Source organism: Hibiscus syriacus, unplaced genomic scaffold (assembly GCF_006381635.1).
Source record: "Hibiscus syriacus cultivar Baekdansim isolate YM2019G1 unplaced genomic scaffold, ASM638163v2 tig00116975_pilon, whole genome shotgun sequence".
NCBI classification, from domain to species: domain Eukaryota; kingdom Viridiplantae; phylum Streptophyta; class Magnoliopsida; order Malvales; family Malvaceae; genus Hibiscus; species Hibiscus syriacus.
In genome coordinates this window covers 1,232,216-1,290,836 of record NW_024063499.1, presented here as the reverse complement: position 1 = coordinate 1,290,836, position 58,621 = coordinate 1,232,216, and the positions used below count along the sequence as shown (strand labels likewise).

General features: G+C 32.3%; 5 protein-coding genes across 5 annotated transcripts; 2 read left to right on the top strand and 3 right to left on the bottom strand.

The window, feature by feature from the left end:
* Positions 1-31,632: 31,632 nt before the first annotated feature.
* On the top strand, positions 31,633-34,723 carry LOC120192424 (carotenoid cleavage dioxygenase 8 homolog B, chloroplastic-like). Its single transcript, XM_039195213.1, has 7 exons — positions 31,633-31,992; positions 32,608-33,178; positions 33,264-33,436; positions 33,525-33,718; positions 33,912-34,101; positions 34,386-34,488; positions 34,576-34,723. Exons 1-7 carry the CDS (start codon positions 31,687-31,689, stop codon positions 34,719-34,721), a joined length of 1,683 nt encoding a protein of 560 aa, XP_039051144.1. The 5' UTR covers positions 31,633-31,686; the 3' UTR covers positions 34,722-34,723.
* A 730-nt stretch (positions 34,724-35,453) lies between these two features.
* Positions 35,454-40,169, bottom strand: LOC120192428 (nuclear pore complex protein NUP85-like). The gene is made up of 18 exons (XM_039195215.1): positions 39,702-40,169; positions 39,514-39,616; positions 39,243-39,353; positions 39,059-39,142; positions 38,835-38,906; positions 38,660-38,716; positions 38,195-38,314; positions 37,900-38,100; positions 37,699-37,809; positions 37,578-37,615; positions 37,234-37,390; positions 36,873-36,974; positions 36,692-36,748; positions 36,377-36,523; positions 36,159-36,229; positions 35,986-36,073; positions 35,850-35,906; positions 35,454-35,725 (listed from the first exon to the last, which is right to left on the bottom strand). Exons 1-18 carry the CDS (start codon positions 40,076-40,078, stop codon positions 35,531-35,533), a joined length of 2,148 nt encoding a protein of 715 aa, XP_039051146.1. The 5' UTR covers positions 40,079-40,169; the 3' UTR covers positions 35,454-35,530.
* A 1,819-nt stretch (positions 40,170-41,988) lies between these two features.
* Positions 41,989-42,767, bottom strand: LOC120192472. The gene has a single exon (XM_039195245.1). The coding sequence runs from the start codon at positions 42,740-42,742 to the stop codon at positions 42,176-42,178; it is 567 nt and encodes a 188-aa protein (XP_039051176.1). The 5' UTR covers positions 42,743-42,767; the 3' UTR covers positions 41,989-42,175.
* Positions 42,768-51,123: 8,356 nt separating this feature from the next.
* On the top strand, positions 51,124-55,775 carry LOC120192581 (homeobox-leucine zipper protein ATHB-8-like). Its single transcript, XM_039195336.1, has 19 exons — positions 51,124-51,396; positions 51,485-51,644; positions 51,761-51,861; positions 51,978-52,068; positions 52,410-52,505; positions 52,596-52,709; positions 52,810-52,893; positions 52,986-53,141; positions 53,229-53,303; positions 53,401-53,507; positions 53,600-53,792; positions 53,877-54,062; positions 54,161-54,238; positions 54,359-54,493; positions 54,572-54,897; positions 55,027-55,126; positions 55,269-55,418; positions 55,498-55,646; positions 55,712-55,775. The coding sequence occupies exons 1-18, from the start codon at positions 51,134-51,136 to the stop codon at positions 55,642-55,644; spliced, it is 2,562 nt and encodes an 853-aa protein (XP_039051267.1). The 5' UTR covers positions 51,124-51,133; the 3' UTR covers positions 55,645-55,646; positions 55,712-55,775.
* A 444-nt stretch (positions 55,776-56,219) lies between these two features.
* On the bottom strand, positions 56,220-56,660 carry LOC120192536. The gene has a single exon (XM_039195302.1). It carries the CDS (start codon positions 56,658-56,660, stop codon positions 56,220-56,222), a length of 441 nt encoding a protein of 146 aa, XP_039051233.1.
* Between the last annotated feature and the right edge of the window lie 1,961 nt (positions 56,661-58,621).

Genomic DNA, 58,621 nt, shown 5'->3' with positions numbered 1-58,621 from the left:
TATAAACAATAAAACCTCTCTAAGGTAGATGTTTACAAGAATTAAGCTCACAAGAACAAAATATTTACAAGAGAAAGATGAAATAAGAATGAAAAACTCTTCTCTTGTGTTTGATTGCTTGGATAGTTGTTCTTTCACTTTTTCAAGTGTCATTAGCTTGTATTTATAGCTTGGAATGTGTTTGATGTTGTATATAGCCGTTGGGGATGTTTTGGAGTCATTTGGGGATGATTTTTCTACTCAAAAAGGCTGCCCATAACATGGTGCATCGATGCACTATCAAGGTGCATCGATACCCCTTCATTAAATTCAAATAAACTAGTCGTTACTAGCCGTTTCAGCCTTGGTGCGTGGATGCACAGCAGGGTACATCGATGCACTAATTACATTCGAAATGGAGTGCATCAATGCACTGCATGGTGCATCGATGCACTAGTGGCAGGTGCATGAATGCACTGCATGGTGCATCGATGCACTAGTGGCAGGTGCATTCATGCACCGTAGGGGTGCATGAATACACTTTGACACCCTTTAGCATTTTTTCTCAAATCCTAATTTAATGGACTTTGAATTATTTTTGAAACCTTTTTTAAAACTTTGAATAAATTTAATTAAAGTCCAAAAATATTTTGCCTTAAATTTGTTATATTGAAACATAATTCAACAGCTTGTAAGGGAACATTTTTCAGTGATGAATTAAATTCAAGAATTTCATATCTTATACCTCATTTCTTAACAATAAACAAGATGCATCTTTTGTAATCGGAATACCATTCGATTGATCTCTTCAAAGATATTCCATTGTCTTTAAGATCTCTGAAGGATTGAACAAACCCAGTTTAAAACTACTAAACTATCAATACTTTACAAACAAAGAACCAAATCATAATCAAATCACTCAATATGGGAGATAACTGGGGTTCAACAGAGGATCAACCTTTAGGTTCTCCGTCGAAAATTGTTTATTTGTTTGTGGATTATCTACCAAACTCTATTCATTGGAAATGTTTATGGCAGATAGTGGGTCGTTATGGAGAGGTACTAAGTGTGTATATTCCAAAGAAGATGAGTCGAGCAGGCACTAGGTTTGGTTTCGTAAAAGTTGGTAATATGACAGAAGTTGAAAGAGTTAGGGATCGTTTGAATGGTCTTATGGTGTGTGGCAGTCGCATCTCAGTGAGTTTAGCCAAGTATATGTTGGAGGTCCCAAAGGATAAAGGTGTGCATAATAAGATGTCATGGAAACCAAAAATGGTGAGATCAACCTTACATGAAAAATTAAAAAGTACAGAGGATGGTCAAGTGGGAGCATCCAGAAAGGAAGTTATGGGTCATGTTGATGAGAATAAAGTTAAAAAGTTGAGGAGATGTTTGGTGGGAGTTATGGCTGGTGTTTGTAGTGTTGGGAGTATCGTTGATAGACTTCATAATTGGGGCTTAGGGAAATTAAAGTTCAAAGATTACGTGGGACTTCCTTTCTGCTTTCCATCGAGGATGAAGAGTTGTTTTTCATGGTAAAAGACCTCCAATGGTGTTACTTGAAGGAGTTTTTCGTGGATGTTATGCTTTGGACTGAGTTTTTTTGTCAAAAGGAAAGAGTTGTATGGATAGAAATCGTTGGGTTACCATTGAGTTACTGGAATGCAATCATGTTGAAAAGATTAACATGCTTGTGGGTTAGATTTGAGGCTTTTTGAGAAAATGTTAACCACCATATAAATTGTGAAAAAGTTAATATGTTGATATCTACTTCGATAGCAGCTCAGATCGATGAAGTTATTGATATAGTGGTGGAGAATAAGAAGTTTTTTGTTGGAGTGATTGAAGTAGGGTTGATGGATCATTCGTTAGTTAAATTGTCCAAACCTGTAATTCTGAAAAAAAAAGCTTGAGGATAAGAATGATGGAGTTGAGTTTGGGAAGGTTAATGAGGGTGTTTCATCGGTAAATTTGTCCGTTGATCCGTCAGAGGAATCTGCTGTGTCGGGAAGTTCTAGCGACAAGAAAGGGACTCCCATTACCAGTGGTAGCGCTTTTGATGAAGCGTACAATGGAGACAGTCTAGGAGATTGTAACAAGGTAGTGGTTGGGAAGCCGATCGAGGTTGGTGGTGGTTTCGAAGAAGGTAGATAAGGTAGATTTTCAAACTACAAATCACTATAATCACGTGGGGTCTCAAAGGGTGGAGGTTGATGGGGTAGAGTTCAAGGATGAAGGATCTTATGTTGCCAAGTCTTTATTAGAAGAGACTAATAGGATGGAGGATAGAGGTATGGTCGTAGGGGTTGTTGAAGGTTCATCAGAAATTGGGCTGCTACGAGGGATGGGCTTTTCTGATGAAGCCTCAGTGGATTTGAATAAAGATAGTCTGGTGGCATCAGGGGGAAGTATGATGGATTAAATTTGGGTTTTGTTTTTTTAAAGGAAAAAGAAAATTCAATTATAAAGAATAAAGCTAAAAATGAGCATGTTGGGTGTGACTTTGAAGAGACATTGGTCTTGCCATATCGATCCTTTAAAAAATATGAAGATAAAGAAATTCAGTTTTTTTTTGGATATTCAGGACAAAGTCCTATCAAAAGCTGAGAGAAAAAGAAGAGATCATGCGTTGAAGAGATTAAATTTAAAGAAGTCGGATTTAAATTTCTCTGAATTATCAGGTACATATATTTCAGATTCTTTATTAAATAATAGGTGGACTGAAGCTTATGTTGAAGCGCATGAGACAGTGTTTTTAGGTAAGAAACTATGTATTATGTTTGGTGGTCCGGATAGTGAGGTTCTCAAGGAGTTATTGTCGTTAGAAATTTACTGAGGGTAGTAAGTGTATTGTAGAGGTTGTTAAGGTTTTTGCGTTAAGTCTTTGAGAACTGAAGTGATTTTTAGAGGTCTTGGAATAGAATTTTATGGGTTCTATTTGATTAAGCTCGACTTGTAGCTGGGTGTCAGGATCTGGGAGCGTCATAGATTTCTAAAGTGTGAAAATTGTTTAGATTTTTCTGTCTGAGATGGACTGAGTCTAAGGATTATATAGGTTTCATTTGATGAGAAGGTAGATGGGAGTTTTTTCTTTGTTCCATGTTTTTGAAATCTTGGTTTCTGAGGTGTTATGCTGGATTTTTCATTTCGAAGGTTAGGGTGATGTTCTTAAGAACCAGTCTAGTCTTTTTTCACTCATCAGGAAAGATTCAATGTAATATTTTCAGCTCCATTTTATAGTTCTGGTTTTTTCTACCGAATATGGATGATATATAACTAGATTTGCTTATTTCAGTGGAGGCTTGTTGGGTGGGAAGGTGATGTTGTTAGTTAAATTAATTGGTTTGTGTTTCTTTGTCCATGGTTGATGTGGTCATTATGTGTTGAAATTGTTTGGTTTATTGGAGATTATTGTGGAAGGTGACTACAAATTTGGAGGCTTTTGTAGAGCTTTGTGTTTGGGTTCTTCACGTTATTATTGCAGTTGTGGATTCATCTTACAGTTTTTTCTGGTTGTTCGTTCTAGAGCTGTTGGATTTGCAGATTGGAGATGTGAGGTTGCAAGATAGTCCATGATATATGTATTATGCGAGGAAAAGAGGGGTATTGATAGGTGGTTAATTCTTGTCGTAGATCTTGTCGATCTCTGGATCAACACATCAAAGCCAACTGATCTTTTTACTGCATTGGGATTTATCTTCGAAGGGAAGAGGATTATTTTTGTTGTGCAGTATATGATGGTTTATCTCATTGAATGTGCTGTTGGGTTGGTGAAATGAGACATGTAACGAAAGTGGGTAAATTATAGGTTATAGCGCTCGCTGTCGGTTTGCTGAATCTGGTTTCTGTTGACGTTTGGACACATCCCTCTGTTGCTGTGCTTGTTTTTTATATGTATTTGCTGTCCATTTTGTTCTTATTTCTTATTGTTGCTATGAATGTTTTGGTGTTAGTATGAGGAATGTAGTAGTGTGGGGTGTCCCGGTTCATGTAAGAGTTACTTTAGTTTAAGATCTTTTCCACCTTAAGGCACACTCTTTTTCCTCCATTTAAGTTTAGAAAAGTTTTTTAATGAGGTCTTTGAGGTGGTGTACTTTATTATTATTAATAATACGAAGTACCCTCTTTAAAAAAACTATCAATACTTTTATAATCATAATAATCACAGAGTTAAAAATATCATACATAATCATTTGGTACACTTTAGGAATTGACATTAAATATACGTTTATTTTTCAATAGTTGATGTTGTATGATGATGTAATCATAAAAAACTTTAATAAAAGTCAAATCCATGGCCTAATTATTCTGTTGGACAAATCATATAGAAGCCATTAGTCCAATTCAGCGTGCTTCACTAAACAACAAATAGCTCAACCCACGCCAACATTTTCTCCTTTTATATATAATGATGATGATGATGATGATGATTCATGAAGGTGCTAGCTAGATTCCTGCTGCCGTGCATTTCATACTTTCTTTTATTATTAAATAATTATAGAATGATAATTGGAAAAAAGGGGAATGATTGGTTTATAAATTAAATAAATCAAGCAAAATTTCATATCCATGTGACCTAATCCCGAATCAGAAAATAAGATAAGGTACGCCGATTTTTTTTAATTAAAAATAATTTTTAAAATGGGAAAGCTTATGATGAAGTAATAAAAATTATAGGATGCTGAAGAATAAACGGTCACAAAATAATAAAAAAGAAAGATCAAAACATAAATCTACACAAAAAAATTTAAAAATATATATATATGAGAAAATAAGGAGAATTTCACTCAAGTCTATAACAAACTACAAGAAGATATCAAATCTTAGAATATATATATATATATATATATATATATATATATATATATAATTTGTACGAACACAATAATCCTAATTATACATTAGACCGAGAGTTTCTGCATTTATCATAGATTTTTATCTTTTTTCTCTCAATTTATTTTTTACCAAATAGGTTGCACTATGAATTTTCTTGAATCGGATCAAACGAATTTCAAATCGCCTTCTCAAATAATACGGAAAGCACAATGACTGATGACATATTTGACATAAAATATGTAACATTCTTAAACTAATATGAGTAGTCATGCATGGTTAAAATTCAATTTTGATAATTATTAAGCATATATATTTTGAATTTGGCAAACTTTTTGGGTATAGCTTTGATTGATTACGTACATGACGAAACCCTAAAGGGATTAATAAAAAGCATAGACAGAGACAATAGAGGGTTCATTTTCAGAGAGGAAAATAAGGCAACTTAAAAGCATTAAAAACCCTAAGGACGTATCTTTCAATGCCTAGCTGTTCCCATTGTAAATATGGAAATGGACCAATGCTCATAACTACAGTGGACAACGATAGCTCACACTCTCATTAAAAAATTATAAAGAAACTGCATCTCCTTTCATATTCCCCAATCAATCCCTCACAGTTTATATTAATCTAAATTCATTTTGTTCATGTGTGTAGAGATGAATACAAGATTTTACGTTAAGGAAAACGAATTTATAAAATTTATAGAAAATACTTATATTATATGAGAATTTAAAGTTTTGAGAAGACAACCGCTCAAACAACTCCCTCAATCTATCATGCATGCGTATGAGTTGTCAAGATATCTCTGCTTTGGATGCATTACATTGTAGCAACGTCCACGTGGAGTGGAAATTATTAATAATGGAAGAAGATATCTAGGTAGACAAGGGGTAACGAACGAGGGGACCATACAAAATATACAACAAATTACTCTTTTATATATATATATATATATATGATGGATCGGCAATCGGGTGAGAGATTATATATGAAGCCTTCAGTAAAATGTCCTACCGCCATGCATATATGGTCAGCTATTTGTCCCCACAATAGCTTATCAAAATGAAATGATATATGCATGTTTATATTTGAAATATAAAAGCTGGGGATGGTCCCCCATGGATGCTACCTTCGATGCCTCTTCTTTTGCCTACTTTTCTCTATTCTTTAGTTTTGGGTTAATTTGGTATCTACATAAAATATAGTTTCCTTTGATTATCTGATAGAAAGTTAGAATTATGATCAGAGTGAACGATTTAAGAAGGATCATGATCAAAATTATTTTGAATGGAACGATTTGCATGTAATAAAGTTATTCTGAAAATAATAAGTTACATCAAATATCGTTTATCTTGAAATTTTTATTTAAAGGACATCAATTTCCATCTTTTCCTCGTATGAAAGTCATATTTTCTTTTTCTCTTTTTATTTGAGTTCTCTCACCATCAAAATGACATTGTGTGTTTGGAAGTATAGCATGTTTAATCGGTTGTCGGATTTCACTATCTCTGCAGGCAAGTATGTTTTCCATTGCTGGAATTTTCCAAGTTACATATATGTGGTGAAAAAAATATTCCGGTGGAATATAAAGAAATATCACTTTTAGTGATAAATGATAAATATCATCAACACCATTATAATAATAGAATATGACACGTTAATAATTAATTTTATCGCATCTTAAACACGATATATCTTAAATGCAACTTATTATAATCAAGAACAAAGTTATGATCAAATATTAGGAGAGATAAATTGTTTAAGTTCAAAATAATGACTCATTAAGTATTTAATCTTAAAATTTAGAAGAAAAAAACAAAAATCTAGTGTAAGTTAAATTTAAATTGGTAGGTACCTAAAATATTATTAGGTTATAATTTTGAGAGGGAGAATTATCTTTCTCAATTTTTCGTATCTTCGTATGCGATTGTAACTAAAAAGTTGTCGATAAAATATTTTTGTTCATTTGATTATTGAAAACGTTTATCCCTAAACCGTGAATCTCTTTAAGTAAAAAAGAAAAGTAGAGAAAGAAACAGAGAATCTTTGAAAGCATTCAAGGCCTTCATGGAACCATTTACTTTGTAAAGAGGGCCAGATGACATAAACTTTGGTATAGAGCTTTCGGCTGACATGCATGGACAATGAGTAACCCTTTGCCGCTGCAGGCTGCAGCACAGCCACACATAAACAAACTTCATATGTAGTTTTTGTACGGAAACCACACGAAAGCCTTAGACAAAACGTTTGGAAATTGAAACTTCCCTTTGAATTATTAAGATGGTGATGCTAAGTCGGTAAAGAACATATGATACTATTTTTAACGACGTCGTTTTTTACCATTTTTCTTCCAAACACAATTAATCTTAACATAAAGTATATTAGAGATTTAAAAAAAAATTGAACTTCCGCAGTAGCACTGTTAATTTAAAACTGCAGCAAGCAAAGAAACGGGCCGGGTGACCGGCCGCCGGCGGGGATATCGTCCTCCTGTCACAATCTTTGTCTCTTCTCTCCTTTTTTTTCCGTACGGAAAATAATCAAATAATAATAAAAAGGCGAGACCCGATCTGACTTTGACATTTTTTGACAACGACTGTCGGCATTCGTATTTTCTGCCACGTGTTTCTACGACAACCACTGATATTATTATTTCTCTACGAACCATGCATTAGTTGGCCTGTTTTCTACCCCACAGTAAGTAAGACTCTTGCTCCACACTTTATATATATATATATTACATAGAATCTTTCTTTACGTTCGTTCATAAATGAATGGCTTAAGCAGTTTATTTGCTACCAAAATAAATAAATAATAAATATGAATGACTTGAGAATTTTATTAAAATTTTGTTTACCTAATGGTATATATATGAGAATAATTTTTATATAAATTATAGAAAATATATATACTTCATAAAATTTATCATTAAATTAAATTTAAAACAATAATCGATTTATCACATTAAACAATATAAATCTATCAAGCATCATCATTACTATAAACCCTAAAACTTAAATATGATCATTATTATATTTATATAATATTAATGTCAAATAAGAAAAATAAAAATAAAAGGGCAAAGATATTGTAGTCTTAAATAAGTAAAGAGCTTCGTCACCTCGCACTTCCAATTTCAACAATTGCGCCTGTGGAGATGGTGCCTTTTTGGTAGAATTTGTCTAACCCCTACACAAAATCTATTTTAGAAGGTAAAACATCCGCTAGCAATCACCGTATTCCTTTCATACTATTCTTTTATTAATATATATATTGTTCAAAAATTATATGTAAAAATTATTTTAGAAAAATTACAAACATAAGAGAAGAATTTTATTAGTGTCAAAAATAAAAGAATACAAAAGAGACTCTCATAAATGACTTAAATTAAAACTTTAATCTCTATTATTTATTTATAAGAATATTTACTTTTTTTTTCTCAGCAAACAGAAAATTTTATTCCAATTTACTTGATTATAAAAGAAATATGTTTAATAGATATTTATATATATATATGTAAATTAGATTCTCTACCTTTAATCAATATAAAATAGAATAGACTTCATGCCTTCGATAAAATTAGGTTTTCTACTTTTCTTAATTTTTTGTTAATTTGATGCATTCACTAATTTGAGTTAGATTGAATTTGAATCAAATTCTAACATATATATATTTTAAAATATAAGTCGAATTTTTAATCTAATATTCAATGATAGATAACTACCTAGCCTAGCTAGACTAATTTTAATTCTACTTCTTTTGTTTTTAATTATGTGGTGATTATTTGAAGTCTTTACATTAGTATCGCAAACCGTAACATCAAGATTGACTCTTGTCATGCCATACTATAACAATCAATATTAATCAAAGGACAAAATTAATATAATTAAATAAATTTGAAAAATAAAGTTAATATATATTATAAAAACAAAAATAATGAATATATATCATACATAAATTCAACTTCATGAATAGATCTTACACAATAACCCAATGTGACATTTGCAAGTTGGAAGCATGACAAATAGCACGATGGGGTCGTATGACTTTTGAAGTCTTGACCGACCTCTTAAGATAATTATATTAAAACCAAATACTGCCATCAAGATATAATAAGATTCCCCTTTGAATATATTGCCAAAGAATAATCATGAAGAAATGAAAAATGATACTTGCAATAAACAAATGTGGATAACACACTACAACAAAAGTAGCTTGTTGCGGCGTTTTTTTTATTTATAGCGGCGTTTTTAAGCGCCGTTAAAAACACCTGCGGCGTAAAGACAAACGCCATTAAAAGCGCCGCTAAAAATAGTGCCGTTAAAGTTTGCGGCGTTTTTCAACAAAAAAAACGTCGCAATAGGTGACAACATATAGCGGCGATTGTTGAATAAACGCCGCAAAAGGTATTGATATTTAGCGGCGTTTGGCAGAAAAACACCGCAATAGGTGTTGATATTTAACGACATTTGGCAGACAAACGCCACCGTAGATGTTTATTTTTACCGACGTTTTTCCTACAAACTCCGCAGAGTATGTCTTGAGATTTAGCAGCATTTTCGTCGAAAACGCCGCAATATGTCTTGAGATTTCGCGACGTTTTTATCACAAACGCCGCTAAATATATGGTATATTGCAGCATTTTTTGTTACAAATGCCGCTAAATAACACATAATTTAATAGTTCTAAAAATTATGCTTAATACCCTAAACCTGTTTTTTCAACCTGTTCCATTATCCAACAAACAAAACAACAATAACATCAAATCCAATATAATAAATAAAAGTTTTCATTAACGTAATATAAGTTAAGTTAAACACGGTTCAGTAACCTAAACAGCAATAAAACTCTTATCCATTTCGTATTTCTGGAGTTTCAATTTCAAATGTTAATTGCTAATAATATAGATAAAATTAGAACCTAAACAGAAGCATTAAATTATCATATTTAGTGCATAATAATATTTAATTGCTAATAATATAGATAAAATTAGAACCTAAACAAGATTGATGTTTTAAAAAGATCTGTTCGCTCCAAATAAACTATTCTAAGTTCAAGTAAGAATACATTTAGTAACTCCAAATATACCCCTTCCCACAACAGTGTTAAGATCTATAAAACTTTTTACTTACATTTTGAGCAAACAAAGCTTATCATGCAACCAAAAAATCTTTGTTAACAACAATGCAACAATAAAATAATTAGACTTTCCAGTTTTCCATGAAACATTAGCTTATTAGCAGCAAAATCCGAAAAGAATGATGTGTTATGTAGGAGGGTGGGTGAACAATCTACAATTTTGCATTCGTTAGTCATATTAAATTTATACAATGGGCCCTTAATAAGCTGGAAATTAAAGATAATGAACATAGTAAAAACCCTAATACATATGGCAAAAGACTATGTATTTATTTGTATTAATTTCGATACATAAGCTGAGAATTAAAAACCACCGAGTTTTGCAGGAGGAAATTCAATATACAAAAGCAAAATTCACTTATCACCAAGTTTACCACATCGGAAAAAAATAAAAGAAAGACTATGGTTTTTAGAAGGTCAAACGAAAGGTTAAACAAACTATGATAAGAACTAGGTCACAACAAAGATATTAAACCAAATAAAATTCAAAATTAGAATCACGTACTGAAAAGAGAAGGGTTAGAAGAAGCAGTTCCAACTTAAGCTTCAAGAAGCTCCAAACGACGTTTTAAACTGTCGAGCTTCTCGTTCAATTTGCTCTTCGTCGTAGCCTTTGAAAATAAAAGAGAAATTATAAAAAAAATTGCTTTATAAATGCTAACAGAATATTATTCTATATTTAAGATTCTTATTAACACATTGCATACATGCCTATAGTGCTAACCCAGCTTCGGAAATTGAGTCGTCACCACGTGCTCAAATTCTAACAAGTCTTATTTTACAGGAAGCTGGCTCGCCTATCAAGCACATAAAAGTTTTCAGAGATCTGAAACACTATAAATTGATTGAATACTATCTAAAAATGGCATAATTCTCAGTAGCAAAATGCACCAAACGTCGATGACCATGAAGGTGCAACCGAAAGAACGAAAGCTCCCAAACAGATAACATACAATAAATTCCAAGTTGTGTTACAGTTACTCCCTCAAAAAGCTATTGAGACTTAGAATACCAACTAAACTATGAGGTACAAGTAGAAAGAAAAAGTGCTAAATTATCAGCCAATCAATGTGCAAAGATCATAGTATTAAGATATACAAACCGGAAATGAGGAACCTGGTCCTCATTGTTTAGACCAACATAACTAATAAAATGTTATTGGCTCATTTAAAAGGAGAAAAGATTGTAAAGAAAGGTTGACTCCAAAACTAATTCATTTTACTTGTTCATTTCAAAACAGTGATCCACTTTTTATCAATAATGCTTAGGTATAAGCAGATAATCTAAAGAATTCTAAAAGATCTAATAGGCAGGAAATGGCATAATATATCTAGTATAATATATCTAGAAATAATAAAAATAAACATAAGATATTAATTTGAAGCCTGACACCAAAAGTGGGTATAATATATCTAGTATCATGTGTCAATTCATGAGTACAATACAGTTAGCAAATCACAATTTATCCCAAGTCATTATTATACCATTAACAACCTCCTAGATAGTAAATTAAGATTTTAGAATCCAAGAAATACCTGACATAATCCTTTCCATTAGACCATGAACAGATCCTTTCAATAATTCAACCTGTAACCACAATGCGTCAAATTTTCTCATATAAAGAAGCAAAAGACATGCTGAAAAAACCCATTTCCATTGTTCACATTGCCACGTTTAGTACTGACAATTTAGTAAGTCAAACGTGATGGGGAAAATCAACAATTACGGGACTGAAACTTTTGAAAATAAGGGCAGATTACTTACATTTGCAGATGGGATTTTTGGAGTAATGTAGGAAAACCATTACGATTGAAGTACAAAAGAGAAGAAGTTGCTTATCGAAAAGGGTCTAACCGTACGCTGGAAGTGCGCTGAATATCGGCAGTGGTCCGGGCCTTGGATTTTTCGGTGTCCCGAGGCTAAGAGGAAAAGGGTGACAAAAATTTAGGAATCAACACACGAATGAAGAGGCCAAACGAATGAAGAGAACCAAAGCCTAACATGGGTATGGCGAAATGCGACGACGCCGGAGACGAAGAAGGCACGACACAGTGAAGGAGATGGTTGCTGGTGTTTTGTGGGTAAATTGTAATGGGTAAATCGTAGACAAAACAAGAAGAAAAAATGGCTAGGGATTCATGAGTTTTAAAACTGACTTGCGGCGTTTAACAATACAAACGCCACTAATGTCTAACCAATTGCGGCGTTTTTAATTAAAAACGCCACGTTTGTTAAAAACAATTACGGCGTTTACAGAAAAACGCCACTATATATAATTTTTTTACGATGTTTTTTTGTAAAAACGCCACTAATGTACGACCCTTTTGCGGCGTTTCTTGTAAAACGCCACTAAAGTCTGACCCATTTGTAGCATTTGTTACCAAAACGTCGGCTGGAATCGTGTGAGGGTCGTTGTTGTACCAGAAAAACCCTTTTAGAGAAGCAGTATTGAAATGATTTTAGGGATTAGGCAGGAGAAAAGTGTGGAGCATATATTGACCCTTTTGCGTCGTTTTTTAAACAAACGCACTGTAGTACATGATTTTGTGGCGTTTTTATAAAATGCCACGATAAACAACATATTGCGGCGTTTGTAGGACAAACGCCGCTAAATTATTACTCTATTACTGCATTTTTTGCACAAATGTCACTATAAACAATACTATTGCGGCGTTTATTTAATAAACGCAGCTAAATTACTAATCTATACCGTCGTTTTTTGAACAAACGCCACTATAAATAACATTATCGTGGCGTTTGTACAAAAACGCCGCTATATTACCACTCTATTTCGGTGTTTGTTGAAAAAACGCCACTATAAACAACTCAATTGCGGCGTTTGAGCTAAAAACGCCGCTAAATTACCACTCTATTACGGCGTTTGTTTAAAAAACGCTGCTAAAGTATGATTTTGTGGCGTTTGTATTGTAAACGTCGCGACATACTTAAATTTTGTGGCATTTTCCCTTAAAACGTCGCTAAAAATACCGCTACAGAACACTTTTGCTGTAGTGACAATACGATCCATATCTTTTCTTTTTTAGGAAGATAGCGACTTTGGTTTAATTTTATATATCTATATAATATGGTTTAGTTAAAATGTCACATCCATAATCCTATTGAAATCCAAATACATGCAAGAAAAGGGTTCAACTTGCTCATAATGGAAACCCTAATTAAATTAATACTACTACCTATTGTATAAGCATGTCGGTCAGCGGCGGCGCCATACTTTGGGAAAATAAATTGTAATTGAAATTTATTTAATTTTTTGGGTAATTTTAATTATATGTTTTGCATGATAAGATCAAGTTGTAAAAATTAATTTAATAATTGGAAGATGTAAAAGTTAGTGAAGTCATAGAGTTAGTTACTAATTTTTTTATCTACTTTTTTTATTTCATTAGTTTCACAATTTCAATTTTTTAGAATTTAAGAAATTAATCAAATTGTTGGTATATATATATATATATACACACACATATATTCAAACAGTTAAATTTTGATAATATGCTACGTATAAATTATTATATTGTTCATTTTTATTAATTTTATGTACATAAATTATTAAATTGTTGATTTCTAAATTATTAATTTAACAATAAAAATTAATAATTCTATTAAATTAAATTAATTCAAAAGAAGATTAATTATATTAAAATAAATAATATATAATACAGATATTATTATATTCATAAAAATATATTAATAATTTTACTAATATAAAATATAAAAAAATATACATTTAGGTTAAACAAAATGAAATTTTAAAATAAAAACATGTGCATTAAATAAAATAATATAAAAGAATCTGTTGGACAAGGTGGTGGCTCTCCTATTAATTGGGCTTAGGGACATGTCCATAATTTAAAATAATATATATTTTTAGTACAAGGCAATGCAAGTCAAAATCTTTAAATGATTTTGTCGGTATCGATAGTTTTGAAAACTTTGCAATTAGGTCCCCAAAGACACATTTAACTTCTATCAAACCAAAAAAAAGGGCTATATGTGCCCGCCCACCTATGGGATATGGGCCTATGATGAGGCCCAACATCACCATGAGATTAGACATCCATCACTAAATCCAAGCTTTGGGCTATTAGCCGTTGACCTTATCAATCACATCTTCATTAAGCTTTTTGATGATTTGATGTGTCGACATCTCAATTGAGATAATAATATTTTTAGATAGTTTGATGTGATTATAGACAAAATTACTCAAATTAAAAATAATTAAGGAGAATAACTTCTTTTTTTTATCACTGAAGTCACCTAATATGTTTAAGATAATTATATTCAGACCAATTTTATTTTTTGTATAACCGCTGATTTCTTATTTATTAGTTAATTAATCCGAATCAGGTACTGTAAAGGTAAGAGAGACACTCTCAACCAAATATGTTTCAACTTTGTTTAAAGGATATAGTATTTTATCCGACTAAACTAATTGACTCGTGATATCCAAATCAATCTTATTAAGTTTTCACTATTAATATTACCTTACGGTCAAATTATACTTTTCATCCTAATATTGTAATCAACTTAATTTAAATTACTCTAGAGTAGTTAAAAATGCCGATTGATCAAATAATTAATTTTTAGAAAAATATAAAACTCGAAGCTTTCAATATCATTTTAAAGATAAATTTAGAGTAAATGCTGAAATAAAAACATAAAATTTTAAGAATTATTCACGTAAGGGTCTGGTTTTTTTAAAAACAATCAAATTAGAACTTAATACATTTAAAATGATCGAATAAAAATCTAACGTTTCCGAATATACGATCAAATAAAAAATAAAAAATAATTTGTTGTCATAAATATTAATCCCATATTTAAGCATATTTGAATATATTAAGTCTCTTTTTATTGTTTTAGAAAAGTAAATTTTATGTGAGCAACCTTTAAAAAAATCTGGCCCTTATTTTAACATTTAACTATAAAAATAGGAAGCTAAAAAAACTATAATAATAGGATATAAATCAAATGAATCTGATGGTAAATAAATTATTATGATTTTTTGAGATTTTAAGTTTGAATACTAAAAATATCAGATATATAAATATTTAATATCAAATAGTTAAAAATTATCTTTAAACATATATTACATTAATTTATATTAAAATAATAAAAAATTATAAAAATAGGTCATTATTAAATTTAAATACATTTTAATTTTTTTTATGTTTTTAACCTCGAAGAATTCAAGAAGAAATCCAATTGCAAATCAGAACATATTTGTCAGACAATTTGAAATATCGTCTTTATTTTTATAATCTGGGCAACATATCTCGAAGAACGTCAAATATATAACACACCATCCACACATTTCTCTCACTTATTTTCACCCTAAAAAAGGCAAAAACTGAGAAAATAATGTAAAGACAGTTGTCACCACGTTTTACGGCCTAGCAGATAGCCTATCCTATCCTATATGTCGGCTCGGGGAGACAAGAAAACCCGAGACCCATGTGAAATGGCAGTTAAACGACCTTTGCTTCAGTAGATTTACCACTGCTACTTTTACCATTTATGGACTCCCTAATTCCTTATTCAACTTCACAGGTTTAAAAATAATTAAAATAAGGTGTTATCGATTTTGTTATAGTTTAAATAATAAAATCAGTCAAAATTACTTAAATTTTTTCGATAATTACCTAAAATATTAAGTTAATTCGGTCATTTTTTAAGCCTAATAATGTTTTCGGTATTTTTTTTCGAAAATCCGGTTAAAAACACCCAATAATAATAAAATCGGTAGAACCTAATAATGTTTTCGGTAATTTTTATCAATTTTATTATTTAACACAATAACAAAACCGATAACGTTTTATTTTAACTGTTTTTTAGTCTGTCGCACCGAAACTATCCCCATTCAACCAACGTTGATGGATCACTATATTTCTAAGAGCTATCATAATCAGTGCGCTCATTATTTAAAAGGATGGAGGCTGCTCGTGCTGTTTGGTGGAAGTGTACCTACTGGGGGAATTTAAAACAGTGTTTTCTTCATACAGTTTGCTCAGACACTTGTTTTTGACAAGTCGATGTGTGTTCAGATATCTTATAGTGAGATTGCGACGAATCACTGGGAATTTTATTAGGGTTCCCCCCACCCCCTTGGGATGCTTACTTGACCAGATAAGGGTACCCCATTTTCCCATGTCTTCTTCTTTTGCAGTTTTTTTCTTTTCTTTTTTTCATTAGACTTCTCAGGTTAGATTTAACTGCTACTTGATTCACCGTTTAAACTTGTTATGCACTTGTCACGTATTCCTATTTATAGTTCCTTATCTATCCCACTCATTAGAATTCTGATTACTTTAAATTAGAGTAATTGAATGGGATTTTTGAGTTCAGTCCAAATTGGTGGCTTTAACGAGAATCAACGAGAAAGAAGAAGAAAAACTAAGCATCAAAGGGAATGGAATTGTGGTTTTCATCAGCATGTTAAAGGGTTCAAGTCCAACATAAGAAATAGGTGGCAAGGAAACCCATATTCATTTGTGAACATAAAGCTCTTGAATGTGGTATTTAACCCAAAGAGTTGCTCATGGATGATGCAAGCCCAACTTAAGAAGCTATGCCACAGAGCTTAGATTGATGCTTTTGTCCACCCCAATCTCATGTAAAAAAATGTAGATATTAAAATTGTTAACCTTTTTAAAGTAATATTTTGAATTGGACAAATAAAAAAACACAAAAGACAATAATTAGAACCGAGGGAATATAGAACTTTTGATTCCTTTCGCATTGTTCTTTAGATACAAAGGATTGCTAACTTGTTAGAAGTACAAATAATATATATACACACGCATGTTTTTTAAACGAATAGCACCATGCATTATACGACAAAGGTTGAAGCTTGAGCATCTATCTAGCTCCATGAAACGCTAAAATAAATGGTTTTCAGAATCGGATCGGTTAACGAACCGGTCATGTTATCGGTTCACTGGTTCAACCGGTCGAATCGGTCCGATCGGTCGGAAGAACCCGGACGACGTCATAATTATTTAAAAAATTAAATAAAAATACAAAAAATATTTAATAAAAAATAATTTTGTATATCACAAGTCATATTCAAAGCAAGTCATAATATATATGAGTTAAAAACCATTAAATCAAGTGAAACAAAATGATTCAAATTAACTACAACATAATATTTAAGATAAAACATATTAAATAATAAATATAATTATATAACTATAATTAAAAAATAAATTTGGGGCTAAAAAATCATAACAAAATGATATTGTTTGGTTTAATTTAAAAAAAACAATCTCACATGGCTAAGAAACATAGAAGAACATCCCAAAAGTCTAAAGAGTAAAAATATTATAACAAAACAATCCACATGGCTAAGAAACATAGAAGAACATCCCAACTAACTTCTATAAATAATAGAGGTAATTTGACATTCAAAATCATGGAGCATTTTGGTGAGCATAGAGTGAACTATTCTTTCACTTCAATCAAGCTCGAATTTTAGGCTTCAATCGAGCTTCTAATTTTTTTTTGAGTTCAAGCCTTTTCGAGTTCAAGTTTCAATATTATATTTCGAGTTCGAGTTGAACTTGATAATTTTTAGTTCGTGAGTTTGAGTCGAGTTAAGCTTACTTTTAAAGTTTGAGTCGAGCTCTGCAATACTCGAGTTCGACTTGGCTCGTTTAACAAACGAAGTCGTTTGGTTTAATTTTTTTAAATAAAAAAAAATTGGCGATTTTTCTCGATTTTTCCTGGTTTTTTCCGGTTTTCAGTCGGTCCGGTTCGAACAGTTCAACGGTTTCGGCCGGTTCACTAATAGTGGTTCAACCGTTTAGTTTGAACCGGACTAGGCAACGGTTCCCGGTTGAACCCGGCCGATCGGATCCGATTTTCAAAACAATGCTAAAATAGCACGTTTCTCTGCATATTCTCGTACTGTATATGGGATTTTTAGTACAGGACAAACGAATACAACTTGATCTAGGGGTGTTCAAATTTGCGAACTAATTCGGTTAACCGACCGAACCGAATTAGTTCGGTTAATTCGGTCGGTCACCGAATTAGTTCGGTCGGTTAACTGTTAAGAAAATTTTTAGAATTCGATTAACGGTTAATTAGGTTCGAATTCGGTTAATTAACCGAATTAACAGAATTAAATACATATAATATATATATATATAACTCAGCCACAGGCCACAGCCCATCAGACTCATACAGCAGCCCACTGCCCATTTAAATTTTAAAACCCATTTAAATTTTAAAACTAAATAAAATAAAATAACCTAAATACTAAATGTAAACTTTTTACCAATCTCATTCTCATCTCGCGAATCACGATTCTCAGTTCCTCACCCCCACCCGAGCTTTCGCCTTTCATCAAACCCTCATTCTTTCTCTCTCTATCTCTCTCTCAGTATCTCTAATCTCGATTCAGGTTAGCTTTCTAACTTAAAAATTCTAGATTTTCTCTTTGATTAGTTTATCTCTCCCCTAAAAATTTTAATCAATTGTTTGATTTAGGGTTTATGATTTGATATCATTTATGTGTTTGAGATTTTTCTCTTTTCTTTTATTTGTTTAATGTTTCGGTTCCATGTTTCGATTCTGTTTGGTGGCCTTCTTCTTCTGGGTTTTAAGGTATTCGGTATTTCATGATTGCACTTTTCTTGTTCTATTAGTTTCAAGTATTTATATTTTCCTAGGTTGTTGCTCTGTAAGGTTGTGTATGTATGTTTCAATAACATTATCTTCAATTGACATTCAGTGCTGGTTCAAACCCCGGATAACCCGTCCCCTAATTTTTTATTTTTTATTTTTGAAAAAAAAACCTTTTGTGTATTGTCGTGTTTAGCTCCTATTGGTTACAATTTACGAGTGTAGGCACAGATAAAAATTTGTTAAAGAAAAATTCTACTGCAATTTAAAGTTTCTTCATATATATTACATTTGCTTTACAACCACCTGAATCAAGTCTTCTGAAACTTTGCTTGAATCCCGACACGCAGTTTGTTTTTTCCTAATAAAACAAAAGCATGATACAGTTTACTGTTGCTGGTAATTTATATGAAATTAGTTGGATTATTGGGACCTTTTTCTGCAACCTTTAGGCGACACCAGAATTTGAGAAGAAAAAACAGTAACGAATAGAAGTCACCGGTGGTAATGAATCTGATTTCATTGTACTATAAAACATTGACTATGGCTCTATGTGTTGAATGTCTTATTCATCTCTCTCTTTCTCATATCTTGGTCACAATATCTATGTATTTGCTTCTCTTAAAATTGGATATAAAAGGAAAAATAAAACCTTGCTTATAGAGGAAATGATGGTTGTGCATGTGTAACTACTACACGAATCCTTTTTTTCTTTCTAATTCTAGAGCTCGAATTCATAAGTGAACATGTACAAAAGATCTAGAAAGCCATAGGCCATCAATTTACATCTTGACTTGTGGTTTTTTCAGTAGTAAAGAGAAAGCCAAATATTAGCATGAATTGTCAAAGGCCTGGTGAATTTCAACTTTCTTTCCAATTGCATATTTACCCAACTTCTTTAAAATCCAAATGAGAATGAGCTTTAGTAATCAAATGGTATTTAAGTTCCTTTGGAAAATTAAAACCGGGCCATCACAGAATTTGGAAATTGAAGTCCAGTGGTCTAACAATTAAAACAATGACAAAACTAAATATTTTTTATGCAAATTGAAAATTTTGAGGGTGAGGCAATAATTATAATGAACAAGTAAGGAACCATTTGCTTTTATCCTTTTTCCCTGTATTTGGTTTATTTATCACTCCAGTGTAAATATTCTACTTGAGATGTATTCTTTTGTAATAAAAAAATGGTATATAGTTATGCTTTCTGATTTATTTTGAGTTATGTTATCTTAATGTGATTATTTATTACTTTTTTTTTACTTCTCATATTTTGCTGTAGATATCCAATATGACAACATCTGCTAAGGGAAGTGTTTCACCCCTTTTATCAAATTCTAAAAATTCAACGGCTGAAGCTTCAAGTCAAATCAACAACACAAGAGGGACTGCAAGTAAAATGAAAGCTATTCCTTTAAGGTCAGAAGTATGGACTCACTTTACTAAGTTTTTAAATAGTGAGGGTAAAGGCAAGGGTAGATGCAATCATTGTGAGAAAGAATTTTGTTGTGATGGGAAAAAAATGGAACTGGGTCATTAATATATCTCATGAAACAATGTAAGAAAAATCCTAACAACATTGACACTAATCAAAGCAATTTAGTGTTACCTAGTAAGGATATTCGAGGAGAAGTAGGACATCTCACAACTTGGAAATTTGATCAAGAAACAATTAGAAAGGTTTTAGCCCAAATGATTGTGACTGATGAATTGCCTTTCAAGTTTGTTGAGAGTGAAGGATTTAGAAAATTTATGTCTATAGCATGCCTCAAGTGTCGTATTCTTTCAAGATTGACTATAACTAGAGATATTTATCAGTTGTACTTGGATGAAAGGACTAAGCTGAAACAATATTTAAGAAGTTCATGTTCTAGAGTTTGTTTAACTACTGATACGTGGACCTCTATGCAAAGAGTTAATTATATGTGTCTCACTGTGCACTTTATTGATAACGATTGGAAATTGAATAAGAAAATCATAAGTTTTTATCCAATTTCTAGTCATAAAGGAGATGCAATTGGGCTGATGATTGAAAAATGCTTATTAGATTGGGGGATTGATAAGTTGTTCACTGTCACCGTTGATAATGCAACTTCAAATGATGTTGCTATTGGTTATTTAAGAAAGAGATTTAGTCCTCGAGGGGGTTGCATTGCAAATGGTAAATATCTTCATATAAGATGTATTGCACATATTGTGAATTTGATTGTTGTTGAAGGTTTAAAGGAAATGAACAAAATCTGTTGCACGTGTTAGGGGGGCTGTGAAATATGTGAGACAATCTCCAGCTAGATTGAAAAAGTTCATGGAGTGTGTTGAGATGGAAAAAATTGAGAGCAAAAAAATGTTATGTCTTGATGTTTGTACTAGGTGGAACTCTACACATTTAATGTTAGACACTGCTGAAAAATTTGAGAGAGCTTTTGAGAGATTTGAGGAGCAAGATACAAATTTTAGGGCTGAACTTGAGTTAGGAGAGGGCTGGCCAACTGTAAATGATTGGACTTGTGTTAGAAACTTGAGGGATTTCTTGGAACATTTTTATGAAGTCACTTTACGAGTTTCAGGTACTTCATATGTCACATCTAACAATTTTTTTGATTAACTTACTGAAATTTGCATACTTTTAAGGGATGTTCAATTAAGTGCCGATGTTGAATTTAGTGTTATGGCCATGAGGATGAAAGATAAATTTGAGAAATATTGGGGTGATATTGAGAAGATGAATATGCTTGTTTTTGTTGGTTGTGTAAATAGATCCTAGGCAGAAATTAAGTTATCTTGAATTTGCACTTAGTGAGATGTATGATTCAGAAAAAAGTTTTGAAGTGATGCAAAAGTTGAAAGAGACTTTGAATGAATTGTATGATGAGTATAAGCCTCGAGTCTCTAGTGATGGAAACCATTTAAATGTGAGAATTTCTGAACCGCAACAAAAAGTGAATAGACGCATGAAAGATTTATATAAAAGACGTGTGATTGAAATTGGTGGTGAGGATCAAACATCTTAATTAGATAAATATCTAGGGGAGGTTGTTGAGAATTATGATGATGAATTTGATATCTTGTCATGGTGGAAAGTCAATAGCCCTATATTTCCAGTTCTGTCAAATATGGCCAAAGATGTATTAGCTACATCGCTTTCTACCGTCGCTTCAGAGTCTGCATTTAGTACCGATGGACGTGTGCTTGATCAATTTAGGAGTTCTTTAACTCCTAAAATGGTACAAGCTCTTGTGTGTACTTAATACTATATTAAAAAGTCATCAACCGAAGAGGAGATCAAGAAGTTTGAAGAACAAATTCAAGAGCTTGACAAGATTGATAATGGTATGTTGATTCTTTATTAATTAATTTTAATTTAATAAGTGAATTTACTTTGAGGAGAATTGACACAACATTAATTGATTTAATCATTTTAACTTTTAGATTTATCTTGGAATGCATTACAACCTACCCTCAATTCATGAGCTCATAGGATTCTGCACTGCAACACAGTGAGTATGAGTTGAAGGGTATGCATTAATTGTAAATTGCATTATTGCAATGTATTTTTTAATTTATATATATGGTTTTTATAATGTATTTTTAAATTTAAAATAATATATTTTTCTTGTAGAGATAATGCAAATGGAAACTTTTTGGGAGGATTCAATTGGTGCAAAAGGAGTATTTTGAATACTGTTTTTTTGTGGTAATTTCTTCCCTTACATTCATTTTAATTTCATTAGCCAGATTAGTAATTAGTTAGCACAGATCTGATTAAGTGATGATGTTTACTGAATAAGATTGTATTACATTTTTTATTGTAATCACCTCATTAGATTCTAAAATTTCTCAAGTTTCAAACCCTTACACCCATGAAAAAGCAATCAAAACTCACAAAAGTTTTGATTTTTGTCTACGATGAAAATGGAGTTCCATAGGTAACATACAGTGCCATCTTTCTTTAAAAAATGCAGCAATGCCATGCAATTATAACCCAAGAACATGAAGCATTATAGCATTTTGTGCATGCATGCGATTTTCTGCCTGCGGGAAGACGATGGAGTTTGGAGCCTCAATAACACTGTCAGTCAATTCTACTCCTCGTTCAACAGGCAAACAATGCATGAAATAAGCTTTTGGGCCTGCTACCTTAATAAGAGCTTCATCAACCTGAAATAAGATTGTATTACATTAGATTGAGTTAGCTTAGCACTTATAATTTTAGCATTAGTTGATACTTAATAGATATATTTGATGTTTATACCTTGGATTGTTTTTATTGTTTTTGATAGTTTGAACTGAATTTTGCATCTCTTTATTTTTATATTGTGCACTGTGCAGGTAATATGTTCTCTTAAGATATGAATTATTCTGCACTTGATAGAGAACATCTTGGTTGGTATGGCAGCATCAGCAAACAACTTAGTAATTAGCACAACATTCTTCATGCACCAACACTTAAAGTGTAAACTGTTTGTATACTGAATTATGCTTGGTTTGTATACTGAATTATGCTTCCAGTTCTGCATTCTGCACTTTGTTCTGATTTATTTGGTAGAAGTGCAATATTGTTGGTTATTTTTGAACTAAATTGATAGATACAAATATCTTATTTTAATATAATGTTTGAATCAAATTAATTAGATATTGTAAACTATTTTTTAATTAAAAAAATTTTAAATTTAAAAAATTTAAAAAATTTCGGTTAATTCGAAAATTAACCGAAATTTGTTCGGTTCGGTTAATTTTTTCATAAAAAAGTTCAGTTTGGTTAATGATTAAAGAAAAAAAAATCGATTAATTCGGTTCGATCGACCACCGTTTTAACCGAATGAACACCCCCTAACTCGATCTCCACAAAGCAACACCTCACACCCATATTATTGATTTGTTTCCATGTGGCCATTGCACACAGGACAAACTATTTTTCCATTTTAGTTTAAAAAATTGTGCCTAACCATCATCCCTTCCTCGCAAGTTTGTTCTTACTCGAATATTTTACCATATTTATCCCAACTCAACGGTGAAACAGTGGGGGAAGCGGTTGGAATCCATAGAAATCTTTGTTATTTACTCGAATTTTGACATGAAGACGTCGACATATTTGGCTTTCATGATGGAAATTGAATAATGTTTATTGTGGCTTTTCTTGCCTTGTAATTATATGGAGGTGTCTTGTCGAAGGGTGGTGAGTAATTTGTCGTCAACTGTGTCCGAATATGCGACCATGGTTTCTGGGAAATTCTATTTGGGTTTTTAGCAAAGAAACAAAATTGTGTAAAAGAAAATTAAATCGATCATCAATAAATTTATTAGCTTACAATGTTGATTCTATGTCCTTCTGGTTATAGATTGAGCTGATGGATATTCACCTAAGTTGGTGAACTGGGGCATCTAGAACTATGGTTTATTATCCAAACGTGATTTAGGATGCATTAGAGGTTTAATAACGGGACGATTTCCGATAAAGATAAACTTAGGAACTCAGTATATATGGCAGGAGTTGAAATAAAGTTATAAAATTTTGGAGGGATCAAAGTTAATAAATTTATTTCAAAAGGATTTTAATTAAATAATTAATCTTTTGTAGGGGATTTAGTGCAATTTTCACGACTTAAATGTTCAATATCAGATAAGGACTAAAAATGTAAATTACCCGTTAACCAAGGGGGATCATGGCCTCCGACTTCGTTTCTACTCTGATATTTAGGATTATACAAGAGGTAGCCCGCGAGAAAGTGATTGGGTATGAAATTTTTCTCTCGATTATTTTATATTTTTGAATAATGGATTATATTTGTGAAGTTTATTGATGTCTTTTTTCTATTTTAAATCTATTTAATTTTAATATATATATATATCAAGTATTATAAAAAATATGATCAATTTAAAAGAACACGTTAAAATAGACTAGTATCGATATGTTTCAGTTTCAAGTAAAAAAAGGGTACGTTGGTCAATATGATATTGTCATGTAAGGAGCCATGTTATAGGTAGGAGGGGCAAAGGCACCCCCATCTTTCATGATATAATTACTTTTTAAGCCACTTAAAGTTTGAAATCGTTACAATTGAGCCCTTGTCCTTCTCAATTTTTCAAGTATAATTATTTTTTAAGATAATATTATTTTTAAAATTAATGAAATTAAACTCTTAATCTCTTAAGTTTTACGGCTCATAGTTTAATTCTGGTTATGGCATTTGATATTGTTACGAATAATAATAAATATTCGATCACGAAATAATAAGAAAAACACTGATTTAACGTAGAAAATTCTAAACGAAAAAACAAATGAAAAAAATAATATATCAAAAATAAATTACAAAAGTCGTCAACAAATCCCAAGTACACTGCAATGAATACAAAACTCTTCTTAAAAACCCTTAGCATATACTTATAATTATACAAGCACAAAATTCTAGATAATAAATACGTACAGAGTACTGTGTGAGCCGTGAGGACTCTGAAAGTATTTACATTTACCATGTGTCTTTATATTTTTCTCAATTTATTATCATCATTAAATGAATCGTATAAAAAATTCTTTAAATTAAACCAAACAAAATTTAAATCAGAATTTCTAAATCATTATTTATTTATTTATTTATTTGAAGTTATTTGGAGTGTCATTGAACTATGGCCTACTCTGTTTGCCGACAAATGTAAAGAAAACAGGTTTTTACTGCTTAATTACTTCTTGGGGTGAAAATTTACAATTAAGATTGATAGTGAAAGTTAATCGACTTACCAGCAGTCGACTTTTGGGTGAATTTCGATTTTAGTCAATGGTGAAGATGATGGCTACCGAATTAATTCAAGTTTCAAACGACCACTTTCATATTGTCAGCTGATTCATTTGCATATTCTATAGCAACGAAATGAAACTGACAAGACATTATACGATTCAACCAAAGTTCAAATGTATGTGAATTTGATAATTTTTCAACCACATTTACTTGTATTTAATTTATTGATATATTAATTTAAATTTGATATTATACAAGTTCATTATACGACAACTTTTTTAATTTAATTTATTCCATTCATCATACTAGAATTTGAGCTTTTAATCTTATACATTTCAATTTACTAAAATAACATATTGTTATTAATAGTCTCTTATAATGAGAATTTTGTAGGAATTTTATAAGAAGCTTAAGATAAAATAATGAGGGATGGATTGAGGGGGCGAGTGGGGTAGTCAACCACCTAAATTATTAAATTTTAATTTTTCTTTTTATGTGTTTTCTATTAATAATATATTTTCACCCCTTAAAAATTTATAAATTTACTCTTTTCTAAAATTTTATAGTCTAGAAATGATTATACTTCAAAGAAATAACATTCAATATGTTAAGCCTTCCTATATTTACATCCACAATTCCAAATATAATAATAATTTGATTAAACTAAACTTGTATCTCTTGTATGAAATAAATTAGAAACTATCCTCATATTTAATTTTCGCATTAACAATTTTGTAAATCTCGTAAAGTTACATTTCAATCTTTATTTGATCTTAATTCTAAAAGTTAAATCTTAATCGTTATACGAGTATTTAAGATAACAATGAGTAAATGATCGAAAATTAAAAAAAAATGAAGACAATAACATAAATTTATAAAGAAATTTTAAAATGAAAAAAAATCATAGATAAAGAAGAACATTTTCGTTATAGTTGATGACAAATTATAAGAGAATTATTGGAGAATACATCAAACTCAATAATTTTAGTTACAAATATATAATTGTACATACACATTAACTCAAATGGAATGAAATTGTACCATATCATAATATTCATATTTTTCTTCCAATTTGTTTCTTAATTGAAATGTCTCATCAAAAAGTTTTCAAATTTAATTGAAATTCAAATAAAAAAAACTCTAGCAATAGACATATTGCTTAATCACCAAAAATATTAACATTATAAAATAAATTAATTAAATAATCTTCGACCAATAAATATATATTAAAATATTCGGAATCATATCTTCCCCCACTTTAACTAAATCAAATGAAGATAATCACTTGTTCTATTGACTATTTATATTGAAAACTTAACAACAAAGAAATCTTCATCATAATTAACTTCAAACAAGAACAAAATGGTGCTCAATACCAAGTTGCAAAAATTTATTGTGACACTCAAAAGAATCGGGTCAAGATTCCACTCATGGAATTCCGACCCTCCACTAATTATTACATGTATAATTTGTTAACACATAGTTAAAACAAAGGGAGTTAGGTGTTGGGATTGTTGTGGGGGTGGAAACCCTAATTTTGTCTGCCACAAAATAAAAAATGATTAATTTCTTACCTCAACTGATGATTGTAGGAATCAAGAGAGGCATGAAAAGACCTAAGCAATTACAAACATAGAGTGTCTATTTCTTTGTTTTTCTTTTCTTCTTGGGTAGTGTCGATTGCTTAATTAGTATAGTTGAAATAGTAGCACTCCAAATACCAAACTTAATTAGAGATTAGAGACATTAAATTTAAACATGGATAGATAAAGAGTGGGAGTGAATATTAACTTCTTTTTTTAATAGTACGGGGTGATTATTAGATAATGTTTGTTGAAAATCTTTCTTTCTTAACCACTTACAACGCATACAGAGTTACACACTCAATCCTTAAGGAGAATTCAGATCTTCTAGGAAGAACAATATTCTCTTTTACCACTAAATACATTCAATGGGTTCGTGTTAAGACAAACTTTAACGAAATGAGATCGGATTCTATCAATATCATACATAATTGTCTAACTCTGCCTCATTTAAAATATCAATTTTAAATTTTCCAAGTTTTTTTGTATTTATAAATGAATAAAACTAGTCTGTTTAAATTTTATATATATTTTATTTAATATTTATTATCTATTATTTTTTAAATAAATTAATTAAATATTTTTAAGTACTATAGTATCATGTATTCAATTTTATAAAAATAAGGGAAAACCAGACGACTTGAGTTTTCCCACTTTCCGAAAGAGGTATGAACTATGAATAAAATGAAAACAAATAATCATGGAGAAAATCATTGTTCCTTTGGAATATAAAGGAATTTTTTCCTTTAAAATTCCACTTTGGACGGTTAGATATTCAAACTATTACCTCGTTGCTTGTTTTTCCGTTTAAACCTCTCGACGAATTATATTGGACTTTGATTATTTCGAATTCAATTTTAAATAAAAGAGAGTCATCATAATATTATTTGTTATATATTTAATTCTTAAAATTAAAATTTTGTTTAAAGGAAATGACATACCATTCAATTCAACACACGTGGACTGTCTCACAATTATAAAATTTATTTCATAGAATTGTTATTGATTTAAAACCCCAAAACCTTTAGAGTAGCCTGTCACAAAATTTTCTTATTTCAGAAGAATTTTTATTTAACAAGGACAAATTCAATACAATTTAGTGAGATTTTTATTTTTGAGGATATGCATTGATGATGAAAAAACTTATTTTGCAAGGAACCTTATTTGATAAAATCAAATTTGTCCTGTGAAGCACGAACCGAGCGTCCTCGATAACAAAGAAATTGTTGTAATTATTTGATTTCCCTGGTTTGAGCACTATGAGTTTCAGGGGTACGAACGTTCAATGTCAAATGATTAAGAGTTATCTTTGAACAAATATTATCTTGTACTTATCAAAGATTAATAAAAAAACTTGTATTGTAAAGTTTATTTGTTCGACAAGTAAGGGTTTTATAAAAGGTTTTTTTTTATCAAAAAAATATTTGATCAACAATTTTATAGGACAAATCCTAATACATATTAAAAAATCTAATTAAAGAAGATTTACGTCTCAAATCCTAAAAAAAATTAGTGGTTAAAGAAATCGTTGTTATTTCTAGAAGTTATGAGTTCGAATACCAATAATTACAAAGGTGATTGAACATTCGTTATCTAATAATTTAAGGTATTTATAACAGATATTATAGAGCTATTAAGTCCCCGAGAGGGGCTCATTCACCCGCACACCCCCACAATATATTTTTTGTCTTATGTAAAATTTAATCTCTCGTCGTTTAAATAATTTTTAAATTAAATATTGATTTTTGGATTAAATACTTATTAGGATAATATTATATGAGGAAATATTTATTACCAATGTTTACAGGATGGATGCAAGAATTTTATGTCAGAGGATACGAACTTAAGAAATTATATTAAAAATTAAGAGTGTGGAATTATAAAACTTAAAATTAGATAATCCATATAAAATATAAGGAAATACTTAAAATATAAGAGGTTTTAAAATTTCTTGGGGGTGCAGTCAATACCCTCGATCCATCTCTGAATGTGTATAATTAAATCGAGGATTGATGTTTTTTATACTAAAAATATTATAATGAACTTCTCTTTAAGTAAATCTTCGCAAAGACAAGATAATAAATCGGTGTAAACTGTATAAATAAACTCCATTGATACTTCTAAACATTACAGTATTCTTGAATCCAAACAATCTTTATTTAAGGGTGGGTTTGGTTTACGGAATGTAAGATTATCAGTGGGAATAAAAGATTATCGAGGGATAGGATTACTGAAATGTTGTATTTTATGTTTGGTTCGTTCAGCAAGAATGTAAGATTATCGTGTTTGGTTAAAGTAATAAAATATTATTATAATGTATATTTTACCAAATTTTCCTTATTATATATTTGATTTTTAACAAGTTGAATTCTACTATAATATTACTATAATTATTATATATATTTTCTTTAAAAAAATTAAATTCATAAAATTTATATATTTTTTACAAAATTGAAAAGATAAATATGTTTAATGAAAGGGTAAAATTTTATTTTAACCCCTGAACTTCATATAAAATTCTTACTATGGACTTTTTTGTAAATATAAAATAGTTTAATGATAATTTTTTCGTAGAATTTTTATTATTCAGCGACAGAATAAGGATATTTTTGGGGAAAAAAATTAAACGCATTTTAGTCCAAAACGTCAATAATCCAATAATACCTAAGGGAAGAGGTAATTACATTCCTGGTAATATACCCCAAAAAATCCATTGTTGGGAATAAAAGATTACCGGAAAATAGGATTAATGACCAACCAAAAGGAAATGACATTTCATTCCCCTGGTAATCCAACATACCCCGAACCAAACACGCCCTAAGAGGGAAGGGTTTTAACTTATCTTACTTTTGGAATGCAAAAAAAAAAGGCATAAAATGAATTAGTCGACGTTCCCACTTGTCTTGATGTCATGGTTAGACTTAGGGGCTGTATGTTTACTTCAGAATGATTAAGCGCTAAATAATTCAAATGTTGAATGATTCAGAGGCTCTGAATGGTTTGGCTCTGAATGTGACATGTTGTTTGATAATTGGCTCTGAATGATTCAGAATGTACTTCTGTGCTAAATCATTCAATACTGTTTTGCTGAATCAGTTAGTACTGAATCATTCAGAGGTGCGAAACAAACGCGCTGAATGTTGAACCGTTCAACATTCAGCGTTGAATGGTTCCATTAAGAGGCAAACAACCAGTCCCTTAGAGTGCCCATGCTTTTTTTTCTTTTTCTTTTTATATAGAGAGAAAACGATGAATTGCCCGGAACTAAATATAAAATATAGTATGAATTTAGTTTCAACAAAAATCATTATTTATTATACTCTTTATTTATCGTTATTATTTTGTAAATGATAAGAGATATATGTCCGTCACTATGTTAAACTTAACTTGGTAAATTATCGATTATTTATTTATTCTTTATATTATTTTTAAAATTTATATTTTAATTTCGGTTTCAAATATAATTGTGGAACGAAAGATGAGCATAGGATCTTATATTAAATGATGAATTTCTAAAATTTTAGGATGAGCGAAAATATATTATCAATTAAAAATATAAAAAGTTTAACTAAAATATATACTAATTTGAAATTTTCACTTGATGATGACATTGGCTAACGGCTTCACGCAAGGAAAGAAGACGACATTGATAGGGTTGTTAGTTAGCTAGTGTTGAATATCAGATATAATTTTCTTTTGATATATTTAATGTTAGTCCTGAATTTGTGTTATAAAATCATGGCATGCACCAGATGATTTCGAAACCTGGGATACCAAATGGGGCAGCATTCTATACCAAAAGCATCAAACTTTGGCAACATTAGCAATGCCATCACTAAACCATTATTACCCCTCCACCAGCCACAAACAAAAGCCAGTACTTTGAAGTGATGCGCAGAGCTTTCTTTTTCTTAAGAAAAATCAACCATAAACCCACCAATTATACAGTAACAATGGCTGCAAAAATAGGGACGAATCAAAATTAAATATTTTGAAGGGAACAATTTATTGAATTTAGAAATATAAAAATATTTAAACTTAAAGAAAATAAAATCTAATTTATCTAATATTAAAATTTATAAAAAAACTTAATTTATTATTGTACAAAAAAGATGAGCGCATTTTAATATTTATAATTTATATTTTTTTTAATATAGTCCGGAGTGGTTGCAATAAAGTATTTGTATAGAAATTTTTTCAATCTATTATATTTAACACATTCTGCGGACGCAACTGTTAGAATTTGAATCTTCTAAAAAGAAAAATATCTCCTTATACTACTACGACCACTCAATTAATTTTAAATATGATAAAATTGAGTAACAATGTATGATATTATTACCACTGGTACATGAGTCCAATCCGGCCTGACCTAGCCCCAATAGTACTATATATATATATATATATTCAATTATATATAGTGTAAAACTTTTAATTTTACAACTTTTTATGATAGTTGGACGAGTGAAATTAAAGGTTGGGATTAACAATAGTAAATGAGAAGAATTCACTAGGAAAAAAATAAAGAGTTAATCTCGGATCCTAATAAATATATATATATGAATTATAATGTCTTATATTGTAATGGAACATATAATATTTATATTTGAATTTTGATGTCTTATAGTGCAATGGAATTCCACCAATCAAGATTCCGAATATTTGCCTCCCTTACCTTAATTTTGCTCACCCTGGCTGGCCTATAAATACCATATGATATTTTCGCCACTTTAAGTAATCACAATAACCCTTCTTCTTTAGCTATCTCTCTCATGGATTCTCTATTGTTTTCAGATATCTGCAGGCACCATGTTTCAGCCTTTGCTATGTTGGATTTTGATCAATCAAAACATAAAAAACTTGGGTTTTTCTTTGACAACAACTTTGGTTTTGCTAGTAAACCAGAAAGGCGAGGCTTAACGATAACCCGTGTAGCAAACCCATCAAGACCGGTGGTTGTTCCGTCTCTGGATAAAGAAACCGTCAACCCGGATCGGAACCATGTTGCATGGACCAGTGTGAGACAAGAACGATGGGAAGGAGAGCTGCTTGTACAAGGAGATCTACCTCTATGGCTGGTACATAAATATATATATATATATATATATATATATACACGATCTGGTTACATTATATAAAATTCTTTAGTTTTATATTGATTTCTAATTATATTCTTTAATTTTATATTGATTTCTAATTATTGAACGAATGTGAATTGAATGTCGAGATTAAAAATAAAAAAATTAATGAAAACTTTTATGGGTAAAAGAAAGATAAATTTAATTTTTAACTTTCATTCACATTATTCATATATATTCTACAAATGATAGTAAACAAGTGTAAACATATTTTTTTTTACTTATAATATAAAAACTTTATTTATAGATATGGATATGAAATACAAGTTTGTTTAATGTTATTAAATTATAAGAGTCACCATTAAAAATATAACAATTACATTTATTTTTAATATTTTTAATTATTTATTAATATATTATTGATGAATTTTGATATGATTTTTGGCCGTACATAAATTCATTCAATATAAATACATTAAATACAAACTCAACTTCTTCAACGTCTGATCATCATGATGACGTCCTTTACACCTATAAACTATAGACTAAATGCAATAAGATCTTGACAGCATGAATTTTCGTTAATTAATTTACCCTAATATTGGTCACATGTAGAAAGGAACGTACCTCAGAAACGGCCCTGGTTTATGGCACATAGAAGATTATAACTTCCGTCACCTCTTCGACGGCTACGCCACGTTAGTTAAGCTCCACTTCGAGAACGGCCGGTTAATCGCCGGTCACCGCCAAATCGAATCTGAAGCCTACAAGGCTGCAAAGAAAAACAAGAAGATTTGCTTCCGGGAATTCTCGGAAGTTCCCAAATACGAAAACTTCATGGCCTATGTAGGAGACCTCGCAAAGCTACTCTCTGGTGCTTCTTTAACAGATAATGCCAACACAGGCGTCGTGAAGCTCGGCGATGGCCGTGTAGTTTGCTTGACGGAAACTCAAAAAGGGTCCTTAGTTATCGACCCCGAGAGCTTGGAAACACTCGGGAGGTTCGAATACAGTGATAGCCTTGGAGGGTTGATACACTCGGCTCATCCTATAGTGACTGATGCGGAGTTCTTGACTTTGTTGCCTGATTTGGTGAACCCTGGTTACATGGCGGTTCGGATGGAGCCGGGGACTAATGAACGGAAGGTGATCGGAAGGGTCACCTGCAGGGGCGGACCGGCTCCAGGTTAGTAATTAGGGCGTGTTGATTCGGTTCAATCGATTAATTCTATTTTAAGTTTTAATTAATCGAATTTTACTCATCTTTACAGGTTGGGTACATTCATTTCCGGTGACTGAGCATTATGTGGTAGTGCCTGAAATGCCATTGAGGTATTGTGCACAAAATTTGCTCCGGGCTGAACCTACTCCTTTGTACAAATTCGAGTGGCATCCTCAATCTAAAGCCTTTCTTCATGTTATGTGTAAAGCTAGTGGAAAATTAGTAAGTTCCCTTTTTTATCTCTGTATTTTCTTTCTAATTAGCCTTATTTCGTGTGGTTTAATAACAAAAAATGCGGGAAAATTTTCAGGTGGCGAGTGTCGAAGTACCATTATTTGTGACATTTCATTTCATCAATGCATACGAAGAGAAAGACGAAGATGGGAGACTGACATCGATCGTTGCTGATTGTTGCGAACACAACGCCGACACCACGATTTTGGATAATCTAAGGCTTCAAAATCTACGGTCTTTCAACGGGGAGGACATACTACCAGATGCAAGGTACCAAATAACATATATGCTCTAACACTATGGTATATAATACAAGTGAAAATGAGCATTGGACATAAAGCTATCAATGTTGCATGCATGTTCCTACGTATCTTATATTAGGTCAAAAGATGTAGGCCAACATAAACATCACATCCTTAAAGGTATACAAAAGGGTTGAAATTAACTTAAAAAATATGGATAGGGTTGGAAGATTCAAAATTCCATTGGATGGGAGTCCTTATGGGACGTTGGAGGCAGCATTGAACCCTGATGAACATGGAAGAGGCATGGACATGTGCAGCATCAACCCTGCTTTTCTAGGTAAAAAATACAGATATGCTTATGCTTGTGGAGCCCAACGCCCATGTCACTTCCCCAATACCCTAACCAAGGTAATTTAACTTCTTATCGTCGATCATCACTCATTCCATCATACTTACAAATTTAAGCTTTCAGTCATTTCAGGTTAAGATTGTTTAAATTTGAATCATTTTAAGTTTTAATGATTATTTAAATTTGAGACTCGATCGTATCATTAAGAATTTTGTAAACTGAATTATTAACTTTTTTATGATAAATGGGATTCAATTAAATTTATGTTTAAATTGATTAGTTCGGATTTTTTTTATTTCTTTGGGTCAGAATTAACACTGTTTGTTTGTTTGTGCAACTGCAGCTGGATTTTGCGAAGAAACGGGCAAAGAATTGGCACGATGAGGGGGCAGTGCCATCGGAGCCATTCTTTGTGGCTCGACCAGGTGCAACCGAGGAAGATGACGGTGAGCAAATTTAACCACCATATTATTTGCCATTCAAATTTCGTTTGATTTAAAACAAAAAGGAAATAAATAAACAAAACGATGCAGGTGTTGTAATATCCCTAATCAGTGAGAAGAATGGAGGCGGATATGCTCTAGTGTTGGACGGTTCAACATTCCAAGAAATTGCAAGAGCAAAACTTCCTTACGGTCTACCTTATGGGTTGCATGGATGTTGGGTACCCAAGAAATAAAAGTCCATGCCGTTCATTAGTACCATGTGTGTATATATTTATCGATATCTGTTCCATAAATCGTGTCCTTGTAAATGTGTATTATGGTATGAAATCAAAATTAAAATTTTAAAGGTACAAAATCTTGTAGGGAATCGAGTGTAAAAAGAGAACAATTCTTAATAATGATCTTGCAGCGTGACATGACTCGTCTCCTCAAAGCAGTGTGAATAATTGGTTCGTAACCATGTCTAGGAAATTCAGTGTATTTACTTTGATGGAAAATATAAAAAGAAGCAAAATATGTGTTTTCAGCAACTTTTGCTTGTTTTTCAAATTTATATAAAGCTTTGCACGTAATAGCCTAATAGGCATACATGTGTTTATAACCTCGTTAACGTGTTCTGAATATAAAAAACCCGTTTATGCATTAAAGACGAGCTCAAGTGATCTTCATCCATGGCATCATCATCCACCTCAAACCAACCAAAACATCACTAACCCGCCAATAAAGAACGCAATATTAAACACTGATTAGCGATTAAACAGTTCAATTACGTAGCAGTCGATACAAAAAATTCTGATTTACCAGAAATCAAAGTCAGATTACAGAAACTGTAACAGAATTATACATAAACAAAAATATCTCAATGATGGCTATCGAAACCATTCATTAAGTCGGTGTTACGGGTTAATATGATAATAATTGTGGTTTTATCTTTTCTGGATACGCCAAGTTGGGTTTGCTTGTGATAATCTCAAACTTGATAATCTATTGAGATGGATTTTAATGGATATTCTTCAGACAAAGATTACATACATGAAAGGGCTCATTCCTCTAGGATTGCACGTCCCAGATTCATCGCAAGTGCAAGTCTAACAGAGTTCAAGGCCTGGGGTGGTAACTCGGATTCCATGAAATCCGGTCGAAGCCTTGCTATGGACAAATCTTGTAGTTTAGTTAATAGAAGATTTGTCTGAGACACGTTCAACAAAGGACGATCCTTCCAATTAAGCAGCTTCAACTGCAAAAAAAGAAAAATCGATGGACGGCCATCAGTCAAGCAACGCATACACTGGATGTAATGAAAATTCAAACAATCTGTAATAGGATAGATCTAAAGAAATCCGTGAACGTCATTCTCCTACCGAATCATAAAGAAGAGGCAGGTAAAAGCGTTGAGGTGTAGACGGGTTCTTCATAAGCTGTAGTAAAAACAATCTTGCTCTTGTTATAATATTTATGATGATTAAAGTAAAAGATCAATAGGTGACAAATATGTACCGATATAAGAGATTCCACAGCCTGCCGAGCAGCATCTGTAGTTTTCCCATCATAAACATGCTGAAGTGATTTCTTGAAGTCTCTATATCTGTGATGTGTCCAAGGTTAACTAACACCGTATGCTTTCTAATGTGTGGAATAATTCAACAGCGAGCAAAGAGGAAAATTCTTACTTGTGCAGGAACTCTAGTCCACCAGCAGTCTTAGAATCCGAACCCAATAACTGAATTAACCCTTCCCATTGCTGTGAAGATAGAGGATGGATTCAGTCATATCCCATAAACTAAACACTTTCGGGATATGAAAGATTATCTTGAAATGAATAGTAAAAAATGCGAGGAGAAGAGATAGGAAACAGCTTTGTGCCTTGGAGGTTATCTGTACAATCTACCTTGAAACTCTCATCAGATATTGATTTTCCAACTGAATCAAACAATTGCTGAGCTATCCTATTAAGACGATATTCATCCCGAGCTTGCTGAAGCCAAAACACTCCACAACCTTTCCGACCATGCTTCCAGTGGTGTACTCCAGCAATCTAAAGATTGACAGTGAGAAACCTTAATTGTCATGACATCAAATTCAATCATAATTTTTTACCACAAAATTTCTCAACAGGTTGGGAAACAGAATTACTAAAACAAAGGCCAGGCTATATGTGTTTTCCACCACCAAAATTAAATGATTTCTTTTCAGATGCTTATACCTTCATAGTATTTGAAGTTATGCTGTGGAGTTCGTAAAGACGGCATATCTCTATGCTCTGTGTATAACACAAAATTGCATCAACAATAAACTAATTGATAAGGCCCTAAAATCCAAAACAATAGAGGAAAACAATTTGATAATAGCAAAGATAAGAAGCATAAGAAAAAGGAACCAATGACCTTCAGCAATAACTGATTATTTTGAACAGGATGCTTGGACAATAATATCTGTAACAGAACCATCCCATGCTTCATGCATGATATAAGATAAACTGGAGCAATCTGTAGATGTTAAAGGGGAAAAAATAAAAGAAATATTTAATCAAAGTGCTAGCATTCCAATTAAAAAAAATTATCCACTATAATAACAATAATGGGAAATAGTATTAGTTTACTCATTGCTACGAATTATATCCAAAGAACTTGGTTAAGTTGTACTCCATATTTTATTTCTAGCTTAGAAAGGTAAGCCTAAGCTGTATACAAAGTAGAAAACATATCATATGCCAATGAAGTAATCCACACAATTATTTGCACTCACTTGCCAAGTTAATGGATGTGAGGATAGGACTTGAGCATAAACGAGTCGATGAAGCTCCTCTATGCTTATTCCACCCAAGTTCTGACGCTCTTCATGTAAAAGCATTTCTGCATGGTCACTCCCAGCGGTTAATAACTCCATGGCATGTGCAACCATCCTGACGATAAGCAAAACATAGAGATAAATCTTAATGACTGCGAAGGAAAATGCAATCTTTAATTTCATGATAACTTCTCATAGTTTACCAGACCAAACAAATTTTGAAACAATAACACCCCAAAAAAGGCTCCAAAACTGCAATACAACAAACAGAAAAATATAAAGATGGAAATATAACAGCTCACCAAGGACCAAATCCTTTCATGCATTCTGCTAAAACAACCTGAGAATTAACAAAAACATAATTTAACTTATGGATGAGGAACCAAAAAGAGAATTTTTTAATATTCTATCTCCAAGTGTCACCTCAGTATTTTCCCCAAGAATTCCTATTATAAGCCTCATCAACCTATGTGCAGAGGCCATTGGTTTCAATTGAATGCTTTTCTGTGCCAAGCTGTACATGCTTTCTAATCCCTAACAGAAGAAAAGAAATCAAGTGAGTATTTGAGCATCCAGCTAACATGTTAAATGCTACGAGATACATAATACATTGAAGGTACATACCACTGTGAATGGCCGGATGTATAGCAAGTGAGAAATATACAGCTCTATCCAATGGCATGTTGCAGAGCAGAGACTATTAGCATTACCCAGCATTATTTGTAACATACTTCTCAAGCCCTCCCGAGTCTTCTGGTGAGCACACTGAAACCAGAATGCACTTGAATCCAGTTTATTTATCTGTCCACGCCATTTCTCCCATGCCTATGCTAGAGAAAGACTTGAATTACTTATCTTTGGACGTAGCGGATTGTGAAGCAGAATGAGAGAACACCACCACTGTAAGAATTTAAGATACCTTCAAAAAATCAGGCTTGGCCTTAAAGCATTCACCCAATTTCCCAGCTTCTTGATCCAAACGCATACGTGGCATTTTTGAAATGAGAACAGCAATTGCCTCTACAAGACCATTCTCTGTCTGTTGATGTATAGGAAAAAGAGGCATCAAATATATATTTTCAATTTCTTATAGCAACAATATCCTGATCTTACTTCACATGGACAAAACACCATAAGGAAAGTGAGTGGAAGATAACCTTGACACATTAAAATGCAAAGAAGATATGGAAATACTTTAGTTCAGACCAGCAAGAACAGAACTCGCATAACAGAAATTGCTTACAAGTTACAACACATTTTGTTCAAATAACTGAACAAAGACTTAAACCTCTTAACTACAATATAATGGTTCAACGACACTACAGGTAAATAGAGAGAGCTACATTTTTCAGATGCAATGAATAACAATCTATCTCGTACCAACCTCACGATTGCTGAGTTGATCCAATCGATAAGATCCATGCAAGCGCAGCATCTTAACCTGAACGTGAAAATAGAAAAATGTATCCTATCATATAATTCCACCAAACAAGAAAAATAACCTATCAAGATTTCATAATTTTAAACTATAAACTCACATTAGATAATCAAAAACATACCACAATATCCAGCCAGCCAACAGCAAGTGCTGATTGCATAACTTCCCAGTATTTGGGATTATCCTCCACAACCTACATTGAATGAACTGATTAAATAACATCATCTAATACGAATACAGAAGAGTACAAATCAGTCAAACAACTCACAAGCCTAGATTCTAGAAGTGCTTAAGTACCATATAAAGAAGTTAATAAGGAAAACTAGAAGGTTAACTATTCAGGACCTGCAAGTTTACAAGGTCTTTTTGAAAATCAACAAGCTTTGAGTGCACTGTGGGGTGTGTTCCCGAGAAAAGGCTATCATAATCCTGCCAAGACACAAATTGCTTATTAGTAACAAACAACTTTTAAACCAAAGTAATGTAAAACTTTATGGATGTAGTAACAGAAAAAAGATAGGAGATTTACAGCTAACCAATCAACAAGGCGTTCAGGTATCCATGAATGAGATGGATTTTCTACATAAAACATTTCCAATAGCTCCCACGCAGCCTTTAAACAAATCGGTTCCTCTACTTTCTGAGAGAGGAAAAAAAGCAACTTGAAATCAAACGAAATTACCATTAGACTAAAACTTTCTAGCTTAGCCATTAAATTAACACATTTTCCATTTTCGTTGCTTTCTATTCAAAGCCAAGATTTCCGCAAAAAAAAAAAGGAGAAAAGAAGAGGAAATTACCGTTATGACTGACTTTGGGTCGTCGATAGCCGGAACTGAAGCAGATTTCTGACTACCAAGAAGGGCATTTATGTCTTTGCTGTACTCCATTATGTAATCCCACCTAAACACAACAAATTTCAGTAATTTTCAGAACAAAAGAAAATAAATTACAAATACATTTGATATAAAATTCGAAAATCAATTACCAGTCAGCATCGTAAGGTGAAGAATTCATGGACATTTTCGACATGCTAGAGACGGCGTTTTTCCTGCTTTGGAGTAGAGCGAAAGGAGAGATCGAATCGTAGGCGATCCTCCGCCAATGAGCGTCGCTGATCTCGCAGTCTCCGCCTCCGAGCTTCACTTCCACTACTTTTCCTCCTTCATCGTCTTGGACGGAGTCTCCGGATGGAGGAGAAGCGAAAACCGAGACGCGGAGGGCGTTGCCGCGAGACCACGAGATGGAGAGTCTGGAGATAGGATACTTGAGGCCATGGTGGAGAGGATACACCGCCGCAACCTGGGACTCCGGTGAAATCGGAACTAGAGCGCCGCCACCGTAATCTGACGAGGCACCGGGCATTTCTTTTTGCCAATAAATCAGTTAGTGAGTATGAATCTCGAAGCGTTTAGGGTCTTGGATGGGGTTTGCAAATGTTGAATTGTTGAGTATTAATTTGGCTTGTGTTTGGTTATTAGGCAAAAACAAAACTCAAAAGAATAAGGGATATTTGTTTATCTATTTAGCGTTAAATGTTAAATCGTTTAATATTCAACGCGTTTGTTTCATACTTTTGAATATCTAGTGTTGAACGATTTAACCCAGAAGTACATTCTGAATGATTCAGAGCCATTATCAAACATCATGTCACATTAAGATTTAATTCATACAGAGCCTCTGAATCATTCAACATTTGAATCATTCAACACTTAATTATTCTGAAGTAAACAAACAACCCCTAAATTGTCATTCCTAATTAACACATTTTTTATTATGCAAATAGTAGACGTTAGCCTTATTAGAAAAGAAAAAATTATAATTATAATGATAGTTTACGATTATATAAAAAAAATATTAAAAATATATCTAAAAATAATAGATTTGACTCGATCAACAAACAAACTATAATAGTAGATCAAGTTACTGAAAAATCATTGACCATCGCGAATCAGAGCCCAGTGTCATGAGAAAATTATCTCCGAACACAAATCACATATCCAAATTTATTCGAGGGTCCAAACAGATCAACAAGATAACAAATGAAGTGTCATCTTGATTAGTTGAGATGATGTCAGATTTAATCCTAAAGAAAATTAAACAAAAAAATAGTCAAACGAATTATAAAAAAAAAAGACTAGAAATGTATAAAAAGGCAAAAAAAACCGTGCTATAAAAGTAAACAAAATCGTGCCATAAATACGTTAGATATACATGTTATCAAAAATATAAATAAATATGATATAATATAAAAAGTATATAAAATGGATTCTTGGAACATTCTCCTTAAATAGAGGTCTTAATAGGGATGAATATGGGTCGGGTTAGGTTGAATTTTCGGTCAATTTGATTCGACTCAAAAATTATACACCCTCCATTTTATTTAAACTCAACATGAAAATTATACTCCTTCACCTAACTCGAATCTGACCCGCCTTTTGAGATAAGACTCAACCCGATTCAACTTGAAATAATATATTTATAAAATATTATTTTTATTCAATAAAAATATGGATTTAATTGAAAAACAAATATAGAGGGGTATTATTACAATTACTATAAATATATAAGGTGGAATTATTTTTCTGGGTCGAGTTGGGTCAAATATTTTTTACCTAAACTCGAATTTGATCTGACCCGAACACAACCTCTAGAAAATTCGAACCGACTCGACCCGAACCTAAATTGGTTTTAAAAAATCCGCCCAAATAAAATAGGATTGAGTCGGAATTTATCGACTTCGAGCCCCATGCCCATCCCTAGGTGTTAACCGGTAGCATCGGTTAAGATATATTTTATATTTATCTAAATTATTATGTTATAAAATTTAGATCTCACATTTTATTCAGATCATTTATTAAAATCTGTGTTAAGATCAATTATGCTATTATTATTATAAAAACATATTATTGTTAATTTTTATTTTTTTTAAGAGTGTACGTATATATGATTTAATAAAAAAATTATTAATTTGGTGTCAATACAATTTATTGTTTAAAGACTTTCTACCATTTAATATTAAACGTTCCTGCTTATGTATACGTAATGTTCGAACTCAAAAATTCAAAAAATAATAAAAAAAAATTAACTACTAAGTTCGTTTGGTTAATACTATTTGGATCATATTTCTAATTTTACTACCATATAAAACTTTTAGCCAAAGTTTTGTTTATTTTAAAACAATTAGCACACTGCTCTTTTGTTTTTTTTTTTTTACAACTTAGCACACGACTCTAATGTCGAATGAATTATCCATCAATTATTTATAAGATTATTGAATATACACAATTTATAGTTTAAAAACATATATAGTTCATAATCAAAAAAATTTCAATCCTAAAACTAAGAACGTAAAATAAATCATCCACCACAAAGGCCGCTACCATCATTGTCACCGCCGCCCTCACTCAGGTCCCGGCCAATATAAGCAGCTAAATTCAAATACTTTTCTTGATCACTACTTCACCTTGCACGGCAAATCACGCAATTAGCCGACCTTCTCCCACGGCTCCTCTTCCACCTCATCAAACATTCTTCATGAATCAAGTTCCAACACGTGGAACAAGTCGCCACTTTGTCTCCTTTCTCCATTTCCTCCAAGCAAACGAAACACATAGTTCCTTCTTCGTTCTCCTTAACATCCCCCGACCCACCATGCTTCTTCCTTTTGGAGAAAAGCTGGTGGAACCTCTCACGTAGACTGACCTCTGCTAATGCCTCGGGCGACATGGGCGTCCCGAGAAGGCAACTCAACTGACATGGCTGGAGAGTCCGCCTCCGGAGACATGTGTCGTCGACTGAGACGCCTAAAGCCCGGATCAAAACAAACAGTATGTGTTTGCATGAGGTTGTACGGTCGGGACACGTGCACGTAGGGGTCGAAGACAACATCACAGTATAAACATTACCCGTGGCACCTAAGATGAAGAAGATGGAATCGGATCTATGGAGGAGGAAGAGCGGGTGATGGAGCGCTCGAGCTATCCGTTCGACGACGGGTTGTGTCGGTTCGAAACGGGTATGTGGCATGTGGGGTCGTAGGGTTGTTGATAAAGAAGAAGTAGAAGAAACGGGGTCTATGATTGGATTATTAAAGGAATGAAGGCAAAGATGTGGTGTTTTAAGAGATTGCTCTTGGGTGAGATTCTTTGGGGGAAATTGAGGAACAAGAGAAGAATACCGACCATCGCATATTGTGCTTCTAAAGGTTGATTACGGAGCAAGTTAAACGCATGCGATGGTTGAAAATGTTCGGTTGAGGGTAAGACAAGTTATTGTGGATAAATGGTTCAATATGCTTTAAGGGGGGGGGGGACGAAAGGTCAAAAATACGGTTTTCGTCCCTCTGTTATACTCAAATTTGAAATCTATTCTCTATAGTTAAAAACCAGAAATTTATTTAATGGAAGGAGCACTCGGTTGAAATATTTGAAAGCTCGGTACTTTATTCAACTTATTATCATCATATAATATTCTTCCATGAAAGCTCAAATGATTTCTCAATTTTGGCAGATACACGAGCATCTTTTTGCTGAGGTTCTCCGGTTCCTGCAGGTTCTTGAGACTGAACATTATTGTTCGAGTAAATTATGATAAAATGATCATTCCTTGACTCGAAATCATCGACGAAAGATTGTTCGGTTCATGCAGATTCTTGAGATTCAATATCTTTATTCGAGTAAATTACGACAAAATGATCATCTCTCGGCTCGAAATCCATAGAGATAGCAGCCGGAAAGATTATAGCATGTCATTACAAGCCACATCCTTATGTTGTACTATTGCCAGCTCCGAGAACAAAGTGTTCGTGTGCAGCTATTTTATAGTTGAAGAGATTGAACATCTATTCTATAGTTGTTGTTGTGTGCATCATTTATGGTATTTGTTCATTGACCTGTGGCAGTTTGATTTGTGCTTTTCCCGAAGCCTCAAATTGTTTCTTTGGTGTTGCATGGATCCTGTTTATCTGCTGATGCCAAGTTCCTGTGGGTCACGTGTTATGCAGCTATTTCTGACAAGAGTCTCATAACAAACAAAAGGGTAAATTACGCCCACAAGTCACTCTATCATTTGTATGTTTACTATTAGGTCACCGTATTTCAAAAAGACACAATAAAGTCACTCAATTTATCGATGGGAACAATCATGTCAATGTGTCGTTAAAACTAAAAAAGATGTTAATTTTTTATTATGCTTTCATCATTCAACTTTAGGTTGTGAGCCAACTTTTTCGGATTTTCTTTTCTAATTTCTTAGAGATTAGTGCAAGATCTACTTATCGTTGTCTTTGTGTTCTTATTGAACAAAAAAAATCTTCAATGCTTTTATACTTCATTACTCTATAAAGAAAGATCATAAGTACATTTTCTACTTGAATTGTTATATTATCATTTATCTATTGATTTTAAAGTTGCAATGATAGTTTCACCTTTTAGCTACACCAGTTCATACACTTAGAAGTATATGTTACATTTTTTATCCGTACTAATGTCAGATTCTAAATTAATTTGAGATGTAATTTAATGAATTTGTAAGTGATAACAATAATCATGAAAAGGCATTCAGTGAGGGCATATAATAATACAATAAGTAAAGTAAAAATTCATGAAGTATAAAAGCATCAAATAACTTTTTTTCAAAAAAAATATCGTCAATGAAGAATTAATCTTATATCAACCTGTAAAAAATCTAAAAGAATTTACTCGACCAAAAATTGAGTGGCTAAAATGTACACTTACTCATTGTTGAGTGACTTTTTAAAATATGGTGAGTTGGTGACCCCAATTGTAAACTCACTAATTGTCCTTGGATTGTCCTCTAGACTTTCGTGGGCTATACGGCCCAAACATATTACTAATTTCATATTTTTTAACATATAAGCACTTACTAATGACCCGATTAGCTAATTAATCAACATCACTAAGCACTCACAGGTGGGCCCGCTAGCTTGATAATTTATTCATATATATATTTTTCTCTTAAAGTGCCAACGCGGATTATTCTCCTTTTTTTAATCAAAATAAAAATATATAATTTGTTTAAGAAAAAAGAAAGAAAGATGGATAATTGGAGGTATCAAAGCAAATCATGTCGGAAATGGGCAATGTGTGGGCCAAATCCTCTATTTCCGCGCCGTTAAGTGGGCCCACCAATGCGCTGTCGGCCCACGCTTAGGTCTCGACTGTCGTTTTGTTATTACTTTTGGGTCTAATTCTGACGTAAGTCCTTATACTATGCTAGCATTTGCAAATTGATCTTTTTACTTTAATTTAATAGAATTTATCCCTTTACTTCATAATGTTACCCGTAGGTCTAAGATTATAAATTGATAACATTCTTATTCGTACATTTGAAGTGATAATGTGATTTTTTAAAACAGTTGATCGAACGTAATTGATCAGATTTCCATGCCATCATGATCACGTCACCAAATAACAATAGAAAATTAACAATTTCATCATTTTGACAGCAGCAATTAATGAAATTATCAGTTTACTATTCTGAAATTTGATAATAAGAAAGGGATTAAAGTCATAATTAGACCTTTTATTTGCTTTCAATCCCCTTTTCCCATGTTTACTCGTGCTTGGCGTCGCGTGCTTCGCTTCTTTGCAAAGTTTATGAAAACTTTATTATATTATGACTGAAGCAATGGACATAAATCTACCATACAAACCTAGATTACACGCTTGTTCTTGTCTATTTGTTTGTTAATTGTATCACATGGAAGAATCATATGAATCCAATCTAAATCCCATTATGGGAACCGTAATTTCTCACTTATATCTCGTTTCCCCCTATAATTTTGAATATTTAAATTTAATATGTTGAAATTTTATAATTAAAAAGTTAGTATCTAATTATTATTATTACAAACTAATTTCTAACGTTTTAAAAATAATTAGACAATGTAAAATTCGAATTATTAAAAATGTTAATATCATATATGATTTTTATAGGCTTATAATAAAGACAATTTATCCGTTAATATTTATCTATCGTCTTTGAAAATCAAAGTATGCCTTACATAAAACTATCATAATATAATTAATTTATGAAATTCATAAAAGTGTATGAATCATCCATGTTCTACGAACTGAATTGTGGATTTATACGAAGGTATGCAAATTGTATGAGATATGATTTTGAATTTATGCATGTTCAAACTTATAGTATCTAAATTGCATAGTTGGTGGAAGATTAAAAAATTAATAATAGTTCTTTTATATTAATTCGGGTAATACTCATGTTGCGATAAATATATTAGATGGAGAAAATATAATAGATTCAGTGCAGAGTCAATATATTATCAATGATTAAGAAATATTATGAACATATATAGTATTAAAATTATTCATGAATAATAAAAAATAATTTATATAAAATAAATATATGAATAATAAAAAATAATTTATATAAAATAAATATATGATATTTTAAAGTATTATAATAATGTTAATGTTAATGAAATTAATATTCAATCAAATTAAATAAGATTAAGTATTATATTTTATCAAGAATACACAAAAAAAATGACTATGTTTTAATCTATTTTTTACTTGTTATGTCTTAATTTTTTTTAAAAAATATTACATAATATTTCCATCCTCAAAATCTTACAAAGTTGTGAAAGAGAAATAAAGGATTTGGGTGTATGAGAGAAGTGTGCTACGGTTGACGCAGCACAAAGACAGAGTGAGAGCCCAAATCTGACACTCCGAAAGATGCCAACACGCGTACTATTTCTAGTGGTGTTTGTTCCCCACTTCCACGATCTCCCCCATGCTTATTTACATACACCAAATGGTCCCATACCAAGACATATTTTAACTTTAATTCTACTCACAATATTCTTAATTATACGTGTAAACCACTGTACTACAAAGCTAGTTTGTACCATAATTAGAGACAGACACATAATTTTATTTTAATAAGTAAATTTAAAAAAAACTTTAAGAGATAATAAACTTGTAAAATTTTAAATAGTATGAAAATAAATTTTTAATTAAAAATATTTAAAATATTTTTTTTTACTTTTAGAGGGTGAATGAATAGTCCATCCACTCCTCCCTGATCATAGTGTAGATGACATTATTTATATTTTTACCATGTCTGTTGACTGTTATATTATTTAATTTTCAATTTCTTTTTAATTGTATTATTAAGTTATCTAAACTTTGTATATTCTACAATCAAATCTTGATTACTGTTAAACCTCTTAATGGAGTCTATTGTACAGTATGTGGATGGTCGGAATATTTTGCATGTTTCAACAATTTGTAATAGTGTAAAGATAAGTTTGTTTTGTATTGAAATTTCTGACATGGTACACCTGGGGGCTGCTAAGGAGCACGTTGTAAAGCTAACGAGACTCTTCACGCGTGCGGGGCCACACCTTGTGTCTCTCCATCGCGTGGACCACAACCTCGGATAAGATCCGCTGCCGTCGACCTCACGTTACTGCTACTTGTCGGACACCTTTCATACAGTTATTCGCTACTCCTTTTTTAGGGAAGTCCTTATATTCTTGAAAATTTTAAAAATAATAGCTGCACTGTATCAGTTATAATTTCGAACCAGTCCCTACAGTAATGAACCCCCATAACCATGGCCACCATACTTGACCTCATCCCCCATTGGAACCCCAAACCAACATAAATCGTCACCAGATCTGCAACAAGAAGAGTCCAGAAGAATAGAAAATTGACACACACACAAAAGTATTGAGTTTTAGATTCAACCAAGTTTAATTGAAGGAGCTTCGAACATTTGTTTAGTAGTGCCATTAATAGAAAAGGATCATTTAATCCATGGAACGACGAAGGTAAAAATCATTAAATTAATTATTGAGATTTTTTAATCTAAATTTGTAGAATATCAAATATATAATGATAAAATAAGATCGAAAATAAATTAATGAGGCTGAGATTATGAGAAAAATTATATTTTATAAATCATCGGTTATCGTAATTCATACAGTGTCTAAAAATAACAAATGACAACTGATATAATAAAATTTCTCATCGATTTTCGAATTTTGTTTAAGAGAGAATACAAGGAAAAACATATGTTATAAAGTTGTAATAGTGGAATTGTAATTGAAGTGGGTAGGCCTTTCTACTTTCAAACATGAACAGAGTCAATTCTTTCGCAATTAATTGGAAGTCAATTACTTCTTTAAGTCATTGATAATGGATTTGACCAACTATTCACATTCGTGTAGAAAATTGAAATTTGTTTTACATGTTTTTATATTTCTTTTATATTTAGCACGTTAACATTTTAATCATTATATTTGATGTTTTATTCAGGTAAACCATGTACGATAAGTTTTGGGTATTAAATTAAAATTTTATAATTATTACTATGTTAAAAATTTTAACTATTAAATATATGTTGATGATGAAAATAATATTTTCAATTGATATTAATATAAAGTAGATTAATTTAAAAATTTATTTGCATGTAAAAAATAATCATATTAACAAGGCTTAATATAAAAGAGTGTCCAAATCATATCTTTTTTTATTGTTTAAATTATTTTTCAGTCAAAATAGGTACCTAATGTTTCTAACGTTTCATTTTTAGGTGATTGGACAGTCACCATCATTAAAAAAAATACGTTATTTAATACGTTTTGTGCATATATTTTTTTGAAAATTTTACTTTTCAAAAAAATAAAATACTATTATTAAAAAAAATAAAAGCAAAAATGAAATGGATGCCTGCCTCTCGAGAACTCTACTGCAGCAAAGAAGAAATGAAGGCAGCCGGCAATGACTCCACAGCAAGAACGCATCACAGCAAAGAAAAGATTGAAGGCGGCCGGCGTTGAATTTAATATTTTATGGGCGCCCGACGTGATTAGTAATTAAAACTTTGGGACTGAGTATTTGGTATTTTAGGGATTTAGGTTTAGAGATATAAGAATATAAGGGTTTGAGGTGACGATAATGGTGATGGTCGGTCACTGAGTGGACGGCTACAAATGGATAGTTGTTTAGTGAAGGAGGTGGCGGCCGGAGATGGCTAGCAATGACAATAAGGGGATTAAAATTATATATTTTAGGGATTTAAGGATTTTTTTGAGATTTAAAAAAATGAATCTTTTAAAAATAAAACATTTAAAGTTTTATAAAGGCGGCATGTGTCGTTTAACCGTTGAATTTAATGACAATGACAATCCAAACATTTAAATATGTAACATTATAAATATTAGACAAATAAATTAATCGTAAAATAATTTAGACACCTAAATAAAAAAATGATATAATTAGACACTTATTTTTATATTAAGTCTATCAATAAATTCAACATTTCGATTATTAATCGTATAAAAATTAAAAAAGTGTATGAATTGATGTGATAATAAATATTTGTATATAATCATAAATAACCCAACCTATGAAGTTAAATAAATTCCAAAACTAATGTACCGAATGATTATATACTGCATATACATAGTTGTTGAATAGGCATATTATTTGGATTTGATCCTATAGTTGACTAAGCACTTCCTCGTACTAGGTAGATGCTCATTAAAGACATGACAGTAGGTTGAAAACTTGGAAAGAATTTAAACTAGGCTAAACATAGTGTAAAGGTACATTTGAATCCATATTCAAATCGAATATGATATTATTAAGAGAGATAATCGTAAACTCTTAATACAGATAATAAAATTAATATAATAAAGAAAAATTATTCGATACACATAATGCATAAAATTAAAATTACATAATCTGACCTATTTAAATATTATTTGTTCTATTTATAATTTAGGGTTTAAGATTTATGATTTAAAATATAAACTACATTTACCCTTAATTTAAATTATAAACCCTAAACTCTAAATATAACAAATAACATTAAAATAGATAAAAAAAAATATACAATTCAAACATTGCACAATACATGTATTAAATAATTTCTTTATAAAAATTATAAGAAAACATATATAGGATAATTATAAGATAATATTTATTCAGAACATTTTTAACCAATTAACAACGCACATACACCAACATTATGCTCATGTCTAAATAATATGAGATTTATGTTTGACCACGAGCTTCTCAAATATTATATTGTTTAGATACGAGGATTTTATGTGTTTAAATATAACTTTTTAAACATACATTTATCGAGTGATCGAAGATAATATTAATATATGCGCGTTGTCACTATTGCCAAACTCATACTCATGCTTATGTAATTATGTGTCTTCTACAAATATCGTACCCGCTTATTATTTTTAGGCAAAATTTATTTATTTTTATATCTTTAAAATTATTTTTTGTTTTGATTATATTTAAATAAAAAGGTTTTTTTATCCCTATATTTTTTTAACCAATGATGATCCATAAGACTGACTTGCAATAAAAAAGGTAATGCTATTTTTTTTACAGGAAAAAGTAATGTTATTTAGTATAAAGTTACATATTAAAAATAACATTGTCTGTTTCCGGAATCAATTATCCAAAGAAAATAGGGAAAACTTCAAAAATAATATATATAAAATTAGAGCGGACCCATATTTGATTATTGTGTCACAATATAAGGGAATAACGAGAGAGAAACGGGAGGCCGCATGCAAATTCCTTCATAATGTTTGTTCTCCATGTTGACTCTTGAATTTAATCAAATGATTTAGAGATGAAGTGATGATTTTTTTAAGTACAATTAATGTTTTAAATTTTGATTTCGTAATTATTTAATACCAGTTTGATAAATTTAATAATTATTTTATAATTTTTAAAAACTTAGTATTTGAAAAACTTATTTTAATATAGTTAAATGTTGATTTGTGTAATTTATCCAAATAAATATGAATATCTTTAAATTTATAAAATTTAGTTTCGCAAAGTAGAAGAAAAGAAGTAAGCAAGCTTAAAAGGGCAAAAGTTTGAAGAAAAGGGCAGGAAAACAGAGAAAGATGAAATAAAAATTTGAGAGAAATACAAGTGTGTTGTGATTACGATGTGAAGAACAAAACAAAGTCTGATATTCTGTCTGGTATTAAGGAGTCTCTTTTCTTTTAAAGTCCATTTCTTTCCTTTTTTAGCACACACAAACACGCCATTCTTCCCCTTTCACAATCAATCCCTCTCTCTGTGTTTCTCTCCTTCATTTCCCCCCTTAAAAACAGAACAAAGAAAACCCAACAAATCATTTCCCAGACAGCCAACTAAAACAGCTGTTCTTGATCTTTTTTTGGAACATGTTTCAGAGGTTTCGTCATATAAAGATCGTCCTTCGTTTCTAAAGAGTACCTCGCCCCCCCCCCCCACAAAAAAAGTAAGGATTTTTAGATGGGTTTTTGAGGTCTAGCTGTTGATCTTTGTGTCTTCAAAGCTGAGTGAAACGGTATAAATAAATTTAACTCATCACCTTGTTTTTACTACCGAATCGTTTTTACGTATGCTTATGAAATGGATGTTTTGTTTTTTATGGTATATAGACGCGATGCTGGCGGTGACTTCAGCCTGCAAGGAAGGGACTAAGATAGCAATGGACAACGGGAAGTATGTGCGGTACACGCCCGAGCAAGTTGAAGCTTTGGAGCGCCTCTACCATGAGTGCCCCAAGCCAAGCTCTATGCGTCGCCAACAGCTCATTCGTGAGTGCCCCATCCTCTCCAACATCGAGCCTAAACAGATCAAAGTTTGGTTCCAAAATCGCAGGTCCATAAGATAATCTCCCGACCTTTTTCATATTTCATCGTAGTTTTATTTGGTTGCTGAGTTTGGGATCTTTGAATTTTGTCAACAGATGTAGAGAAAAACAAAGGAAAGAGGCGTCAAGCCTCCAAGCCGTGAACAGGAAGTTGACTGCTATGAATAAACTGTTAATGGAGGAGAATGATAGGCTACAAAAGCAAGTTTCACACCTTGTTTATGAAAACAGCTATTTTCGTCAACAGACTCAAAATGTTAGTAAAGCCTTTTGATTTGCTTTGAACCCTTTTCTTGGAAACCTTTCATTTGCTTTGAACTGTTGGTATTTTTTGATATTATGGAGTTTATTGAAGCTATTTTTGTGTTGCAGGCAACCCTAACCACCACAGATACAAGCTGTGACTCAGTGGTGAGTAGCGGTCAACACCAAAGTACTTCTCAGCATCCTCCAAGGGATGCCAGCCCTGCAGGGTTAGTAACAACTTGTTGTGTCCCTTTCTATCCTCGTTTCTCTATGAAATTGAGCCTTTAATTTTTTTTTGTTTTTTTTGTTGCTGTATTGCTTATATGATTTTGTATGGTTTTAGACTTTTGTCCATTGCAGAGGAAACTTTAACAGAGTTTCTTTCAAAGGCAACTGGAACTGCTGTGGAGTGGGTCCAAATGCCTGGAATGAAGGTTACTGCTCTCCTTTCATTATCTTTTTTTTTTCTTTACTAATATTAAACTGTACTCCATTATGCTTTATCATTATCCATAACAAAGTGCATTATCTTGCTGATCTTCTAAGCAACACTCAAATCCATATATGTTATGTCAATATCTAGGACAACCCCATTATCCTCTTTCTCTATTGGTTACTAATCTTTTCCTCTTTTCCATTACTATTTAGCATCCACATTGTTAATAAAGTAATTAATTAAGTAATGTTAATTAGTTTAGTAGAATATTATAATTAACCAAAGTAGTCTTCAATTCTTGCCATTTTTTACATACTGATATCTTTCTTATCGATGCAGCCTGGTCCGGATTCCATCGGAATCGTTGCTATTTCTCATGGTTGCACTGGAGTTGCAGCACGTGCATGCGGACTTGTGGGACTAGATCCTACAAGAGTAAGTTTGGTTTTTGCTATCTGGTTTGAGGACGTTTTTTTGGTTCATATTTAGTTGAATTGACTGGTGATCCTCCCCCCCTCCCACAAGGTTGCTGAAATCCTAAAAGATCGGCCTTCTTGGTACCGTGATTGCCGAGCTGTGGATGTTATAAACATGTTGTCCACTGCAAATGGTGGAACCATTGAACTGCTTTATATGCAGGTAGACTACAATTCCCCCCCCCCAATTTGCAACTAAAGTTTTCAATTAATGGTGCAATGACTTATGGTAAAAGTGTCAAAATTTGGTTCTCTTCTTTTAGCTTTACGCACCTACAACATTGGCACCGGCTCGTGACTTCTGGTTGATGCGCTACACATCTGTTTTGGAGGATGGTAGCCTTGTGGTATGTTTCATATGAAGCTTTCATTATTCCTTTGCCTTCGTGTTGTCAGAAAGTTTATAATCTGATCGTTACAATCACAATATGATGCTTAGGTATGTGAAAGATCACTTAACAACACTCAAAATGGTCCAAGTATGCCACCAGCAGTAAATTTTGTGAGAGCAGAATTACTGCCTAGTGGTTACCTGATTAGACCTTGTGAAGGGGGTGGATCCATCATTCACATCGTTGATCACATGGACTTGGAGGTATAGATCACATTGCTTCCCTTGTGAAACGTAAAAAAAATTATTGCATGGGTTATCAGTTTTAAATGTCTTCTTGCTTATATGTAGCCTTTAAGTGTTCCTGAAGTTTTGCGGCCCCTTTACGAGTCCTCAACTTTACTCGCTCAGAAGATAACAATGGCAGTAAGACTATTCCTTGCATCTATATTTTGAGTGTAGAGTTGGGGGACTAAATCAAGAGATTACAATGTCTCATGCCATAATCTCGGTATTTGTGCAGGCTTTCCGTCATTTGAGGCAGATTTCTCAGGAAATATCTCAACCAAACGTTACCGGTTGGGGGAGAAGACCTGCAGCTCTACGCGCACTTAGTCAGAAATTGAGCAAGTATGTTTGTGCAGCTCTTCTAAATTCACCATTTAGGTGCAGCAGTAGGTAGATTCTTGATTGATTATGGTCTAACATTTTCTGTTGTCCAGGGGATTTAACGAGGTTGTTAATGGGTTTACCGACGAAGGATGGACGATGTTGGAAAGTGACGGTGTTGATGATGTTACCCTCCTTGTGAACTCATCTCCCGGCAAGATGGTGGATGTAAACTTTTCTTATAGTAATGGATTTCCTTCGATGGGCAATGCTGTTCTATGTGCCAAAGCATCCATGTTATTACAGGTCAGTTTCTAGATGAATCAAAAGTATGTCAATTACATCAGAAGATCTATAGATGTTAAACCTCTGCTTTCATCATATTTGTAGAATGTACCTCCAACAATACTTCTCAGATTCTTACGAGAACATCGATCAGAGTGGGCAGACAGCGGCATCGATGCTTATTCAGCTGCTGCTGTCAAAGCCGGACCGTGTAGCTTGCCGGTGCCTCGAGGGGGAAGTTTTGGGGGTCAAGTCATTCTTCCATTGGCTCACACAATAGAGCATGAAGAGGTAAGTGATTAAATACTTGGTTTTGGCACTCACAATAGAATCTTTGCCATCATTTAGCAAAATGTATCCTGAATATTGCTATAACATTTTTGTTATAGTTCATGGAGGTTATTAAGCTTGAAAACATGGGCCACTATCAGGACATGATCATGCCAAGTGATATCTTCCTTTTGCAGGTACGTAAGTTCTCACCCAAAATCAATCAACTGATGTTATTTTACTGCACGGGCTGATATTTAGTTCTGATTTAACTCTGTTGTTGATATATGATTTTCTTTGTTGTATGAATCTCTCAGCTTTGTAGTGGAGTTGATGAGAATGCGGTTAGCTCTTGTGCTGAACTCATCTTTGCCCCCATAGATGGCTCGTTCTCTGAGGATGCGCCTATTATCCCTTCCGGTTTCCGCATCATTCCCATTGATTCCAGAATGGTAAGTGTTATAAGATTCTGTGCTTGATCATCTTTTATTTTTAGTTCTTCAATTAATGAATACATTTATGTAATGTAGGATGTGACCAGTCCAAATCGTACACTTGACCTTGCCTCCACGCTTGAAGTCGGGGCTTCCGTGAACCGTGCAACTGGGGATAATTCCGGTCGTTCTGAGAGCACGAAATCTGTGATGACAATAGCATTTCAGTTTGTGTATGAGATCCACCTTCAGGAAAACATGGCAATCATGGCTCGACAGTACGTCCGTAGTATTATCGCCTCGGTTCAAAGGGTGGCATTAGCACTCTCTCCTTCCTTCTTAGGTTCTCATGCTGGCTTAGGGTCATCCCCTGGTACTCCTGAAGCACAAACTCTTGCCTGTTGGATTTGTCAAAGCTATAGGTGCATCTGTCAAATTCCTTTTTGTCCATTCCCCAGCAATCTGGATATAAAGCTTGTTGTTAACATTCGTTAGGCCATTCGGATTTGTTTGTGTTAACCAATATGTTCGGGTCGTTTTTCTCTTTACAGGTGCTATATGGGGTCAGAACTTCTCAAACATGAGGGAAGTGAATCCATTCTGAAAATGCTTTGGCACCACACAGATGCAATTCTGTGCTGCTCTTTGAAGGTATTTACTCAAAATGAACATGTTTTCTCGAGTCGAGTTATATGTTTTCCTTGTCCCGGGTTGTCGTGGTAACACATGATACTCGTCTCCCTCTTCCCGTTTGCTCTTGTGCCATAATTGATGCTTAGTAATATATATGCAGGCACTACCTGTTTTCACATTCGCAAATCAAGCCGGACTCGACATGCTCGAAACGACATTGGTGTCGCTCCAGGACATTACACTGGAAAATATTTTCGACGAGAACGGACGGAAAACCCTATTCACCGAGTTCCCACAAGTAATGCAGCAGGTATGATATAAACACAAGCTGACAGATAACAACTGAATGCAGAACATACGATTGATTCATTTGTGGTCTCTGTTTGCAGGGTTTTATGTGCCTTCAAGGCGGTATCTGCTTGTCTAGCATGGCGAGGCCGGTCTCCTACGAGAGGGCCGTGGCTTGGAAAGTGGTAAACGATGAAGAAAATGTGAACTGTATCTGCTTCATGTTCATCAACTGGTCTTTTGTATGAAAATCCATAGAGAATTTAGGGTTTTGGATATCAAGATAGATTAGATTTGAAGCTCCCTTCTCATGTTGTCGTCTTTGTTAGTTTGGAGAAACCTTTCAAGTCATATGATACTGTTACAAGCATCTTTAAACTATAATTCAAATTCTAAATTAGTATCTAAGTTTTAATATATTTTAACCAAGTCCTCAAATATCAATATTGTATCAATTAAGTATCTCTAATAGCCTAATCGGACACCAAATACTAATTCTCTTAATTTTTATCGACATTGTTTGTTTTATTAATACATTAGATTTACAAATTGTCCATACGATAAGCACATATGTTTTTATGACCCGATCCACACATTTTTAACATATTCCACGTCAATTACAAACTAGCATCGAATGACCTAGGCCAAGTTATTATTTTTGGATTATTTACTCCTCGTTATTCTATGCTGTTCTTGAAATGATAAGCGGAAAAATTATTTATCCAAATAAATAAACACAAATGTGGGATTATAACGACGTGATCTGTAAGGTCGTATAAATTGTAGCCAACCAAAGCCCCAGAAAACATGAAAATTGAAGGTGTTAAACCAGTGAGTGCTTATTTAAATCGATCTTTGGGACACAGCTAGTGCTTCTACCGATCTTCGATGCAACCAAACTGTTGGAGCTTCGTCGAGTCTCATGGCTTCTTTTAGCTATATCCCTCATCGCAAAGGTGAGAGACAGTTTGGGGTTGAGTCTGGTGGTGCTGTTGAAGTTCTGGCAAAATTCCCTGTGAGAACTCACCGCGTCTTCCATGGCCGCCGCCGTCGGGGTAGCTCCGTTTAACCTTTCTTTTACAGCCTCCGAGCATAGCCCGCAAACCCATCTCCCACAATGGCGATCCTTCACTCTCGTGATGTAATCCGCGGTGCAATCCTCTTTGAATCCACAGCACTCGCATTCGGCTTGCTTCACCACTTCATCTTCTTCAGGTATTGTGGAAGTTGAAGATTCTAGTGCGATATCTATATACTTTCCCATTTCCCAAGAAACATCTGACACCACCTTTCGAAGACACCTTTGGTCGTTATTCTGTGGAAATATTATGACACAAATTAGGGTTTTGAATCAATCTTAATCATACGTGTAAGAAGTATACATTTCATATCTAAACTGAATTCGGGAATTTGATTTCATCCACTCAGATTCAAATATGATTTCAACTCAATCCAAATATAAAACAACTTAAACTTTAAATCATTCAAACAAATGAACCTAAATTCTAGTGAACATAACTCAAATAGTATGAAGTCATAACAATTTGTTTTTGAAAATTTTAAAAAATTTATACTCAAAACAGTTTAAACTTGAAATATTTTGAACCCAAACTACAAAAATAAAAATTACACTATATAATAATATGAAATTTTTAAAGGTGCGGCCGTCTTCGACGTCTTTTCAGTTTATTATGACTTAAACCCTGAACAAAAGAAACCAAAACAACTTAAACTTAGAAATGACCCTAATTCAAATCAAATTCTCAAATCTAATAAGAAGTAAAAGAAGCAATGTATATAATTGTAATTTAACATACCATGATTTGGAAGTGATCACTGAATGAATCTTTGAACCGAAATACTATATATATAATGAGAGCAGCCGTTCACCATTACACTTTACAAATATAAATATATGTAATCTAATAGATTTGACAATCACTTTTTATCATCACATCAAATATTAATTATCAAATTGTACCACTAGCAGGGAGATAATGTGCTGTGATTTGGAAAGTGATTTGGAAAGGGGGAAGATGGTGATGTAAGACGTTATATATATATATGGAAATTAAAGGTTACATACACGAAGACGAAGGGCATGCATTATTAAAATAAAAAGATGGCCAATCCAATCCCATTGTGTATTGGGAGTCGGAAGAAAGTATGGAATTTTGGAAGCCCGTGCATGGCCATGCTAACTCGTGAGCGACTCACGAGCACCCTTCTCTGTCTATAGTTTATACATATTGCCATTCCATTCAATGTTTGCAAATGTGTTTATATATAGAGAGGCGTGGAGCCATTTCTATCTCTGGATTTTTATTCAACAAAAGCTGATACAATAAAATCTCATTAAATAATTTTTTATTCATTATAAATTATACAAGAATTTAAAAATTTTGATCATCCTCCAACACTTCTTCAGTCCATCTATGTTTATTATTATTTTAAGAAACTTAAAAGTTAAATAAAATGGATGGGTGGAGTGATTTGCATGCAAATCATGAGACTGGAGGCTTATTAAAATGGTCCCCGTCCTAGCTAGCTAGTAACCCTAAATTTACAAATTGCAGAAGGAGATGAAACAACAATGACATTTAAAAGAAACCCTTCTTCTCTCGTGTTGCTCATGTGTATGTGTATATGTGCATTGCATGGTTTCAGCCGTAATTAGTTTTTTAGTAGAAAGTTATATCTACACATATATAATTAGATAAATATAATTGTTTGTATAATATAAAATTAAATTAAGATTTAATATATACAATTATAAGAAACTAAGATTCATATATAACACCACGTATTTAACTGACGCTTATGTATTGATTTTTATACTTAAATTTATCACCTTATTTCTTTTCCCTTTTGCTTAAAAGCTTATGACTTAAGTTTACTTTATATACGAAGTTAACTAACAATATCGAATGGTTGAGAGAAATCTTAAGGTTTTGGGTTCGAACAACTGTGTCTACAAGACATGTATCATTGATAACTAAAAAAATCTTGAACATATGCTACATTATAATCACTCCAGACTATTAAGAAAAATTATAATCGAATTATTAGTTCAATGCTTCCATCCAATAGACAACACTCCAAACACAAATAAAAAAATAAAACCAGTTACATGACTTTTGCGACAAAATCAGTGAAATATTGGTGGCGGCAAAATAATTTGACAAAATAAAGTATCTTAAAATTTATTTTGGGATATATGCCATT

Coding starts and splice junctions, on each gene's coding strand:
- LOC120192472 (XM_039195245.1), bottom strand. CDS start 42,742: ATGCCACATACCCGTTTCGAACCGACACAACCCGTCGTCGAACGGATA.
- LOC120192536 (XM_039195302.1), bottom strand. CDS start 56,660: ATGGGAAAGTATATAGATATCGCACTAGAATCTTCAACTTCCACAATA.
- LOC120192428 (XM_039195215.1), bottom strand. CDS start 40,078: ATGCCCGGTGCCTCGTCAGATTACGGTGGCGGCGCTCTAGTTCCGATT. Junction 36,524..36,691: donor TAACTTCAAATACTATGAAG/GTATAAGCATCT, acceptor GTCAATCTTTAG/ATTGCTGGAGTACACCACTG. Junction 36,230..36,376: donor TATCTGATGAGAGTTTCAAG/GTAGATTGTACA, acceptor CTATCTTCACAG/CAATGGGAAGGGTTAATTCA.
- LOC120192424 (XM_039195213.1), top strand. CDS start 31,687: ATGGATTCTCTATTGTTTTCAGATATCTGCAGGCACCATGTTTCAGCC. Junction 31,993..32,607: donor GAGATCTACCTCTATGGCTG/GTACATAAATAT, acceptor GGTCACATGTAG/AAAGGAACGTACCTCAGAAA. Junction 33,719..33,911: donor GACATACTACCAGATGCAAG/GTACCAAATAAC, acceptor AAATATGGATAG/GGTTGGAAGATTCAAAATTC.
- LOC120192581 (XM_039195336.1), top strand. CDS start 51,134: ATGCTTATGAAATGGATGTTTTGTTTTTTATGGTATATAGACGCGATG. Junction 52,506..52,595: donor TGGGACTAGATCCTACAAGA/GTAAGTTTGGTT, acceptor CCCTCCCACAAG/GTTGCTGAAATCCTAAAAGA. Junction 55,419..55,497: donor TCCCACAAGTAATGCAGCAG/GTATGATATAAA, acceptor CTCTGTTTGCAG/GGTTTTATGTGCCTTCAAGG.